This window comes from Amaranthus tricolor, chromosome 1, assembly GCF_026212465.1.
Source record: "Amaranthus tricolor cultivar Red isolate AtriRed21 chromosome 1, ASM2621246v1, whole genome shotgun sequence".
NCBI lineage: Eukaryota > Viridiplantae > Streptophyta > Magnoliopsida > Caryophyllales > Amaranthaceae > Amaranthus > Amaranthus tricolor.
This window is the reverse complement of record NC_080047.1, coordinates 42,758,423-42,830,511: the sequence shown is the minus strand read 5'-3', so window position 1 is coordinate 42,830,511 and position 72,089 is coordinate 42,758,423. Positions and strand designations below refer to the sequence as shown.

Below are 72,089 nucleotides of genomic sequence, written 5' to 3'. Positions count from 1 at the left end.
TGCCTCATGTTTTTGACTATATATGTTGCAAATTGCGAGTATATTGTAGGATTAGAGGGAATATAGCCTTTATCAATGTTCTTAACTAATAATATTCAACAAGTTAAATATCTAAATATGCTAATAAATATACTGGTTAAGTTGGTTAAAATATTTATGTGTAATATCATTGTACTAGATTTAAGCTCTACTATCAACAGTTGTTAAAAATAATACTTAATATATTAATATTATTTAATTTTATTTTAGATTCGTCTGTGACTTGGATAGTCAATAATTCATACCACCTCCCTTTTTCTATAAATCCAATTTATTTTTAGTTTTTCAACAACGTTAATTTTTTTTAAATTCTTAATTTATATAGGTTAAAATATAGTTAAATAAATCTTGTTCAATTTCTTAACGTAAATTTTATTACACAAATTCTTATTTGATTTCTCTCAAATGAGATCTTTGTACTCATTTTTCTTGTGTTGTGATTTGCAGGTAGTTTTTCTCGTGCGGTCTTAATGTTATTCATCTCTCTCCTTGCAGGAGATCTCTTTATTTGAGGTTTAATTAACTGCTTGCATTTCTTTTTGCTCTGTTTTTAATTTGAGGGGGCATATAACTATGGTTTTTCAACTATCTTTCTCCATACTTGACTCTATGTGTGCAGAAATATTGGGTTGCTTACTATGACTAAATTTTTATACATACACAATTAAAAATATTAAAGATTTAAATTAATGTATTGAATAATGTTCAAATGGGACATTTAACGTAAAATAGAATGAGTAATATATTTTCTAAAATATTAGTCAAACTTTGTAAGAATAAAAAAAATTCTAACCAACATACGAGCAATATTATTATGAAATTGGTATGTAATTGCAAAAGCCAAGCTCCTTACTTGGCAGTTTTTGAATTGTATTTAAACTTAAAATGAACGGAAACTTGTTTCAAACCTACAAAAAAAATAAAATTAAATATATATTTAAGTATACATGTTACAAATATTACAAAAAAAAAATTATATAATCATAATATTTAACAAAATACATAATAATTGTAAGTAATATAAAAACAATGTAATGTACTAATATATATCTTGAATTATCTCCTTAAACATGTGCCAGATGCACGGAAGTTTGAAATTTGAATTCTTATAAAATAAATTATTAAGTAAACAAATAAATATAATTACGAACATAAATTGATATTATTGTACTCTTTTAATTCTATTTTGTGCTTTTCACTTACATTTTTGCATATTTCAAATGCAAATTTAAAATTTATTTAAATACCAAGAAAATAGATAATTGTAAATTGTCATTAAGACGAATCTATCAAAATCTAATATGAATATGTTAAAGTTTCCTTCAAAAACAAAATAAATAATACAAATTCTTATATGAAAAGGTTCTAAGGTGAGATGATATCTATTGGACTGACCTTTTTACAATTTTAAAGTAAATAATTATAAAAATTAATTAATTAATTATATAAATCTATTTCACTTGACATATTGTCATACAAGATGAGTTGAACAAATTAATGAGAAAAACAAAAAGAGAATAGTAGGAAGTAACTGGATAACAGTTTTGGAAGGAAAACACACCATCTCACATTCTCACTTATCCATCCTTTGGGCTTTTATTAACAAACAGACGAATGTGTGGACTTATATTGCATATGGGCTGTTGTTGTAGGTCCAACATTTGGGTGGTTTTTAGCTCAACACCCTGTTTAGAAACACTAATTCTTAAATGAAATGGTCTTGCGGTGAGACCATTTTTATTGGGCTAGCCTAATATATACTTTTTGTCTTAAAATAATCACTTATAACGTTAAAGTAATCAATTATAATTTTAATATAATTACTTTTTATAGTCTTAGAGTGAATAGTTATAACCTTAAAACGATTACTTATGATCTTACGGCCCGTTTGGTACATGGTATTAGAGGGCGGTAATGGTAATAAAATTAAGTAATAAAAAATTTGGTTGTTTGGATGCCTTCAATGGTAATGGATGGTAATAAAATAAGGTAATGAAATTACCAAAAAGGCCATTTTTATTACCATCAAACAACCTAGTATTAGGCTGTAATGGTAATGAAGTATTACTGTGGTAATAAAATAAGTTAATGTTGTTTCGAGCTGAAGAAAAAAAATAATGAAGAAAAAAAAGGTAATATATGTAATTATCCAAAAAAATATTATTATTAAAAAAGAATCATTAGATAGAATAATTTAGATACAATAATGCTTTTAGATACAAATATACAATAATGAAACTAAGAGTCATTACCATTTTTTATTACTAACAACCAAATGCAATCAATGGAATATTATCTTCCATTACCATTCTTTAGTCATGCACACCAAACAAAAGAATCTTCATTACCAATTCTCATATCCATTCCTTCATTACTATTGCCATTACAACATTTCATTCCCATTACTTCATTACCATCAATCAAACGGGCCGTTAAAGTAATCAATTGAAGAAATAGGGTGTTATATGGACCCGTCTCATGGTGAGACAATCTCATACAATACGAGTTGTTCTAGAAATGCCTCTGATATGAGATCGTCTTATGGTAAGATATATTACAAATTATTACAATAGACGATCATATGATGAGATCATTTTTATTTGGTTGACCCGATGTACACTTTTAAAGTGAACACTTATAATTATAAAGTGGTCATTTTTATAGTTTTATAGTGATCACTTATACTTATACTTATACTTGCCCAGTTGGATTATTTTCCAGGAAAAAAGTTTATAACGTTTACAGCTGACTTTCTTTATTCCTTGAAATTTGCCACATTCAATAAAAAAACCCTCATGTAAAATTGTCAAAAGCGACAATCGGCAAGCTTATAAAGACGGAATAGTAGAAAGTAAATTGTCATAGTTTCCAAAAATGTCACCTTTTATGAACATAACACGATAAATGTTCTTAGAAATCTAAATGGAATTCGAATGTCAAGGGGTCAACAAACCGTCGTCCCTGATGCTTGACGAGTCATCAACTTGGCACATATGTGAATTGTCTGCCTTATACGCAATCTTTGCTTTAGAAATGGTAGAAGTTAGGGTTAGGTTAGGATTTTGTAAATCTCTATAAATAAAGAATCCACACAACTCAAACGGGACCATGTTCAATTCTATTCTCACTTATAAAATCTTTTTCCAGTGAAAAACTTGCAATCTTTCATTGTGTTATTTGGGTGTTTGATACATGACTTTTGGCTTAAATTTTTTATTGGCTTTACGCTTATTGATTGGTCAAACAGCTAAATAAAGTATTTAATATGGCTTTTAAAGCAGCTGAAAAGCTGGTTTTTAAGCCAAAATGAAAAAGTTGTTTCAGCTAGCTTTTTTGGTTGGTTTTTAGCTTGTTGGTCCACTTTTTATGGAATAAACAGCCAATACTTAAATTTACCAAACATCTCCACAAACAACTGGCTTTTTCAGCTAGTTTAAAAAGCCAACAATAACAACCTACATTTCTAGCTGATAAAAAAAATCAGCCAAAAAAACTAACCGCCAACAATTTTAAGTTTTTCCCATTCCAATACTGATGATTGTATGAGGGCATTGACTCAAAACTTTCAATAACATCCAAAGCAAACTTTAAACTTTTTTCCAAGACACCAAAGTGAGAGAGGTATTGCTCAAGGAAAGAGGGTTCCCGCCTAGAATGCAATTCATTATTTTACAATTATTTTTATGGTCCTATATTTCGAGTTCGGTATAATATGAAATCTACGTGTCCTGAACTTTTTGTACCCATTATTGCTGACGTCAATAATATACATTATTTTTTTACAACACTTATAATACTCAATCTAATTGTGGTAGGGATCTTTTAGTACTTATTTAGGTGGTTATATGGGTACTTTTACACTAAATCACTAGTGTGGTGTAGTTCAATATAATGCCATTCCAAGGTCAGGAACCAATGCAACCAATTATAAAGCTACAATTTTAAATATTATGTGTAAGAAGCCATGGATAAAGCTAATAAAATTGACAAAAAGTGTCACTGTACATAAAAAAAAATCAACCAGACTCATATAATTAACTTATTTTTTGAATGGTTACTTAAAATTTTTATGATCACCACTAAATATTACTTTTCAGACAATAATTGTAAATTAGTAAAAGAAAAAAAAACACAATTTTTGTAGATAGTAATATATTTCACACTATTCACAAATAAGCGATATTTACACAAACTCATACTCCTTTCATTCCTTATAAAGTTCTTAGTAAAGTAAAAAATATTCACAAGAGTTTAAAAAATAGTTAAATAGTAACAAATTATTGATATAGAAAAAAAAGGAATATACTTCCTCCGTTCCATAATACCCGCTATATTTTCTATTTTTAGCAATTTCATATTACTTGCTACATTTCCGTTTTTAGTAATAAAACAATCATTTAAAGTTCTACCTACCCCTATTTTTATCCTACTCAATATCTCTTTAACTTTTATACCTACTATTATTTAATCTTTATCTATTCCCAACAACCTATTTTTCCTTTTTCTTTTTCAATTAATAATAAAATACTATACTCTATAAAGTAAACAGTCAGCTACATTGTAGGTCAATCATTTTTCTTAATATGTGTGCCCATATAATTGTAGCAAGAAATACAAAACTGAACAAGTATATAATAAATAATATAAAAGCCTGAACCTTCTAGTGAGCTTCAGGTATATATCGTAAATGTGGCCCCAATTTATTTATAATGTGCAAAGCCGTTCCCTACTTATATAACATTTGAGTGACTAAATGATATTATTTATTTATTATTTTTAATTTATTATTAGTTTTTAATTTATAAGTTAAAAAATAGTCAAGTGAAATTTTATTTAATTCATCTCATTGTAAAAATTATTAATATTAAATTTTTATAATTTTTTATTATATATAATTAAAGATATTAAAAATTAAATTGATACATTAAATTGCGTGAAAAGAAATAAATATTGCAAGAGAAAGTACTATCAAAAAAACATTATTGATGAGTTAGATTTTAGTGGTAATAAAGGTACTTTGGTGTCAAGTTGGTTGCCAAGTGCCTGCAAAGCATATAATAAGGCTTATTTATTTTAGAAAAAGTTATCTAGAATAATTTAATTTTTAAATAATTTTCTTATAATAATTTAATATTTTTATAATAATTTGATTTTTTTATCATCTAAAATTTTTATGTAAATTTTAAAATTTTTTCTCTAATTTATATTTCAATTTACTTTTTTGTGAATTGTCTACTATAGGTGAATAGGTTATATATGTTTACTCTAGGCAAACACCTCCTAAAATTAGAATTATTCATGAGCAATTAATAAGTGGGATTATTATAGAAAAATTATAAAAGCATTAGATTATTCCCTTTATTTTATTTGTTTTTGAAACACTCCTAATATTATAAGTAGATGTCATCATCAAGAATTATTTTTTTATTATATTAGTTTTTACTTTTTACCTTCAAAACATAATTTTATTTTTACAAATTGAGATTGTTTTTCCAAAATAAATTCTATCTTTTATTAGTTTGATCAAATGTAATCTTTTAGTATCTATATTAATTGGCTATAAGATGTACTTTGTTATTTATTTAATAAATAGACACTTCCAAGCTACTTTACATTTTACACTTTAGTTTTTCCAAAAATATTTTGACAGAACAAAATATATTATCTAAATTAACTATTATCTCATATGCATCCTCAAATTTATAGTTTTATTTGACTTTTAACACTATTTATCGATTATTCTAAACTTGTATTTTGTTTTTAATTTATACGTTATAACATAGTCAAGTAAGATTTTGTATGATTCGTTTTAATGCAAGATCTTAAATTAGGAGTATCAACTTTTACAATTTTTAATTATGCACAATTAAATATATTAATAATTAAATTATTGCATTGGCAAATATATCCAGTTAAATGAGATTATTAGGGTGAATAAGAGGAAGTATAAAATTTTTAAAATTTATAAGGTTTTTGAAATTTATATTCCCTCTATTCCTAAGTGATTGTTGCACTTTTCTTCATTCTTTACTTTGTTACAATTTTTTTAAGGAAAATTTCACACCAATTTCAATTTAATCCACATATCACAATTCTCATATCGTATGCACAATTTAACTATTTTCTCTATTTCTTAATCTTAGTATAAAATTTAAGTATCATTGTTGTAGTTCTTTATGGACGAAGGAAGTAGGTACAACAAAATTCCACAATTAGGAGGTGAAAGGCCTATTTTATATTTTTATGTGTCAATTTTTAATTTATAGAAAATGAGTTAAAAAGCTTAATTAAGCAAAGTGGTAATAATAATGCTTAAAAAGAGTACATAATAAAAATAGAGTAAACTAATACTTCCTCCTTTCTAAGTTCTCATTTGATTTTTCATTATTTTTAGGCCTTAAATAGAATCTTATGTGTAAAAGAAAAGTGTAGAGTTTTAAAATTTTAACAGGTGTAAAGTGAGGGTTAATAAGTCTAAAAGTGTAAAGTTAACCTTAATAGGTACAAATTAGTAAAATTAACATATTTAAAATAAAAATGAGATATTTTAAATAATCTAATCCAATAAAAAAAATGAAACACTTAGAATAAATAGGAAGAAATATTATTTTAGACTTACGAGACAACTATCATAGAGATAGAACGACCAAGTAGATAAGAAACTTGGAGACGATAGGCACAACATTACAAGTGACGTGGAGGACGCAAAAGAACATAATTAACACCATCCAGTCATCCACATACTGAAAGCTTCTTTGATTAATTAACGTCACCACTTTATGACTTTTGGCTGATGTTAGTCTAATTATTGAACATTTTTTTCCTAATTAAAAACAATTAAATTTGAGTATTGTTTGAATAATAGACAATAATTCTATTATTTATTTATTTTATTTAGTTTTGATTACTAATTAGAGGGTTGACTGGTCAAACCAATCAATGCTCATGTTAGTAATTAAACTGGTTGAAATTATTTATAGTTATTAATATGTTATTTTTAAACAAACTGCTTATAACAACGAGTGCGAAATTAGTTGGTCAAATCAGCTAATAAAATCAGATGGTCAAATCAGTCATTGTAATAAGCTATTAGCTACCAGTTATTAATCGTTTGCCAAACACCTTCTATATATTGCATTGTAATTAAACTTCAGGACTTTATGTAATTAAATTGTGCACTTAAACACCAAACCAAAGTGTTATTAGGAATAATTCTTACCTTATTTACTTATTATTGCATTTTTAATGCTCGATTATCAAACAAAAAACGAATAACATACAGCTCAATTATTACACTTTAATTAGTAATTAATATTTTCAATTGTTTTGTTGCTTTTACTTTTTCTATGAAAAATCCACTAAATTTCTTTATTTATATGTTTTCCAACTTGTTATCTTTTTCTTCATATGCATAATTTCTTTTATGACTTTTTCATGTAGTCTTTTTAGAGTTGTAATAGCTCAATAAAAATATTTTAATAATTGCTGAGAATTTTTTAAAAGTTCGTACTTAAGATATTATATATTTTTTTCGTTTCTTATTGATTGTTTACTTAAGATGTATTAGTGTGTAATATTTTTTTCGATATTATAAATTTTGTATTTAATAATCTATATTTTACATATAACTAATGCCCATAGTGATCCTGAACCCTAAAATCTCAGGACTGACTCTGCATTAAAAAAACATTTTTGACATATGTATTAGCCATTTTTGAATAATGAGAGACTAAGAACAATATGAATTGTCGCAGATTTTACCACTAGACTAAAAATCTTACCATAATCAATACAAACTCGTTGAGTCTTACCATGAATTACAAGACATGCTTTTATCTAAAAAGGACTTTTAGACCAAACTTTATGAGTAAAAACATGAAAAGATTAAAATTGACATTAGAGGGATGGGACACCAAATTCCACGTCTTATTTCTAATTAAAGCATTAAACTCACCATTTATGGTCATTTTCAATTTGTGTTACGCAAGTACAATTAAGAGCATTTTTAATGGGCAGTTTTTTTGTTCATCACCATGTCCATGTGATTTTTTTTTCCTCTTAACAATGAATAAAGCAAGTTCATTTGAAGATATGTTCATAAAAATAACCTTTTTTTATTGAACAAAGGAGTAGCCAAGAGTATTCATGAGAGTGCCACATGGCATTAAATGATTTAGCCAACAAAATGGTCAAAATAATCTTTTTCAATCATATTTTACAATTTCAACATTTTAAATTATTTATGTTAAGAAAATATAAAAATTATATCAAAACATAGGAAATTTTATTCTCTATTTTTAGAGATCCATTTATTATATTTTACAAAAAAAAATATCATATTTTTTGATGTTTTTTTTACTTCTTCATCATCATCATCATACCCAGTGTATCCCGGTATTAAATAACTGTGATCAGAGTCTGGAGAGGGAAGAACGACGACAACTCATACTCATAGAGGAGAGTGCGATAAAGACTCTCTCGGCTCGAGAAAGGTCTTCTAAGAGAGTAACATGCAACTTATAAAAAGAATAAATTGAAAACGTACAAATAACTAAAAACAAATGTAATATCTAAGATATTTTTAAAAAATAATAATAATAAATAAAATAAGATAAAAAGAGGAAAATAAATAATTAATAACGTAAAATTTAAAAAATTTAATCAAACTAATACATTTGTTAAAAAAATTGTACGTTAATAAAAAAAGAGAAACAAATTAGGTTTAAATAAAATAAATAAATAAAATAAAATAAGATAAAAAAAAAAACCCAAAAATTTAAGAGTAGTTTTAATATAAAAAAAATTATTGAATTTGAAAAACACTTACACGGTTACTTAAAAAAAATATTTCAAAATTAAACTTTTTTCCCACTTTCTAAAATAACTTCTTATTAAACTCCGTTATTCTTCCCATTCTTCCTCTAACTCTAACCAACATTATTTCTCTATCATAAATTAACCAATTTACTCTCTAAATTATTTCACCATATTAATTTTCTTTCTTCTCATTCTTATTCATTTTCTCTCATCAATCATTTGTCTTTCTTTACATCTATTATTATCAATTTCTTTTTCACCTTGATAGTATTTTTCAATCTTTAGACATTTTCTATCTACAAATTACAAACAATAATTATACTTCAAATGTCAAATTTAGACGAAAGTTATAATTATACTACTAGGAACGTACATTTATATTCTAGGGCTGTTTTACAACGTAATTCTCAATGTCCATATGATGAGGGTTATCCCGTTAGTATTATGAGTTAAGTAATAATTGATGTGTTTAGATGGAAAATGGGATTTAATATGATATTATACTTTTTATATTTATTCTCAAAATGATATTTACTGCTAATTTGTTACATATTTAATTTATAATACTATTATTTTGATGAAAGTTATATTATTATTTTAATAAAAATTTAAAATGTGATTGAATTTGGGAGAAAAGTATTTATGATATTAATTCATGTTGCCACCAATTAATATTAAAATGGTGATTTGGAAAATGAGATTACAATTGGATATTTTTGAAATATATTTTTCTTGGAAAATTTATGATCCTAAAATAAAATAATAATAATAATAATAATAATAATAATAATAATAATAATAATAATGTAAGTTAAATTATATGTTTGTATGCTTGCGACTAGTTATTAAAAATATTAAATCACGTAAAGTGAAACAAAAGGGATTTGAAGCTCTTACATTTGTTGTGATCCAGGTATAAGGGATATGAACATGTTGCCCTGTTTGGTTAGTGTAGCAGTCGATAGATATTTTTATTTCTACTACTTGATACGATGTTTGGTCTTCCTTCTTTTTGTTGTGATCCAAGTAGAAGAGGTGTACACAATAGGGTTACCTGAGGCTACTCTGCTGGCCTTAATGAATTATTTGGGGTAACGACCTCTTGATGAAGTAGGTATAGGGGTCAAGCCTCGGCCTACTGAAGTTCTCGTTCCCTCAAATTAATACTCCCTCCTATTCAGCTGAACTGTCCCATTTGACTTTTCACACTTGCCGAGGCAACATTTTAACTCTTAATATCTCAAATTATGCTTGATTAAAAATTATAAAAAGTTGATATTAATAATCCTTGTATTGAGACAAATCAAACAAGATCCCATATGACTATGTTTTAACTTATAGATTAAGAGTAAAATACAAATTAAGAGTGATAAGTGAATAGTGCCAAAAAAAAATGGGACAATTCAGCTGAATAGGAGGTAGTAATTGGATATAAGTGTTGTTTATCATTAAATATCAAACTAATTAATTGGTTTACGTGAATTTATATTGTTTTCACAAATTGATTTTTAGCTTAGATATATATATTTTTAAAAATACTTTCACCTTGATTATAATTTCTATTCTTAAACTATTCCTTTCAAACTAAACTGTTTTACGGGATGGAGTTGAAACTACTCAATTTTCTCATTTTGAAAGTTTTTCCTCGTTTTTCTTGCATACTTATTTTGCAAGTTATTAATTGCGTGGGGTTCCTGGAGTGAGGTTCACATAAAAATTAGTTCTATTATACTCATGTCTTAGTTAAATTTCACTTTCATTGTAGAATTATTTAGTTCTTAAATTGTATAAGATTATAATATATTTGTTTAGTCTTACATTTATTCCTTATCAGGAATAAATAGATGTGGCGGTAACGCTTTCATGATTATGATTTCGTTTATGTTTTCTTTTAAAATGTTTTCTTTTACAATAAAGATAAAAGTAATGAACAAGGTAAAAAACGATAAATAAAGACAATAAATAATAACATCACTTGTAAAAAATAGGGGAAAGAAAATGATGAGATTTTCTTTCTTTATTTTTTATTAAGAAAAACTTATGAACTTGTTTGTTTGAATGAATTGGAGGAATAAAAAATGAAAAAAGATGAGAGTGATACTCCTTTATATTCGCTTTAGTTGTTCCATTTGGTTTTTCAACATTATTTATCAATCACTCTTATTATGTGATTTATTCTTAATCTATAAGTTACTACATAGTCATGTGGGATATTGTTTAATTCGCCTTACTGTAAATTTTATTAATATCAATTTTTTATAATTTTTACTCAAGCGCAATTAGAGATATTTAAGATTGAAAACGTGCATTGGCAAATATGCAAAAATCAAATGGGACAAGTGAAGAAAATATAGGAGGGAGTATTATTTTTAAGGTTCATTAATAAGAATTCTTTAATGGTGTGCAAGGCAATGCCTCAATGGTCTAACATCATCATCATCATACTTAGTATATTCCGCTCATAGGAAAACTATGATTAGGATCTGAGGAGGGAAGGACGACGACAATTCATACCCATAAAAAAGAGTGTGGTCAAAGAGTTCCCTGGCTCAAGCAAGATCTTTAAAGAGCGTCAGAAACTGCAATTACTCGGAAAGCCTGCAACTTACACACACGATTGCCATAAACAATAAATTAAAAAAATAATAAATATATATAAATAAAATAAATAAAAATAAAAAAGGTAGAAATATGAAAAGGACTAAAAGTTAATTAGAAGGACGATGTACCAAATTCCACGTCTTATTTGTAATTAAAAGCATTCAACTCATCATACATACCTATTTTCCAATCTTATTTGTAGTTAAAGCATTCAACTCATTATACATACCTATTTTCCAATTCGGGTTATGAAGCGTAGCTAACGGTTTAAAAGTTAATTTTTTATTTTATTTTTTTTAAGATCACCTGTCGATCAAGCTCCGCCAAGGTATAAAAACCTTGGAGAAAAGGTTCCATATAAATTATTTCATGGGTAACACCCGTGTCCCATTTAGTAACCTCATGAGCTAGGGAGTTCCCTGATCTACAAACATGAGTACATAAGAAATCTAGAAATTGACACTTGAGAATAGAAATAGCATAGAAGAGGAAGATTGGTGTAAGGCCCATCCGAGAATTAACAATTGCTTGTACCACATTCATGGAGTCGCCTTCTAAATGAGCATAATGAACACCTAAACGAAGGGCCACTTGTAATCCGAACTGAGTAGCAGCGACTTCACATGTATCCACGTTCCAGTAGCTCTCAATTTTACGTGTACCAGTAGGCAGTAGCAATGACTCGTCCTTCACTGTTTCGAAGCACCACACCCAACCCTCTACATGGACCATTCATTTTTTTTAACTAGTTTAAAAGTCAATTATCAAATAATTTTTTTTATTGTTTGACTAGCTATAAAGTCAATAGCCAATACTTAATTTTACTAAACATTTTTCTAAAAAACTAAATTATGTACTTACTTTAAAAACCAATAATAAATGTCAACATTTTCAAGTGATAAAGCAAACCAACAAATAGCACGAGCAACTAACAACCAATGACTATTTGACTGTCTCACCATGAGAAAATCTCACTTAAATAACGCATTTCTCTAATTGATAACTCTTAGACTATCAATAGTAATCACTTTAAAATTGTTAGTGATTAATTTAATTCATCTGTTTTATTATACTAGCAACTGATAGGGGTGTTCAAAATCGGATATCGGGTCGACCCAGATCCGGAAATTCGGATACCCGATTTTTCGAATACCTAAAAATGTGATCCGGTTTCGACCAGGATTAAACAGGGTATCCGGAATTCGAATACCCGATTTGATTTCGGTCGGATCCGGATACCAGGTTTTAATAGTTTTTTTTTTGTCTTTTTTGTTTACTCATGCGTTTTTTAACTCTATTTTTACTTTAGAATATTTTTCTATATTAAATTCAAATACTAACTCTCTAAAATTCAAATACTATTTTTATTTTAGAATATTTTTAATCTTGTAAGTGTGTAAATGTCTACATCATTTATATGTTTAAGTCTTGTAAACTTCTACCTTAAGAAAATTAAAGAATAACATTATTGCTCATTGGTTTAAGTAAGAACAATCATAAAAAAAATTATGCGGGTGAACAATTATATTAAGATTCAACCTAAAGTTAGCTTAAGAGATACCATTATCATTTTATTTGAGAAAAAAGTTAAAAAAAAAAAAAGAAAAACTATCTAAAATCGGATACCGGATACCCGGTTTCCAAAAACGTGATCCGGATCCGAGTCTGGTATCCGGTTTTAAAACCGGGTACCCGATCCAGATTATTCGGTTTGTGAAAATCGGGCTAATTATTCGATTTTGGAAACTGGATACCGGATAATCCGAATGGGATATTTCGGATCAGGTTTTTATGCACACCCCTAGCAACTGATAATGACATTTTTCAACATAATATATCACACTCAGTTGATACTAGAGGTGTTCATTCGGATAATCGGGTCGTTTCGGACAGGTGTCATTCGATTCGGTTGTATATCGGATGCGTGTTGCGACGGGTCATACTTGGGTTGGGTCGGTTAGTCACAGTTCGGTTGAAGATCGGTTACTCAAGCTATCGGATTAGCATCAGTTCGGTGTCGGTTGAAGTTCGTGTCGAGTTTCAATCGATCTTGAGTTGTCATCGGTTAATAATTGGTTCGGTTTTACCGGGTACAAATCGAGTTCAGGTATTTTTCAAGTAGAATTTGGCTACGAATTGCAAATTACTAATTACTATTGATTGAGTCAGTATCAGATTAAGTTGTTAGTCATTTTTTAATTGATGATAAGTTTCCTTTACTTAAAGCAAAATAGTGAAAACGCAAATCAATTAGTGTTCATTATTACATTATTACTTTTACTTGTTTGACCGAAAATTAAAATTATGAAATTCTATCAATTTTCATATAATTTGATTAAAAGCAGTTAAATAAACATTGACCATTGTTTATTAACTCTAAATATATGAAATCATGTATTTATAAAATTTATTTTATTAAAATATTTATAACTTTATTCGATCTAAACTTTATTCGGATTAAGTCGCTTTTAGTCGGATCGAGTTCGATTTTGAGCATGATTCGGGTCGATCATTATTAAGTTCGGGTAATCTCGGTTAACAGTTACGTGTCGGTTAAAAAAATCGGTTACAACTCGGGTTCAGTTTTCCCATTTTCGGTTGTCAACCGGTTCGGGTATAGTTTCAGGTCGGGTAATGTCGGTTCGATAAACCTAAAAAAGGAACACATATTCGGTTCAGTTTACTTTCAGTTTCGAATCGGATTTTCTGGTCGGATCACTTTTAAAACAACTCTAGTTGCAACTTGCAAGTAATATTTCAAATGACAAATAATATAAATTATCACTTTAAAACAATAAATATACATTAAGTCACCTCAATAGAAATTCAAATTTTTTTTTTAGTAGAATTTTCCTGTACCTACCACCGTGCGGGTTCTATAAAGGTAGTTATTAAATATCGCCACCTTTTTTTATTTTATCGTCAACCCCTAATGAAGTTACGAATTTACCCCTAGAATTTAAAAATTACGAATTTGCCACTGGACTTAATAACACTATTATCAACTAAATTAAATAAAAATTTATTACTAAAAAATAAAAAATTAATTAACAACTACTCCCTCCGTTTTTTTTTGATCATCCACCTTAGTTTTATAAGTTCTTCTACTTAAGAATACTTTCTATTTTTGGAAAGTTTTTATCCCACTTTTACCCCTTAAAACCCTCATGTTTCTTTTAATTTACCCTTTTTCTTTTATTTATAATTATTTTCTCTCTCATATTTTCAATACAATCATTACTTCACACTACTATTTAATTAAAATAATACCCACTATAATCTCATACTTCCAATACAATCATTACTTCACACTATCCATTACAACCCAAAGATTCTATGTTCTTTAATATGTGTGAAAAACCCAAAGTGTAAGATCAAAAAAGAACGGAGGGAGTAAATTTATAAAAAAGTTAATAATAATAATAATAATAATAATAATAATATTTTAAAAAATAAACTAAATATAATAATTTAAAAAAAAATAAAAATTTAATAATAATAATAATGATAATAATAATAGCAAAAAAAAATAATAATAATAAAAATAATAATATAAATAAAATTAATAATAATTTAAAAAAAACCAAAAAAAAACCCAGTTGCAAATAAAACTAATAATATTAATAATAACAATAATAATATAAATAAAATTAATAATAATTTAAAAAAGTAAAAAATAAAAAACTCAGTCGCAGGAAAAACCGCGAGCCAACCGCGGTTCAGTCGCAGGAAAACCGCGGCTAGACCGCGGTTCAGTCACACAGTTATTATTATTATTATTGTTATTATTATTATTATTATTATTATTATTATTGTGATTGCTATTATTATTTTTATTAAATTTTTATTTTTCTTTTAATTATTATATTTAATTTATTTTTTTAAATATTATTATTATTATTATTATTATTATTAGTATAAATAAAAAATTTTAAGAGGGTGACAAAGTTGTAATTTTTTAAAATTTAGAAGTAAATTCGTAATTTTATTTAAGAGGTGGCGATAAAATAAAGAAAATGACGATGTTTAACGACTGGGTTACAAATTAATTGTAAAACTTATCACTTTCAAATAGTCATTTATGATTATTTCAAATTTATCTATAGTTGTGCCCGGTACAGTGTGCGGTGTACCGTGTTCCGCGTGGTCAGTGCAGAACCAAGGGAGCTACACATGATACGTGTACATCTCTACTGTCCAAAATGTAGCCATCTATTTCTTTGATTCAACCAACACCGCACATTTTTTTTTCTTTTATTCCTATCATTGATTTTCGTGTTCCTCCTACCAAACATGTCTCTATCAGGTTTGCATAACTCAAAATATAATCGATTAGAATAACTTAGTGATTTGCATAAAAAAGTGAAATATAACAAGTATAATGAAACAGAGAAAATACTTTATGATTTTCAATTCCTTACTACTCACTATATCTTTGAGTTTGCACAATGTAACTCAAATATGTGAGACTTTTTTAAACATTATAGTGTAAATTCAAAGGAACAAAATAAATATAATAAGTGCTCCATTTAAACAATACTGACCACAAGTGCTCATTCTAGCAGTATGGTGCCTTGTTGGGGGATGATGTGTCAGGCCGCCACTATTTGCCTTCTGTCGATGCTTCTAAGTCAAGCCAATCCAATCCCCTAACCTCTCCATGATCTCCCTCATGAATGCAAGCTAAGGATTGAGCTATAATGTGATCAAAGTCATCTCTATCAATTTGATTTAGATCTTGCTTTAACTATCATTGTTTTCTATGATATTTTATATTTTTGCAATTTCATATTACTTGCTATATTTTCGTTTTTAGTAATAAAACAATCATTTAAAGTTCTACTTACCCCTATTTTTACCTTACTTTATACTCTATACTCTATAATAAAATACTATACTATACTCTATAAAGTAACCTAACAACCTATTTTTCCTTTTTCTTTTTCAATTAACAATAATAAAATACTATACTCTATAAAGTAAACAATCAACTACAGTGTAGGTCAATCACTTTTCTTAATTCTCGTGCCCACGTAAATGTAGCAACTAAAACGAAACGGAGGAAGTACTTCATTTGTTTTTTATTTGAGTACTATATTTTAATTGTCAACTTTTTATAGTATTTTATTATTTATGTTTAAGATATTTAATATTAAAATATAACAAATAAGTTAAAATAGAAAATAGAAGTATAGTCATATAAAAAAGAAATTACTTCTATATAGATCGTCTAAAAAATTACTAAATCTAACAAAAAAATTAACCCCAACTTAACCTTAAGGATGTGGATATTCTAATGATGAAATAAAAAATTTTAGATTATGTCGCATTAATTTTTTTTTTTCATAAATTTAATTTTTCCGTTTCATTACATTTGTAAATGGTAATGATATATTCTTAATATGTCATGGACAATCAATTTTAAATATTTCAAACGAAAGCAATATTTTATTATTAAGACTCATTAATTAGTTTTAGACAAGTAATTGACCTAATACTAATTATCACTAACGGGACAGAAATCTTGTTGCATTGAAAGACAAGACCTTTAGTGAAGGGTTCATGATACTGTCTACGTCGCAATATTATGTTCACCGATTCTTAAATGACTCGGTTTTGAATTATGTTTATTTAGTGTGTTAAAAGTGATTACCTATATTTTTAAAATGATCAAAAATTAGTTAATTATATCACTCATATCAAAGTGAGACGATTTCATACAAAACGAGTTGTATTATGTTTTACATAAGTATCTGATACTCCCTCTGTTAAGTTCCCACTTCTATTTCGAAGTGTTTCATTTGTTGTTCCCATAAAGAATCTTTCCATTTATATCACAAATTTTGGACAAAAATAACTTTGCTCATCCTCATTTTAATATTTTAATAATGCTGATGACTCCCACATATCTTCCAATAACTTCATTTTAACATTATAATAATCTTATGTTCCATACATGTTTCCTACTAATTTAAAATTTTTTTTTTATTAGTTTTGGACCTGTTGTCTCTATATTTTTCCCACTAACTTTTTTTTTAATATTTTTTGAATCCACTTTTCCTCCATTAAATTTATTATTCAATAAAATAATATCTCCACTATTTGAAAGATTTTGTACTTCTTAATAATACCCGTGAACATTCTTTATGAAAACTTCATTATGGAACAAATGGAGTAGTCAAAACATTAATTTAGATAATTGTTCTAACCTTAAGACCTAAACACATAGCTTATTTTATTGTTTTTTCGCTTTTTTTTAGTGTAAAACGAACTCATATTAGATCATCAGTCAAGCGTAACTCAGATGGTGATATATTTTTCAATGAATATGATATTGTTGATTAGAGATTCAAAACCTACAAACATTATATTTTATTCCTTTTTTACTATTAGTAGTTGACGATGGGCCACAATTTTTTAAATATTATTAATTAAATAAATCATCGATACTCTCTTTACACCATCCAATGAAAAGTAATATTTCCTCCGTTTTAATTTACTTGCAATGTTTGTTTTTTCACGCAGTTCAATGCACTAATTTAATTCTTAATATTTCTAATTATGTATGATAAAAAATTATAAAAATTTGATATTAGTAATCTTTGTAATGAGACGAATCAAACAAGATCTCACTTGACTATGTTTTAACTTATAAATTAAAAACAATTCACAAATGAAGAGTAGTGAATGAATAGTACCATTTGACCTAATATTACAATTAATATGAAACGGAGGAAGTATTTATAATTTTAATAAATGTGAAGTTGGAATTTTAAATTTGTAAATTTGGAATTTTAATAAATGTAAAGTATATACAACTATTACAAGGTCCACGTTTCCTAGTCGCTAATGTATTGAATAGATTTGTTTCTCAATCACAATTTCCATCTTCAAGTACAAGCCAGATATATAACTACACGCTTCAAAGGGCCCACCTTTACTATAAATAACCTAACTAACTAAATCCTTATGTAGTACTTACTACTTTTCGTAATTTAGCCTAAGGAACTAAATCTTTATGTACTTCTATTTAATTTCTTTGTACTTGTTTATTTAATTTTGTACTTTCTTCCGTTTCATAATACCCGTTATATTTTTTATTTTTGGCATTTCATATTACTTGTTACATTTCCATTTTTAGTAATAAAACAATCATTTAAAGTTTTACCTACTCCGATTTTTATCCTACTCTATACTCTATAATAAAATATTATACTATACTCTATAAAGTAACCTAACAACCTATTTTTTCTTTTTCTTTTTCAATTAACAATAATAAAATACTATACTCTATAAAGTAAACAATCAGCTACAGTGTAGGTCAATCACTTTTCTTAATTTTCGTGCCCATGTAAATATAGCAACAATATCAGAACGGAGGAAGTAATATTTGCTTTTATAAAAAAATGTTTCCATCGGTTTGATAAAAAAGTTTTCATCACCACTTTTAAAAATTTTCATCTATAGAATATTTTTTACTTTCAAAACTAACCATATCATATTATACCATTATTCTCAGTAAATCCTGCTTAAAACTAAGTATATGTTCCTAATTTATAATAGAAGGTGTAGTTTAAGGTATGTTTAACAAATCACATTTTAGTTAGTTTTGAGATTTTAACTTTTTAATTGGTTAAATAATTAAAAAAAATTTATAAATAATTTTTGAATCAATTGAAAAGATGACTTTTAATGGCTTAAAGCTATTATGAGTAATTTATGTATTGATTTTTAATATTTTATCATTTTTAAAATAAATACTAAAAGTCAAAAAGTATTTACAATAATAGTAGTTAGCAAATTAGTCTATACTTTCATTTTGTGAAACCAATTAACAATTCCGATAAGTAGTTATTTGTCAAATAAACCCTTAGTAATTAACAATATTGATATTAGTTTTTCTTGTAAGTGATCACTTTAATTAGTCAATTTCTCTAATTAATCACTTAAAAATTAAAAATAATCATTTTAATATTTAAATATATATTACTTTGTTCAATAGAGATAGTCTCACCAAGAGTCCCTTTTATTTAATAATATGTGTATTGAGTGTCCAAACCTTAGCTCCAACTTTATATATATATATATATAAAAAAATATGTATATATATATATATATATATAGAACTCAAACTTAGAAATACAAATATACTCCATTCATCACAAGAAAATAAAAATTTGTCTCAAAACAAAAGACAACAATGAGTATTGAAGTGAAGGAATCCATGATGGTAACCCCATCAAAGGAGACTCCCAAAGGGAGGCTTTGGCTATCAAAACTAGACATGATTATTCGCACTCCTTACTCTCATACTCAAGTTCTTTTCGTCTACCATCATCCAAACACAAAAACCAATTTTTTTGACACAAAAACAATGAAAGAAGCTCTTAGTGAAGCTTTAGTCTATTTTTATCCAATGGCCGGAAGACTAACATTTAACGACGAAAACGGTCGTTATGAAATCGATTGTAACGCTGAAGGGGCAATGTTTGTCGTGGCCGAAGCCTCGCAAACACTTGCGGAATTCGGCAAGGATTACTCGAACCCTGAGTCGCAACTTGGAAAGCTGATGTTCCCGAGTTGCGACTATTCGAAAGGGTTGTCATCGTTCCCTTTGTTGTTAGTTCAACTTACTAGGTTTAAGTGTGGGAGTGTATGTCTTGGGTTTGCACAACATCACCATGTTGCGGATGGGGTTTCTCATTTACATTTTATAAAATCATGGGGAAGGCTTGTTAGAGGACTTGAGCTTGATGTTGTTCCGGTTCATGATAGGCTTTCTTATCTTGCACCACGTGATCCTCCTAAAGTTACTTTTCATCATTTGGAGTATGAGCCCCCTTTGCCTCCAACTTCTTTTTCAGGTTTGTAGTTATGGTTTCTTTGCCAATTTTTTTGCCTATTATAGTTAGCTAAAGCTGTTCAAATATGATCCGAACCAAAATCGAAAGTTAACCAATCCGAAAATATGGTTCTTTTTTAGGTTTATCGAATCAAAGTTGTGTCCGAACCGATTTACGACCAAGAATTGTAAAATCGAACCCGAACTGCGACCGATTTTTATAATCGACATATAACCGTTAACCGACCTGAATCATGCTCAAAATCGAACTTGATCCGGCTAAAATCGACTTAACCCGAACAAATTTTTAATCGAAATGCCATAAACTTGAACCAATTTTTAACATAGAGGTATGATCGACTAATATTCAATCATCTTATTAGTTAATCTAATAAAGTAATAGAAATTTTAATTAATTAAATTTTATACATGGTTTTATATATTTAGAGTTAATAATCAATGGTCAATGTTTATTTAACTATTTTTAATCAATTTAGATGAAAAATGATAAAACTTTAATTTTAATTTATAGTCAAACAAGTAAAAGTAACAAAGTAATAATTATTAACTGATTTGTATTTTAACTATATCCCTTTAACTAAGGGGAATGTTATCAGCAATTAACAAATGCGAACAACTTAATCTGATATTGACTCGATCTATATTAATTATAAATTCGTAGTCGAATTCTACTGGAAAATAATACCCGAATTCGATCTATACCCGGTAAAACCGACTAATTATTAACCAATGACAGTTCGAGACCGATTGACTACTCGACACGAACTTCAATTGATACCGAACAGATGCTAACCTCATAGAGTCATAGCTCAACTTCAACTGAACCGTGAGTAACCTACCTGACCCGAGTGTGACCCGCCGTAATACGCATCCGAAAAATGACCGATCTGAAATACAACTGAACCGAATGACATCTGTCCGAAACCGACTCGATCACCCGAATGTAACACCCATATAGTTAGTTTTGATATTATATTATTATGTAAGTTTAGATGATTTAAACAAGATTTTATTTGACTATGTTTTTTCTTACATATTAGCTGCAATATATACGATAAGCTTGAACAATGAATAATGTCGATATTCATTATTAAGCAAGTATTTCGGAACGGAGGAAGTACTATTTTCAGTTTTCCTTTTCACAAATTCTAGCATGATCTCACCGTAAGACCCATTTTATATTTGGGTTAAATAGTCTAATAATACAAATTATTAGTATATGAATTTCTTATTTTGAGGTTGTCATAATAAATTAAGACAATTTCTTACAAGAGCAGCTCCTCCTTAATTTGATTGAAAGTAAGGTTGGATAAGAAAAAAAAAATTATCCTTAACAAAAGAGTGAAAAGAAAATCCTTTTAAGCACAATATAAATGATTTTCAATCTGTATCTTTTTAATAGTTATGTAGTTCTTGTTTTTGGGTACAAGGCTCATGTTTTGTCTTTGGAGCCTGGAGGGGGTTTGGCCTGACCAAAGTGAGAATAGGTATTTAGAAGGACTTTTAACATATGAAAATATGGGTTAAAACTAAGGAAAAAATTACTTTCAAAATAAAAGAAACATCATTTTACAGTCCACAACAGTCACTTTTATCTTACAAATAATTATTATAATGTGAAATCTTAGCTATTTATTTTTCTTGTTAATAAATTATGAAAAATACAAAAATAAAATAATAAAAATATTAAATTCTTATAATTAAAATTTATAAACTTGAAATTCACTAAATTAAATTCGGTCATATTGGTTAATTTTGTCAGCCAACTATTAAGAATTATTTACCCAAAAGAATCTTGCATCATGTTTTGAAAGTAATGATTTAAAGTGTTATGGTCTACACTCTAGAGATTTCCGTTTTATGTTCGATTTAAAGTTGTGGACCTCCATAACTACGCCCGCGTCTAAGTAGTAACTACATCAAATAATTTACAAGAAAAATAAATTTTTATGTGAGACGGTCTCTTCAAAAGACGTATTAAATATATAAATTAAATAGTCTAATTAATATAAATTAAAAAAAATAAAAATTTAATTTTTTTATTTTTAGATCATCTCTTTAAAAAACAGTCTCTTACATCACAGTAAATTAGCTAGAGTCCCCGTATAAGACTACTTCAAGTAATAATTCATCCTACCTATTTCAACATAATCTTACTATATAAAGTATGTCGGTAATTGAGGCTATTATTAAGATTTCACATTTATTAGCCTATCTACAAATTTATTTGGTTACTATTACTCCATCCGTCCCCAATAAATCGCCTTTAGTTATATTTTATACAAAGATAAAAAATTAATATGATTATTTAAATTATATAGATGATATTAAAAGAAATTTGAACTAAAAAGAATGTGTGATAAAAAAAATTACTATTACTCTATTCGTCCTTAAGCGATGATTTCATTTGAAAATTTGAAATTGGCTCAAATTTATTATTTGGCAAATTAAAATTTTTAAATTTGAATTTGGATTAAATTCCATCATTGTTTTTAAAATAGTTAAAGTTGAGAATTTAAAAATAACTACCTAAATTTTGTCATTTTTAAATTCTTCATTTATGATTTCTTAATTAAAATCTATAATTTGAAATAAAATACTTGTTCTCAAACACTATATCAGGACATTTTTATATAAGAAAATTATAGCAAAGTAAAAAGGACTGATTAAAAAGAATGTGTAATCGTCCGTAAGGGAGAGGAGGAGTATTAACATCTCAATAGGCCTGGTTTTTATATATTTTTTCGAAATTTGAGAACTAAAAGCGAGCCATTAATCTAAATCAAAAGTAATACTTCCTCCTATTCACCTTAAGAGTTCTATTTGATTTTTCACGGGTTTTAAGGAGAGTCAAAAGTGGGACCCTAGGGGTAGGAAAGAGAGTGGTATTATAGGTTTTTAATGTAACGAAGAAAAATTAGTATAGATAATGGAGGGTATAATTGAAAATAGGATAAAACTACTAAGGGTATAAAAGTCAGAAATCCATACCAAAAATAAAAATGGGACAATTAAGGTGACTTGACCATAAAAGAAAATGGGACACATAAGCTGAATAGGAGGGAATATAACTTAATTATTAAAACAAATATAAATTCATACATTTATTTTAAGGTCTGACTTTGGGAAGCCCATTATTACAAATGCCCAATCACCCAAATACTTCAAAATAAAAGCACAAATCTAAATAGGTTTTCTGATTAATCGATAGTAAGTGGCAACAAACGTCATAAGCAACATCATATAATTATAAAATACACTTGATTTAACAAGATATTTTACCTTAGTTCATTATAATCCTAAACTAAAGCACCATATATAAATTTTTGGCACTATAAACATAGATTTACACCGAATCTAAATTTTCAATGTGCTTACAATTGAAATTTTGTCAATAAAATTTTCATTTACCCTCGAGCATAAATTGTTGGAATTTCCAAAGTAATAGTTTAATATATACATTCTCAAAGGGCTATATATTTTACATACTTACGATTGATATTAATATTTTTTCCATGCAATATTTTACAATTAGTTACAAGTATTTCAAAGCGGAGGTAATTAATATATACTCCCTCCAATTTAGTACTAACATCCCATTTCTATATTCGGTCAGTTCACCATTAATGTCTCGTTTTCTATTTTAGTAATAAGTTTTTTCCGTTTTAGCTTTACTAAAGTAAATAATCCTTACTTTTGGTTTACTTTATCTAATTACATCTGTTCCTTATATTTATAGTGGTCCCCAATGCATTTCTTAATATCCGTGCAAAATCAATATAGGACTTTATTGGTGAATAAGAGAGAGTATATTATTAGTGTAAAATTATTGTTTATGAATGATAATTTATGTAAATATAATTTAATTAATCAGGTCCAATGGGAACACCAATTGAGGGCACCTTCAAACTGACAAAATCCCAAGTAAATGCATTAAAAGAAGAAGCAATGAAATCAGTCGAAAAATCAACAAATTACAAGCTAAGTACATTCGTGGTTCAAGCTGCACACATATGGCGGTGCGCAACCAAAGCTCGTGGATTAGCCGACGATGAAGATGTGAAGCTTCTCATCACCGTCGATGGCAGATCACGATTGAAAACACTACCAGACGGTTACTGTGGAAACGTATATTTTCTCGCCGCTTGCTTAGACAAAGCAGGAAATGTCTCCAACAATTCATTGTCATATTCTGCGATCAAGATTTACGAAACACTTAAAAGGATGAACGATACAGAGTACATGAAATCGGCGATTGATTATGTTGAATCGTATCCAGATCTTAAAGGTCTTCTTCGAGGTCCGGCGACTACTGTGTGTCCGAATTTGAGGATTAATTCTTGGGTAAGGCTTCCGACTCATGAAGCTGATTTTGGATGGGGAAAACCTAATTTTGTCGGTGCAATTGGGATTAAATGTGAAGGACAAACCAAAATTATGCAAAATGCTGATGAGGATGGTAGTGTTTTGGTTGCTATTAAACTGTTTCCATCACATATGGAACTTTTTAAGAAGTATTTGTATAACTTCTAATGATTTTTCCAACTAAACCTGCATGGTTTATACTTCCTTTCGTATTATTTGAATTAAGAATTTGACATTATCATAAAGAATTATGAATTGGGGTTTGTTTTGTTTAGGCTTTTGTTGAAGTGGGAGTGTTACCAATTACCATTCATTGTGGCTTATTTTTGTAATCGAGCTCAAGAGGCTTCTAGTCATGTGTACGTGTTATTTGCATTGATTTTTAATCTTCAATCTTTCAATAAAACAAAATGAGAATTTTCTCAAAATTTGTATCAGCAGTGCAAAAAGTATAAATCGTAGTTTTGAGTTTTGCATGCCAATTTCCAAACAGAACCTTAGTTGAAGGCTACTCATTAGTCATTTCACTTTGGTGACAAAAGGTTTGTTATTCACCGCCTGTATAAAAAGTGAATTCTCTTTCATCAATAAACAAGATCATGATTCTCCACCCAAATTTATGTTTTCAAGCTTTATTAACCGAAAATTTCAAAATACCGCAAATCATAAAGAATAAACAAATTCACCACTAGGGATGTAAGTTATTCGGTGAAAAATTGAAATTCAAATTAAAATGTTTTAAAAATTGGGTTTTGATTTAGATACGATGTTAGTCTTTAGAAAATCGAAAAACTAAACATACCGAAATGTAATAATAGGAAATTAAAATTTTGGAGCCCATGAGAAACAATTGACCCAGCCCATCCACACTTCAATTGTCCTCCAAAAAAACCTAAATAAATCAGCGAGTCTTTTGAGAATAGCTCTTGCAAGTTCAATCAAATAAGCCCAGTTTAGTGCATATTTTTAAGAAATGAAATTAAATTTTCACTCTCATAGCATAATCAACTCGATATTTACGCAGAGAGTCGGGATAGTAAATTTATATGGTAATGAGCAAAAATAAGACGGAACATATAGTTGAATCGGACAGATTAGAAGTTAAAAAAAGGGTTAACCAGAAAAATGGAAAATCTCGAGAGGTGAAAAGAAATCGGAGAGTACTTGTGGACAAAAGCTGCAAGATGACAGTGGCGGAAGCTTCTGTTCCCGGTATCCTAACAACTTGCAAGACAGTAAAAGGCTTAACACGACAGGATGAAGCATTACACGATTATCTTCTCTGTTACTGATGCACATCGATTCAAGATATAGCTACACGATCACCAGAGTCGATTTTCTATCACTTCGGAAACTATGGCCTTGATTGTATCCTGCCAGTACAGCAAGAAGGGTGTGATGTATTCGGTTGAGTTGATAAGAGGAGTCAAGGAATGTTTAAAAACCATACCGTAGAATGGTCTTTCAGACCAAGAGAAAGCACCAGACATCTAGACGAACCAGCAGCACTGGAAAAAAATGTTGGAAATTTATAAACGGTGCTTAGTGCAAAACAATTTTCTAAAAAAGTCAAAAAAAAATAAGAACGAAAATAAGATATAAAAACTACGGGAAAATATTACATGAATCCAAGACCATGTAGCTATTATTTATGTCATTCATCTCTCAACTCTTTGATCCACTCTACGCCACTTGTTGGAAATACTTCACATGTAAAACAAGATCTCACATCGATAAAATAATGAGTTGTTGACTTGTATATATGTTGGTGAGCTAATCCTCCTATTACCATATGGTTTTGGAAAACAATGAACCTCATCAAGTGTATGTACAAGTCAACGCTCTTGACCCGTGGGTTTGTGGGTCCGATCCCACGGGTGACAAATCGTCACGGCCTAATACCAGTAAGAGCAAGAGCAAAAGAGAAATAAGTATACCTTATATTTTCGATCAGCTGCCGAGCACACGCAGACAGCATTGGCTGCATAGACAAAATTCTCATAATTTACTTGCTTCCCCTTATAGCTTTAATTGTTTGAACAAGAAGTTTATAGACCGGCATACCTCATCTCGTTTTCCAAATAAGACGGACACGTGAAATGTTGGCTGAACTGATACGCCTTCCTCCTTCCTGGCTTGCAATAACGTTCCCAAGCTTCCAAGTTGAGTCACGATAACCTGTCATGGTACTCATTTAGATTACCACTACATGGTAGATAGCAAATAATATTGTAATGTTGTCGGGCACAGGACATCACGTGGTTTAGGAGTAAGACGAGTCTAACACTTACAAGAAAATGATCTTCATAACGACAAATGACCAAATTTGTTTTAATTCCCTGCGAACCGAAGTATGAACACACAAATCAGAATCACGTCAAAACATATTCAAATTAAATCTCAAAAGATAATTTCTATTTGTATATTAACAACTATCCAGGCACCCAGCTACTTAAACATACCACTAAGCAACTTACATATGAATATTTCTAATCCCTACTAGACTCAATAAAGTTGCACGCACGTTAAGAACCACGTAAAATGTAACGGTTCAGTTTCCTAGTTAGATTGCTGAAATTTAAGTGTAAATAGAATACAAAAGGAGAGAAACTAAGAAGAAGATGAAGACAAGAGAAATAAAAACGAGACAAGAAAACATACACGGTGGGTGCCCACAACAAATGAGTTTCTTTTGAGGCCAAGACCAAAAGGCATTTCAAGGCGCTATGTGGCACTCGCCTTAAATAATTGAATCACCAAGCCCAATCAAGGCGGCCAGCCGATAGCCCGCCTTAAGAGGACCTAGGCGCATTATTTTAAAACTAGGGATCATAATCAAGGATTAAAATGTAGCACAATGTAGAACAAAACTTCTCCTTGAGCACACAAGTAGGACTATGATGCTAAGGCTTTACAACAAATATATACTCAGTTTCTGCCATGTTTAATAAAGATCAATTAAAAATTTTCTCTGTGATTCTGAAAGCATGCAACTTCATTCCATGTCACTAGACTCTTTAGTGAACCCAAAGAACCTAACTAAGCATACTGCAGTATATTCAAGTCAATAATACCGAGCAAATAGAAAATCAAGGTGTGTATGAGTGGCTGAATGACACAGAGAGAGAAGGGGGAACCTTAACATCAAAAGTGAGCTGCTTATGGGGTACAGGAAATCCAGCTGATGAAGGGTCCATCGAAGAATGCAAGAACGTTTTGCCTTCAAAGAGAGACATCATTATTCAAGATAGCTAGTGACATAACAAAAAGGCTTTCATATGAATGGATACAAAAAACTCGGGTATCAAAATGAAAGAAAGTAAATAGTTCACCAAAAACAACAAAAAAAATGCTAATACAAAAATCTGTGGTTCAAAAAACACACAACATGACTTGGCACTTATGAATGTCACTTAACTATGTTGCTTAAACAAAGGTGTTGTGTTGGACATGAACACACACGCGCGGAGGAGAAATGAACACACGATATATGAAGTGAGTCTAAGTGTCCGAGTAACAAAGGTTCATTCAATTTCCAATACTAGTTGCCTAAGAAGACATACTTGATAATGAAGGTTTGAACTTTTAGAGGTGTTTGATATAGAAACATAAAATGTAATGGAAAGGGAAATAACAAAGAGGAGTAAGGGTAAGGGTAAGAGTTGTAGTTATATGTTGTTTGGTATAACAGTATATAAGGGAAACATTTACTTGATCAAAGAAACACCAACAAGAGTAGTAGCAGAATTTGTTATTTGACATAAATGAGTGGTAATAAAACAAGTATCTATTACCATCACGAAAGGGATTAGGTTAACCTAATATTATACCAAACAAAAAATGTGAAGTAATGGTAATTAAATCCCTTACTTGGTATTAAAAAGTTCAAACCAAACACCCCCTCAAACTATATTGGTACAATAAAGAATACAGAAATGCCATCGTTCAAATGATCTCATAATTACTACAGCAAAAACACAACTTGAATTCTCAGAAAGTTAATCAAAGGGCAAAGAGCAAGAGGGACTAACAAATAGTTGCCATCCAACATCAACAAATAACAAATAGAGAAAATGGCCTCTGAAATGAGAAAATGACCTCTAAAATGTAATAGAAATCGATTAATGCCCCAAAAAATATTAATACTACAGATTTAAAAGGAAAGCACACAACAATGTTTACAATCTTATACAAGTTATAATGTTAAACAATCCAAAAACATAACACCACCCCCCCCCCCCCCCCCCCCCAATGCCTCAACCCAATAATATATATTATCATGAAAACCAGCAAACCCTAACCACAGTCTCCATTTGTAATCTACTTTTACTTTAAATGCAATGCCTCAATACCCTCTTCTTTCCTTTTCTTTTCTCTAATTGTACATATGTTCACTACAACCACAACCATTCCAATTTCCAACAATGTCAATCCCAACATGGGTCGACTATATGAATCAAAATTAATCAACTTGAGAGCATTCAGAGAGTCGCAAAAATGGATAGTATAACCCCTCTATCAGCACCTAATTCAACGTTCACGCCATTAAATGTCCAAAAAGAATAACTAAGGTAACATTAAAAAGGTCGCAAAATCGGCAAAATAATTCAAGAACTAATTGTAAAAGTTACTATTCCGTGACTCACCAGATCATCTAAACTAGAACCCATATGAAGAAAAAGAAGAAGATCAAGTAAGAAATCAATAACAAATCAACACAAGAATATCAGTAATTCGTGGATAAATAAGTACTAATTAGTTGAAACCTCAAAAAAAATTCAATGTAATAAAAGAATATATGGAAGAAGGAAAATTACCGCAGTTCTATCTGTGAGGCTTGGTTGAGGGAAGGAGGACTGAGGAGCCGCTCAGAGGAGAACCAAATTCCAACTGCAGGAAGGAATTTGGGACGAAGCAGAAGTATAAATGTATAAATACATTCGAGTACATTTTACTTTTGCCTTGTGGGGGTATTTGAGTCATTCTATATCATGCATTGAAGGGAGAAAAGAGGGGAAGGGGAAGGGGAAGGGGAAGGGAACGATTATGAGCGTTACAAAGAGAGAGTGCACTTTGTTTGTTTAGAAGTAAATGACAAATGAAGAAAAATAAGTGTTATTTTAAAAAATTTTCCACTTTATGAGAGATTATACTCTTAACAAAATTTATTTACGTCTTCCCTTCAAACTCCTCCCCCCAATCCCTCAAACAAAATTTTTTTATTCTTTCAAATCTCTTTGTTTTCTTTCTTTCTATCTCTCTCTATTTAAATACTACACTGTTTGTAACACCCTTGAATTTCCGACCCTCTATACGGAACCAAAAATAAAATAAAATATAAAATGAATAAAGAAATAAAATGGTTAAAGTTTAATTGATATAATTAAAGGGATTAGAAAACTCCAAACAAGATTATGCGGAAATTTCGACAGCATCTGCCCTAAAATTTGAAGCACTATAAAAAAACGAAGATCAATAAAACATAATAGAAAAGAGGCATCATCGGCCTTGTAACAAAATACCACGGCGAAATGATGATCGCGTAATCTTCGGTCGACATGCTAAGCATGGATTGTGATTCCAATATAAACGCTTAGGTTTGAAGAAAGATACGAGAATGATAAATCATTTAAACATACAAGCCACAAAAAAACAACGCAGCGGAAATAACTTATACCAAGGAGGACATGTGCCTCAAACTCAATACATAACCAACTTAATTAAAAAGAAACTATACGTAGGCAATAAGATTATTGTACTCTTCAAGATTCTCACTCATTTCCCCCGTATATAATGCAAAAGAAGCTCCTATACCTGTTATGTCAAACTACGATCCTCCTGCTGCTCAACATAATGACCATAGCCAAATGTATCATAGCATGAACATCATAGAACGTCATGAACAAACAACAAATAGATACACGTCAGTAATCAATGAACTTATAACAATTAGAATCATAAAACAAGGGGATAGACGACGACATAGTACAATAATAACGAACGAATCTACTCATCTGTCTAAACACTTATATTTACTCATGATTTCTCTTTCAACTACTAATCCCTCGAAGTATATTCAAACGTAGTGGATCTTTTCTCTATTCTTATCATCCTGTGTAGTTTTTGGATTGCAATGGTGTATGAAGTCTGAGAGCCAGAACTAAAACCAAATAAACAAAAAAATTATTATTTTGGATATTGCCGACATCTAATTTTATAGTTATCAATAACAAAAAAATTAATTGACTTACACAATGGGATGTGCCAAACAAATGAACACGGACCCGCTTGGAGGGGTTTGCAGCTACTTGATTTTTCTTAAGTGCACTCAAATACATAGCCCAGCAATCAAGAACAGTAGTTGCAATTTCAGTTTGGTTAAACATGCTCTGTGCATCCCTCCGATCCACAAAAATTAGTTTTTGGTACGTACACAAAATCTCCCTGTATGAGTAATTAATATGATTACATGACAATGTTACGAAATTGATTTATAAATAAAAGTTTGAAATTCAAACGGTATCTTACAGTCCATCCATCGTCTCTTTCAACATGGAGTAGTCCAACACTTTCAGCTCCAACTCCTTCATCCCCCCTCAAATATTGCATATTGGTTGTGACGAATTCAGACGCCGGTAGAAAGTTGGGGACCACCTTACCCAAGCCAAGATTACACAACTCCTTTAAAGATGTAAAAATTGGTGTCTCAATAGTTGGAAGCATTGTGATGTTGATCGGAGTAGATGGCGGGGGATTCAAATGTTGGCGGATGCGGACGGTGCAACAGGTTGCACGTTTGTTGGCGGGATGCTTACAAAATGATGATTCTTATTAATCAACAACCTACAAAATTCGTCAATCGATGCTAACCAGTCATTGTTCTCTCATATTTGTTGAGTCTGGCTCAAAATTTCGTCTCCAGAGACAACTTCCTTGTCATGCCTCCCAAGACGCAAGTTGTATCCAGCCACTCGTTGACAGTACGAGTGCGTAATTACTTCAAGGTCTCTTTTGAACACAACTTCAGCCATCTCCAAATCCTGTATGATTAAACAAAAAATGAAGGGTATACTGTAACACCCCGAGATTTTCTAACGTCATTAATTAATATTTTAATGACTTTTAGGGTTTTTATAATTATATAAAATCAATTTAGAAGTAGTTTTAATAAATCCCTTTTATATACGAATTTAAATATTAACATATAATTATATTAAAAAATACGATTGCGACCTCTAAAATAAAGAGGTTCGAATAAAAATTATTATTTTATTATACGTGTGAGTACACAAAGGTGAGTCTCTTAGTTGAGCCTCGCAAGAAAATGAATCTAGATTAAATAAATAAATAAATAAATAAATAAATAAATAAATAAACATAATAATAATACTAATAATAACCATGATAAAAGGGCATGAAACCCTTGATGCCCCAAAACAAGTCGTCACTCCCTCTTTCTTCCTTCTCCCTCTTCCTCTTCTCTCTGTGACATCATACTCCCTCAAAGCCTCACGTCTGAAGCCTCCCAACAGCACCACCAGCCTCACTCACGGCAGCTGCCAGCAGGAAGGCTGCTTCTCTCCTCCTTCACGGCAGCGAGCAGCAGGTAGGCTGCGTGTCTCTCCCCACCACGAGCAGCTCGGCTACTGTACCGCCAACAGGGGACAGTCCGTGTGACTCCTTCTCCCCATTTCGCACAGTGAGTCACCACCACCATAGAAATCACCTACCTCCTTGTCCATCTTCTAATTTCACCTTTATGAGCCATCTCTTCTCTTTTCTCTAATTAATTTTCTAGTTTTTATTTGGAGTTTTATTAAGTGTATTGAGTTTGATGTTGATTTTGTGTTAAGTTCATTGAATCTTTTTGTGGGTAAGAATTTGATTGATGAATTAAACATGTTTATGACTTAGGGTTTGAAGTGTGATTTGAAATTATGGGTTGTGTGTTGATTTTGTATTAGTTTCTTTGAATCTTAGTATGGGTAGTAATTAAATATGTTATCTTTGAACATGAAACGATTAGGGCTTGGATTTAGAGATGAAATTACTAATGATGTGTGTTTTATACTACTCCCTCCTATTCAGCTTATGTGTCTCATTTCCTTTTATGGTCAAATCACCTTAATTGTCCCATTTTTATTTTTGGTATGGATTTTTGACTTTTATACCCTTAGTTGCTTTATCTTATTTCCAATTATACCCTCCATTACTCATACTAATTTTCCTTCCTTATATTAAAAACTCATAATATCACTCTCTTTCGTACCCTTAGGGTCCCACTTTTGACTCTCCTTAAAATTCGTGAAAAGTCAAATGGGACTCTTAAGGTGAATAGGAGGGAATATATTTTAGTGATGATTGATCAAATAACTTTAAAAGTTGTTTTAAGATTTGGTCGATTGGTTATTGTTGTGAATAATTAGTAACGGTGATGATGTTAGTTGACTATGAAAGTGATTTTTATTGATTAAATTGGGAATAATAGTTACTAATTGTTGTGGTTTGATTGTTGTGAATTACAAATACCCTTATTAGGTTGTTATTGAAGTTATAGATACATGATATTAGTAAGCCAAGAGCATAATGTCAACTTATCGTCGATGGTTGCTAAAGTAATTTGTCGTGTTGTTTTGACTATATTTCTTAATAGCTTTGGAGAATGTAACAAATGATATCCCGATACGACAACTCTAAGATTTGCCTTATCGTTATATTAATGTTATATTAAAATTGTAAGATTTAGTGTTGATTAGTTATTTTTGGGTAACGCGAGCCGGTATACTCAAAATTAGTTAATGTAAAGAAACGATTCACACATACTTCTACTTTAAATTGATGGAAAGACTTATGTTGTGTTGAGTTAATGATTTTGACTTGTATTGAATGAGTTGTGTGCGTTCTAGAGTCATCGAAAACTCATGTTGAATGGGTGATAGCGGTTAGTTTGGTATTTAGTTTGGTATGTCAAAGTAGTTAAGGGAACTTATTAGCTCTACTCATAACTTATATAAGTGCCCATTTTGTAAGAGGAAAGTAGAGCCTTGGTTGGGGTGATTTTGTGACTTTTGATCGTGCGGTGACGCTTACAGGTACGTAACGTAGTAACTAACCCTTATATGCAATTTGCTTAAGACATTATTGTTTATTGTGATAATATGCGTTGTATCGAAACTATGAGGTACTAGTGAGTACACTTTATATGAAGAGCTATCGACTATGAAATCCTTGCGCTTAGAATAGTTTAGAGAATGAGAGTGTTAATAGAAGGCGGGAACCACCCCCTTATTTATTTAAGAATTAGATTATGCCTTAATCGGAGTTAGAATGACTCCTTTATAGGTGAATTTCATATTTTGTTGAGTGGCTCAGTGGGTTTTAGCGTTCTGCTATCTCAGGGCGCTCATTTATAGTTGAAAGTGGAAGTTATTCCCATCTGATAAAGTATTAGATTATGATTAGCTGGCGTGACTCAACTGGATTATGTCTGGTTGATTTAGTAGTTCCCTAGGTGAGGTTCGACAGGACCACCGTAAGGGGGGTATGAGCATGCTTGGGTCATTGGGCGCCGGGTGGCCGATACTGCCCCTTGACCAAGGTGTTACCATGCGGGCCTTGCAAACCCCAATATGGTGGCCTCTTCACTGGTTTAGTACCCCAGTGTGTTAGTTTTTCCCGAAGGTAGGACCCGAGAGGGTCAGCTGGAGGGGGCATGAGCTCATACTTTGCCATGGGCGCCGGGTGGCCGATAACGTCCTTGGCCGTGTCACTATGCCAGGATGTAGAGCAAAGATCCATTGATATAAATTTATTCAGTGATAGGAAGTTTATTCATTGATTGAAAGTTATTTAATGATAGAAGGTTCATTCTTTGATAGAAAACTTACACATTGATAGAACGTTTACTCATTGATAGAACATCTGCTTATTGATAGAATAGTTTATGCTAGTGAGAAGTGTGCCTAAGTTAAGTTACCTCAAGGATATTACAGACTATGATCACACTTACCTTAAGATAGACAAGCTCTATAAGGTCATGTGTTAGGTATTTTGTTAATTCCTTGGTCAAGTTGATACTATACGTGTTTTGCAAGAGTTTATGTTTGAAAAGAGGAGCGTGAAGACCTGCATTCTACCCAAGAACACGTGGTTCGGGTTGGAAAGCACGTAATGAAATTAAGAAGTATAAGTGGCCGATAAACGGTTACTATCTGTGCTTGCGTCTTATGAAATCATCTTATGTTGTTTTATAACATAATGTTATCTAGTAGCTGGCCTTATTATATTTGATGCTAGTTACTGACGTGTATGTGTTTGTGTTTATGTTTGATTGTTGATGACTTTCTATGATTGTCCTGTTATGACACATTGGCCTTTGGTCTAATGTCGAGCAGCAGGTGGATCATAGACAGGCGTAGCGGCTACTAGAGCTTCTTTTGCATTGCATTGCATTTGGAGAGAGTGATGAGGGCGAATCATAACCTGTTTCATACCGCTATCTTTCGATTTTGTAGCTCTTGTTATCTTTTGTAAACTTTGGTTGTATATGTTTTGTTATGAGGCCTTGTGTCCTCCCTCATATATTTGTATTTCCATTGCGTAGTTTATAACTCTGTATGGTTTTAAAGAGTTAAGTCTTTTAAAACGCAAACGTCGACACTGGAACCACGATCCATGCTTGGCATGTTGATTTGAGAATCCAGCAACGAATCGTTCCACCGTGACATAGTTTTGCTAGGGCGTTGGTGCCTTTACTTTATTAGCTTCTAAATAACTTTTGTTTTTCAATAAAGGCGCACAGTTTTAAGGCAGATACTGTCGAAACTCCCACTCACCTTTTTAAAGTTAATATTTAACACTTATTCAAATTCTTTTCCTTTTCTTTTATGTAACACCCGAATTTCCTCCCGTCCTTTACGATTTTGGTTTCGTTAAGGGGTCGGAAATTCTGGTGTGTTACATATACAGATACCATATAAATCATGTTTTAACTCAAATATATGATGTCATATTACCGAATATATTATGTTACAATCCCCAATCAATTATATTATGACCCCAAATTTATTATGTTACGATTTTAATTTTATATTTATGACTATATATGAATTATACAAAAAAACCAAATACAATATATTATAAACCAAAATACAATATATTATAATCCTAAATATAATGTGTTATGACCCCAAATATAAAATATGTTACCCACGTTTAATCCTTTGGCGGCCAGTTCCAAGTCTGATGGCCATCTTTCATCAAAACAATATGTAAAGGATCTATCTTGTACCTCCTTGATAGGTCCATCATCTTGTCAAACTACATGTCAAAAAAACCAAAAAAATCAACAAATATAACGCCAAAGGGAATGTCAAACATCAACAAATATAACTCCAACAATAAGCATATATAACTCTAAACTTACGACAATGGAACGAAACTCAACGGCTTTTGAAAGAAACTAAATTTCAAATAATGTAAACTGAATATCATATAACAAGCAAAATGCAAAAAAAAAAAAATTAATAGAACAAAACTGATGCAAAATCAAAAAAAATCTAACCTTTAAGTAAACCTTTTAGAAGATGATATACCAACGAATCAATTGAATGAGACAACAACGAAGAACCACCTTAATGGAGGATTTATGCGGAATAATGAGTTGAAAACGAAGAAGAACGTTGGAGGTTCTGCGGAAGAGATGATTTGAAATGAAGAATTATGGAAACTGCCACAAGGAATGTAAAACATGGAAACTGAAAGAAGCAATTTTGGTATGAGTTCTGACATGCACTTTTATTTTTTTATTCAGTTTTAATTTATTATTTTTTATTATTTTTTATTTATTTTAAATTTAAAAATCAATATGGGCTGGCCTATTGTTGGACGTCTCTTTTAGAGACCGTCTCAACTAAGAATTTGTTTTTACTCTTGAAGTAACCAACATTTCCAAAGTCATCCCAAATAAACTTCAATATCAGCATTTTAGGCAAATTCACCCACTGGATCGTCAAAAAAGCCGACCCATTTCTTAATTTGAATCAGGTAAATTCCCCTATCATTTAATTTTCAATTCGTTATTAATTATTTAACCCTAAAGTCCAACATAAGTTCATAATCATTAAATTCCGATGTCTACGCTACTTGCATTTCATAGAATCAGATTGAAATGGGAATTTTATAAAATATTTTTAAAATGTAATCCCAAAACAATTTAAATTGAAAAGAAACAATATCTACTTCATGGTGTGGTTATGGGCAGTTTAAATTTCTACTAAAAGAGCTTTATTTTTCTGAATTGTTGAAGAAAATGAGTGATTTGGTTTCTGGGTCTGATCCATCGGGCAGCAATGAAATAAAGGGCAGTGGGTTTGATGCTGCCCGGATTCAGGAGGTGAAAGCATGGCTGATTTCTCAGTTTGATGCTGTTGGTAAAGATGTGCCCGAATTCGAGTACACTCCACGTAGTATTGCGCATTTGCATAATATTGCTACTGTTTCTCAAGCTAAGACCCAAGCTGTTGGCATTGTTGCCAATGATTTCCGTCAAAAGGCGGCCGAGTATCGCTCCCAAGGTCTATCCTTTTCCCTATTGTTTGTAATATAGTAGTTTTATGAGTATTGTTGTGTAGGGTGTATGTTTAGTTTGCAATGGTGGAATGCTAATTGATTCTTGATTATGTTGGATGGTTTTCTCTCACTCTATCACTTGTATTTAGTAATGATTCTAGTTTATGTTGAGTAGTTTCTTCTCATTGAAACACTTGTATATTGTATCATGTGCATGGATCTCAAAGTGTTATTTTTATAACCCCAATGTCATTAATTGGCTTCCTAGACGGGTTTCAGGGGATTTGGAAGTACCGACCTTACCTTTGTTAGCGATAACAAACTAACATAGAGTATGTCGTTTGACTTTTTTTTAGCAAACATCATTTGCAACGTACATGAATAAGAAGTGGTCATGATTTTATGAGTCAACTTAATATAATCTATTATAATCTATAAACCAAAATAATATAAATTTTTTTACTCGTCAAAATAAGGGACATGGATGTCTAATTGGTTAATTGTCTAATTAGTTAAATTATGTTCACTTTCTGTACTGCTTACTCTCATACATTCTTCCTTCTTAGGTTAGTTCATCATTAATAACTCAAGTCATAATAAATTGGGGGAATGAGCTTTATAAGTGATGTTTAAACAGTCTAGATTTTTTAAGTATTGGTCTTTGTTTGATATGTGGATTGATGAGGTAGAGGCTGGAATAGAAGAAGTATATGAAAGAAATTCCTTGGTTTGTTGCTTTCGTTATGTTGATTTTATGAGAAGTTTGATTACTAGCTGCAAGGATTAGAGAGCTATTGGAGAATGTGGGCTTGGCCCAAGAGAGTTTGCCATCAAGCATAGTGGGTTCAGCACAAGTTTTGGCAAATGTTGCTAACTTGTTGAACATAAGGGACACTGAGTTGAGCAGGTGAGTGTTTCATGAGATTAATGACTTTCTTTATGTCTTCAATTTATTGTTGTTACTACTTTGAGAGGCCTCATTAGAATATGTGTATTGTAGTTTCCTTGTGGCAAGGGGAGATCTTTCTCTGAGAAAGTCTGGAGTTGAGGAGAAAAGGGCAAAGGTACAAAAGGAGTCTAAGGTGCTCCTTGATTATACACGGAAGGCTATAGCAAGGCTCACTTACTTGAAAAGGTACGCTGCTGGTGACATCTTTCAAAAATGTCAAGAGATTGTGCTGGATTAGTTTTATGTGATATTTTTGCAAAAACTATGTAGTTAGCACTGTGATGTCTTCTTTGAGGAGATCTTCGTAACTGATTTGGTTTAATTGTCTTAGAATACTTGCTCAATTGGAAGATGAAGTAGCTCCTTGTGAGGCTCAAATTGAAAACTGGAAGACGAATTTGCCTCTCCTGGTTTCAAAAGAACGAGAATATAATCAGAGATATTCTAACTACAAGGTAGTTTTGTATCTCTTGCTTGTTGGTACTAGACCTAGTGATAACTTTTATTTGCTAGGGCCTAGGGATACATTAACAACATTCCATTACCTCGGTGCCATAACTAGCTACCACCTAGTGTGGGGTTTGGGACGTGGGAGGATCGGATGTACAGATGCTTACCCTTGTTGATCATAAAACTAACAAAAGGATTATACTTGTTTCTGATTGACCCTGGTAGCAAACTTCATGTGCAGCTTCACATAAATAAGAAGTGCATTATCTCAAAAAATAATAAAAAAGCGCACATGATTTAATGAGTCATTTTACTTTAGTTCATTATAATCTGAAACCAAAGAACTATAAATCCTGGACCTTATCGTAATAATGGAGATTGCTAGGGCCTAGGAATATAGCAAGCATATACTTTTTTGCGGGGAGGGAGGGTTTTTTCTTGTCTTAGTGTTTGTTCTTGAACATGAAACTGGATTGCTTTTAGTATCACTTTATACCCAATCAAAGATATGGATGATTTTATTTTAGAGTGTTTAGTGAACTCTTATGTGTGCGGGATGCGGTGCGCCTTATTTAAAATGTTTTTTTTTTTTGCTTAATTTTTTTTGTGAAACATGTAAGAAACTCATGCTACAGGTATAAATCAACATGGCTTTGTGAAACAGTAATAGAATCTGCTGTTTGTCTCTTATTGAAATCTTGGGATATCCATTTTTCTTTTTTACCATGTTAGTACTCAATTAGTTAATGGGAGGCTTACATCATATGAGCACGTTACTATGAAATTGATGAGGATGATCATGTAATACACGATTAAATTTTTGGATAAACAAATCAAATTGGAGTAAATATTAGGAAAAGGAAAAAGAAAAGACCACTTGGAGGAAAAGGAAGGACAATTATTCATGAACTTTTCAGAGCATCTAGAATATAAAGACATTTGATGATGGATCAGCTTTGACATTATATCAGAGATAAAGCAATTTTGCGAACAGTTGAAGGGTTATGGAGGTAGCATCTAGCAAGTGTTACGACATATTTTGCTCTCATTGATGAATTGACACAATAAAAGAAATGATTTCATCGTGATTTTAAGATTTTTGGAATAATATTTAAGATTATAGCTGAAAATATGACTTTTAGAATTCATATTTAACCTGCTGCTGGTGATTTCTCGCCTTTCCTATGCCTCTGCATATGATTTGTCAAGTTGCTTGGTTTTAATTTTGTGAGGGCTTAGTGATGAAACTTAAAATGGTATACATATTTGAGGTTTTGCTATATTGTTATAGGAGTATGATTTACTCGTTGATGTGCCCCCTCGAGTTAACAAGAGTTAGAGATAATTAACGGCAAGTTTTATTTTAGTTGTTCCAAAATTTTGAATCTTTTAATAGGAGGAAATAACTAAGATTTACTATCAAAGTTTGTAGTCTTTTTCACTGTTTGGTTAGTGATAAGGTGTTTTCGTCTTTTCGCCACTCTTGTGTGTGCAGGCACTACTGAATCGTGTAGGTTACAGCCCTGAAATCAGCCATGGGGTACTGGTAGAAATGGTCGAACACAAGAAAGAGTTGGAGAAGAAAACTTTACCCATCATTGATACCTTGAAAAGCTACCAAGACTTGCCTCCTGTAATTCTGTTTTCTCTTGCTGCTATATCATGTTTCTAAAATTTTGAGTTACATTTATTATCTTTTATGCTTTTTTTTTTCCCTAAATTTATGCTATATTATACCAGGATAAAGCATTGGCTTCTCTCGCCATTGAAGACAAGCGAAGACAGTTTGCTGCTGCGGAGAAATATCTTGAGGAGGTCTTGCAGTCTGCGCTTTCTGCAACAGATTAAGTTCGCCTCTAGCTTATGCCATGTTTTAGTTGGGTTTTTTTTAGAAGAATGTCAACATCTACCTTGTTGATGGTATTGTATGTGAACCTAAGTCAAAATTTGGTGTAATACAACTTGTTAAGTTTATGAAGGTTTTTACTATTCTTGAGCGCCTAAATTTAGGTATTTGTTAAAAAATGAATTTGTGTTTAGGATTTACCAAGCATGTAGTGCAACCCTCGTATTGGAAAGTTCGCGCATTTGAATCTCATAGTGTTGGGTTAAAATCAATTTAGGATTGAATTTTTTGTAACCTTGTAGTTTTACTGGTTTTAGCTCGTTAAAAAAAGAATTAGATTACAGGAAACTTATGGGTTGTGAAAACTTTTTGGATGCCCTGATAAAATCCATTTGCGACATCTTTCAAATTCTAAGCATCAAAACTACTCAACATTCTTCGTTTTTACTAGTGTGTACACGCTTGAATCCTTTATGAAATGATCCTCTTCTTTTGGCTTATAGGACTTATCAATGTGATGAGTGACGATGTTCCTTTAGAGTCTTCAATAGATAAAAGAGCAGCAACATCACGCGACACATTTATTCAATCAAGCACATACGCTAAAAAAACTTCAGCATGTAACGAGGATAGTGGTTCCACAACAACAATCTTTATACTCTGGTAAGTGATAACCTTTAATTTGCCAATTACAATCAAAAATGCCTAATGGCAATACCTCAAAACATGTATATAAATCTAAAAGTAAAAGTGAAAACCCTATTTTTGTCGAGAGATTATTTATCCAAACCATCGTGCACAAAGCATATACAGAAATCACGTCTTCACGGACAGTAGTCAAGATAGTTGTAGTTTTGAACTGCACTCAAACAAGATTTGAGATTATCTCACTTCTTACGAGCCACAGCTGCAGCAATTCCACCAACAAGAAGTCCAACAGCAGTTGCAGTAATGCCTATTCCAATGACACCATCTGCATGCAGCAGCACGAGAAAGCAGTAAGACAATTGTCAAATGAGGAGCAACTCTGATGTTATTTGGGAAGTAGAGGATCAAAGTTCTTACCTCTGGCAATTTTGTCTTCAATGTTTTTCTTCAGGGTTAATGCTTGCCTCCAGTCAGGCGCAATCTGAGATAAGAAAAGTTTCAACATCACTTGAAGCTAAAAACTATAGTAAGAAGAGCTCAGTCAGTATCAATTTATGCTAAAAGTAATAACAAAGGTAATCAAGAATGAACACATGACATCAGCCATTAAATTAGGGGTGATCAAGGCTAACTGGCTAAGCAATTCGAGTTTTCTGCATTTCTAAAAAGGGTTCTTCTTTTGATTTCTCTACATTTCTATTTTTGGTTGTAGTTTGATCTCTCACATTAAGTCTTCTAATCTCATACACAGACTCATTCTCCCTCTTCTCATCCACACATCCTTTCCATCCACTTTTTTTTTGTTTTATTCTTCTACTACAAATTTTAGGGCAAATTTTCCTTGTTATAGCAAAATCAAAGGGTCACATGGAGTACAGATTATCTCATTAAAGAGATATAACTGATAAGAAAAAATAAACAAATATTTACACCAAGCCTACATCATAGAACTAGAAATATACCTCAAGACATTGATCTACAAGTTGCCTACTTCTCGTAAAATCACCACTTCTGTAGTACCCTACAGCGAGCAAATAGATTTTCTCTCTCCTTGCCAGCGGACTGATGTTAGTATTACCCAGGGACGCTGCAAAAATAACCAGAACACAAACTTTATTCTTCTTTCTAGACCATTATATTACCCGAGAAAAACAAGGGGAGGTGGGATGGAGGGGACTCGGAATGAATTTATGCACTTTAAACCTAGATTGTCAAGCACTAATTACAATTTACAGGCATGAACCGAAACTTTATTAAAATGGAGAACACATGACAGATCAATATAATAAAAAGAAAGAATGAACAATATCTGCCATCTTTATTTTCTTTCTTTGGGTTTGTACTATTATAGAGATGATTAACCTTCTTATAGGTTAATCGACATTTCATAGAAGCAACTAACCAATCAAACATATAATTTTATTTCTTAGAGAAATTTGCTTTGTTTACTTGGTCAAAACATTAAAAAATAAAAGGATAGATTAAAAAGGAAGACACAGAAATCGACATTAAAAATAACTCAGAAATACAGAAAAGAGTATAGGCTGAGTATAATTTAAAAGAAATCATACATACAATTCACAACAGAACTAAAACAGTCAGCTCCCAATATAGATACGGGTGGTGCATGAAGAGTAAAAGACAAAACCTTGACAGCAGCAGAAAACTATAAAAAGAATAAAATATGCTAAACAAATGCTGCAGATAAACCAATGCAAACAATAGCTATAAGCCTATAACAAAATTTTCTTTTGGCACTATAAGAAGCCACATAGAAAATCTAGTCAAATCACCCATTTCCCATAACTATGATGGAAATTATAAATGATAAAAGTATCAAACATAGATGACATAAGAAGAATCATGTTGATAGAGGTGTCCAATTTACCTTCGACCATGGCTATCCCACGCTGCACGTCCTCAGGACGCCTAGAATGAACAAGGGCCCATGATAACCTCATAATACATTCACTTCTCTGTTCTTCACTAGCATTTTCAGCCTCTGCAACCTCCCGTTCAAGTCCCTAAAAGTAGTCAAACAGCCATGGTAACTGGTAAGCTATAATGCTCCACAACCTATCTTTTCCTTTTTCTAAAATTTAAAAGTTGGAAGTCATTTAATTTAATGAACACTGATACTACATTTATTCACAATGCTATACATTAATCAAATACTTTTATTATAGTACCTAACCACATGCCATTAACCTAATCACCTAATGTCCTGCGGCTCCTGCCTAGCCAAAGTTTGGGATTCGGATATTTGCAACCTTACCTTTGTAATTTGATTACGAAAATCATCCAAAACTTTACATAAATACTCGTGTTAAGAAAAAGATCAAAATGCTTGTTGAGCTATCATATGACATAGCTCAATAAACCTTTCACTCTCAATCAATGCATAGATAACACTAAATAATCTATTTTGCATAAGCACTACCTGTTTGACATAATCCCTATATCGCATGTTTAAACGTAAGCATAAATGCTCAAATATTATACGCCATAAGCCTTCAATAAACTCGTCTTCATCAACACAAAACACACAGCACCGCATGCTACAGCACATACTAATAATATATATCCCGGACACTAGTAATCGTACTTACTCGGACTCTTAATTTTCACCTCAAGTGCCTGAGTCCAATTTTCAACACTCACTCCTTACACCATAGGACAAATTTCACAAACAGTTGAACATTTGGGCATATGCCTAAGTCCAAACAACATAATTTACATTACACTGAAGTTCAAAAACTGCAAAACTAATCTCACAAATAACTCAATTGAAAAGAAACTACATCTCAATTGATCGCAATCAAACAATTGAAAATGGTACGAATCAGGATTTCAAAGTCACCATAGATTACAACATCAGAATCAATCCTTCACAAACATTAGAAATTAAATAAAACGGGCAATGAAAGCAATAGCATAAAAAAGAAGAAATCTCATGAGTCAAATAGGAGAAAAGGGATAAACAAGGAAATTTAGTAAGAAATGAACCCTAAAATGAGGTCAAGAAAGAGATAAGATTGAAATAACACTTACAGAAACAACATCAGAATCGCACCATGGAATTTGGTCATCTTTACTGAAGAAATTTCCGACGGATTCCAAAAATTTTCCGATCTTGGCATCCATTTTTTAGTTCTGAGACTAAGAAACCCTGTTTCAAAATGAGAATGAGAGAGATTAAATATACCAGTAGGGAAGGAGTTAAAATGTAAATATGTATAAACCAACACGATTAAGAAATTGACTTTTATTGACTCACCGGTCACCGGTTCCCGTTCTATCTTTTTTGACTTTTTATTAACGATAAAATTAATTTTTAGTGCTCTCTCCGATTTTATATATTTTATTCAAATAGAAATTAAAAATTTTAGAGTCGAATTTTAATCATGAATTCTCATCGATTTATATGAAAAAATATATATTTATGTGAAATCTTAATAGATTCGTCTTAATATTAACCTTTTAGAATTTTCAAAAACGCAATTAAAATATGACTTTTAAATTTGCATTAAGATCTGCGCAAAAAGTAAATGAGAAGAACAAATAAAAACAGAGGGAGTAATAAATTAGAATATATTTTAAATTTTTAATTATATAGGCATTTATTATTATTATATTACCTAATATATAACATAAGGTTTAGAATTTTGCGCCAAATTACAAGTCAAAATATATTATACTCCCTAGTCCCTACAGTTCTATTTGAAGTTCTCATTTTCACTTTTAGTCTGTTACATTTGTTGTTTACTTGGTCATCCTAAATTAAATTTTTTTTAATGTTTAGAGTTTCTATATATTTCCTATTGACATTATTGAATCTCTTTCTCCAATATTGTTATTTTACAACATAATTCTCAATGTGTGTAACACGAAAACTTATTTCCCTCGATATTGTCCTTGTAGAATAGTAGTTAGAAAGCAATTTTTAAGATGGAACTACTATATGGGTTGCTAATTTTTTTTTAGAAAATTTGAAAAAAATAAGATTATTTAACAACTTAATTTTAAAATGAGCTTCGTAAAAACTTATTTTCCAAAATAAGCGTCCATACAACCGAGCCTAGCCTCGGGATAATTCGCTGTTATCAACAGCGAAAGATTAAAAAAAAATTATAGGTTAAAGTCGCTGTTACTAACAGCGACTGAATGAGTTGACTGGTCAACTCCTTTAGTCGCTGTTAGTAACAGCGACTTTAACCTTTAATTTTATTTATTTATTTTTTTTTGGAGAACTAAAGTAGTCGTTGGTAATTTAGAAAAATAGCCGTTAGGAACGTGAAAATAGCCGTTGTAATGATGTTCTATAAATAGCTCCATCATTTCCCATACTTCATTATACTCATTTTGCATCATTCTTCTTCTTTTCAATCAATTTTTAAAGGTAACATAAGGTATTATGTTAGTTTTAATGTCAATTTATAAATGTTAATATTGTTTTTGAAAGTTTACTTACGTTTGTATAATATATGTGTTATGTAGATGTCAAAGGAACATTGTGTTGAAGAGCTCTGTGATTGTGGTTATGAAGTTGAGATTAATACAGATTGGAGCGACTTCGATCCAGGGCGTGAATTTGTTGCTTGCCCTTTCTACTTGGTTGACGGATTAGGATGCACATACTTTAGATGGATTGCTCCGGAGGGTACAAAATGGCAGAGAGACGTAATAATACGGCTTGAAAAGGAAAAAAAAGAGCCTAAAGATGAGGTATTTAATCTAAAGAGGCAAATGAATGATATGGCGCATAGGAAAGAAGAGACTGAAAGGATTATGAGAAAGTTTAAGAAGCCTTCTTAGTTAGCGACGGTAGTTTAACTTAACGAATGAACTATGTAATTTAATATGTATTTGTTGAACTTGATTGAAATTCATAATAAACGTGTGATACTACTTTTAAAATATATACATCTACATATATGTTACAATTTACACACAATAGACCAACTGTTACAAATATTGAGTATGTACAAATGTTCAATAATTACAAACAGCATTCAAATGCTAATCCTCCTCCTGTACCCAATCTAACTGTGACGGTTTACGACGCCTTCCTACGATAGTAAGAGGCCGTCGCATGACGCTCGGGTAGGGGAGGTGATTGATACTGTGATGATGTGGCACCCTGCGAGGACCCGGCACCTTAGTTCGGGCACGTTAAGTCAACCTCCTCAAGATGAACGTCGGGGTCATGATGAGATGACTCGTACGTAGTGATGTGGGGCGCAGTCACTTCCGGAATGAAGTGTTGAAACTGCGTGCCTAGGAGTATGCCTTGGGAAATCTCCCGTACGGGCTCCTCTTGGGAGGAGCTGATGACTGATGCAATGCCCTGTGCCTGCAGTATGACTTAATTATTAATGAAATGTATAACGTGTAAGTTCTATATATATGGATAATAATCAATGTTGAAGAATACTTACAAAGTGTGTCATCGTCGGTGCTGCGGGAGCATACTGGGCTGCCGCCATGACACCTCGTGGTGTCATCCATCGACGAGTGATGGAGAGAAACCACGGCATGTAATCCGCCGAAGTAGGTGCGCCTAATGCCTCGATCGGCGCACCTTGAGCCAGCAGCTCTAGCATGTGCTCCCAACGAGCGACATGGCGCCAGTTGACATCCAGCCAGTTCTTGGGATCCCTACCCTTGCGTGAGTGGTGGAGCTCAGCCTCTGTGTCACATGGCGGCGGGATGCCCTGTACCATCCCAAATTGGCGCAGTACGCGCTCAAGGAGATGCACTTCGACTATGTCGAAGCAGATTAGAGGTACAGATGCTCTCCACGCCCCTAACAATATGCCCGAGTGCTGAGGCAATGAAGCGTACGCCTCAGCGGGGTAAGGGTCCCATCGAAACTAAACGTGAAAATTCGATTAATAAATTACGTAATGTGATAGTTACAAAACAAGTTGTAGTGAAGTTGTTACCTGGTCAACTCATAGTAGATCGAGTTGATCGCGGTAGAACCCCACACCCGATCCAGTGTGAGTCCTGGTTCGTCTTTCAAAGGACCAACGCGATCCATATGGCACATGCGGAGGAGGAAGTAGTGGTGGCGCGAATGCACCACGTCCCACATTCCTCATCGGTTGACCAATGAGGACATGCTCCCATGCCCAAAACTATGAATTACCAATATAAGTAAGTAAAATTAAACACAAAAATATGTAATAAATGAAACAAAACGGTAACATGAAAACTTAGTATTACCTGCAGTATTATCAGGGGCCCAGCGATCTCCTTCACGTTCTTCCGTGAAGCTTCACAAAGCCTCCTGTACAGATACGCAAGGGCTGCCGAACCCCAGCTGTATCTGGAGATGACCTCCCATGGCGCATCAAGCAACATCAAGTACAATAGTTGTACCCGGTTGCCAGTCTTGTCGGAGAACAAGACAACACCAATCAGATAAAAGATATACGCCCTAGCGTATCTCTCAACGGTGGCGTCATCAACACCTTCAGGGAGGTGCGAGAAGTTCTGTGCAAGCTATGTTACGTGCAGGCTACTCCCTTTGGTTACCTCTGCCGGAGGTCGAACTCCTAGTAATCTATGCACTTTGTCTTGGCAGCTTTCGAATTGGCGTCCATCAATGCAGACGGCATGTCCCTCGATGGGAAGCCGTGTAAGCACAGCTACGTCAAGTAATGTGACCGTAGCCTCACCTACAGGTAGGTGGAAGGTATGAGTCTCCTAGCGCCATCGCTCGACTAAAGCCGTGACTAGCGCCTGATCGAATCTCCCGTACGCGATAAGGTGGAAGTCATGCAACCTCGTAAGCTGAAGGTACGGGATGATCCTTGCGTCAATGGCCCACGGATCTGAATCGGGATGCTTGGTGTATATGGTCTCCGTGTCGGACACCTAAATCCAAATATTATGTTAGCTGCAAGATAAAGTAGTGTGAAGTACTAAATTCAAAAGGGGTAAGTTCAATAACCTGTATATTCCATAGCACACTGCTCCTGTAATTCGCCTGCATCGTAAGGACACTATGGTCGAGAGGGCCTGGAGCTGCTGGATCCATCTCTGCTGCATTTCAACAATAACTAAGCGTTATGTATTGCAATAAATAATTAAGTTATTTATTTGTTTCATATAGTCAAATACATGTACTAATTGATCGAATAGAACCATTCTAAAAGCATACAACGGTCACACGAAATGAATCCATTTCTACAACAGCACATACAAAATCAACATCGCCATCATGTTCATAAATATATGACCACTATACATTTTAAATTCAACAACAAATTCTCGAACAAACTTTTAATTATGAAGATCAAGGTAAATAACAACTACATTCGACATTTACGTAGAGTTTAAGTGTAAATGACGCAAGGATCATGACATACATTTTGAAATCAGCACCAAATAACAAAATTTAAAATAAAAACGTACCTCAATAAGCTGTAGATCAACAAGAATTAGTTAATTGCAAGCTTTTGAACCTACATTAATGTGAAAGTTGATTAAAATTCAATAAACCCTATATTTTCGTTACCTTAGGTCTATCTTGGAAGATTACACAACTAATTAGTGGTACAAATTTGGAATTTGATGAGTTTAGTTGAAGGATTGAATGTGATTTTAAAGGAGGATAAACGAGGGAGATGTCGAATGAAAAAAAAAACCGCGAACTGAAATGAGGAAGAAGAAGATTATGGAAAAATAAAAGGACCTAAGTCGCTGTTACTAACAACGACTTTGGGTTTAAAATTTTATTTTTTTTTGCTCTTTCGCTGTTACTAACAGCGACTCTTCCCAAACCAAGGTTTGGATGTACGGACGCTTATTTTGGGAAATAAGTTTTCACGGAGCTTATTTTGGGAAATAAGTTGTTGATTTATCTTATTTTTTTCAAATTTTCTTTTTTTTTTAATAAGCAAACTGCTATTCAAGAAGACAATTTGATTTAAACAAATTTATTAAATAAAAAAATTGAGCAAACCGCTATTTGAGATGGTGGTTTGATCTAAATACACTTTAAAAAAACTATGAGATAATCGGTATTTGAGATGGCGATTTGTTTATTATGTTGGTTTGAATAAAAAGGTCTTGTATTTAATTGTCAAAAGGAAAAATTATAAGAAACTACCTAATTTATAGGTTTATTTGCAAAAAACTATCTTATGTATTTTTTTTTTGTAAAAAACTACATAATGTGATATATTTCTCTGCAAATAACTACCACTTAACGGAAAACTCTAATTCACCGTTAAGTTTGAGGGTTTGACCAATTTGAGAGGTTAAGTTGTCTATGTGGCAGTATCTCATTGGTCCTCGTATTTTTAAATAATTAAAAATTAAAACATATAAATTAACAAAATAAAAATAAAAGATATTTGACGCCATTTTTACCTATCATAACGATTTTTTTTTTCAAAAAACGGACGTTGCGATTTACTTTATGGGATAACTCTTTCGAAAATCTGGTCGAAACAAGTACTTATTCGTCTATTTCCCGACACATAAACCGAAAAAGATATTTAACGTCATTTTTACTATCATAACGATGATATTTAAAAAAAAAACGGACGTTGCAATTATCCTTACGGAATAACTCTTTTGAAAATCCGGTCAGAACACTCTTAAGGGATTTTCTAAAAAGAATCCTATATCGATAATCGCGACGTCTGTTTTTTGAAAAAAAATCATTATGATGGGTAAAAATGACGTTAAATATCTTTTGCGGTCGTATATTAAAATAGACGAATAAGTATTTGTTTCGACCGGATTTTCAAATGAGTAACACCATAAGGATAAACGAGACGTCCTTTTTTTAAAAAAAAAAATCGTTATGATGGGTAAAAATGACGTCAATTATCATTTAATTTTTATTTTGTTAATTTATGTGTTTTAATTTTTAATTATTTAAAAATACGAGGACCAATGAGATACTGCCACAGAGACAAATTAATCTCTCAAATTGGTCAAACCTTCAAACTTAACGATCAATTAGTGTTTTCTGTTAAGTGGTAGTTATTTGCAGAGAAATATATCACATTAGATAGTTTTTTTTTTCAAAAAAAAAACATAAATAAAGTAAGCTTTTGCAAATAAATTTATAAATTAGGTAGTTTCTTATAATCTTTCTTTATCTCGTATTAAACGATTAGTTGCTGGTTTTTTCGGCAAGGGAAGAATTTATTTTAATTTATCTTTTTTAAAAACTTTATAATTTACATACTTTATTAATTATATTAAGTAATGAATTTCTTAAGAAATTGTATAGCTCAGTTGATGCTGAGGATACTTATAAAAGTGGAGGTTGCACATTTGATTCTTGATACCTTTAATTTTACAAACCGTCATCACAAATGGTGGTTTGCTCTAGAAAAAAATAATAAAATAATCCATAGTACTTAAACGGTAGAGTGAGAATTGACTTTACCTGCAACGTAAAACGAAAATTACGTTAGGATTTTGCAATATTAAAGAAATACGTTCATTTTATTTTAATATTTTTAAATTTTCATCGTTCCCACATATTTTCCAAGAACTTTCTTTAACATTTTTTTATAGTTGCGGTCTTTATGTTTTTCCCATAACATTATTTTATAAAATATATTTTTAATGTTTATAATTCTCATATTTTTGTTTATTAACTTTATTATTTAATAACATAACATATTTTCCATGTAGAAAGTTTTATTTTTCTTTTTTTTTTTTAAATTTTTATTTTCTTAATTTATATAAACATTGTATACTGAAATAGGAGTATTAAATAATAAATCAAAAAAATATTATTTTCTTTTATTTTTTATTTTTATATTTTAACTCTTCATAATATTCTAGAAATCTCAATAAAAACACACCGCGCGTTAGAATTTGCCCCGCAAAATGTTCCCTCGTAAATCAACGAACAGACAAGAGGAGGCGCAGGTCATACCGGCGTCATAGTGTCTGCTGAATGCTGATCACCAAAACTCTAAAACTACTACAATCTACTAGGAGTTCTATTCCATCTCGCATTTATAAACAATCCTTCTATGAGTCTCGGTCGATTTCAAGGTATTCCTTCCGATTTTCACCCAATTTTTCATTTCGATTATCTGTATGTATTTGCATTTTGCATGTCTTTTCATTTTCCCCCAATTTTGACTATGATTATGCTTTTGCTTTTGGTTGATAATTATTTGGGACAACTATATCAAATCTAGGTTTATCACAGTTAGAAATTTAAGGGCTTTGTTGCAATTGCTGACTTAGTGTAGTTGTATAGTCGTATAGATACAGTTAAAAGGAGAAAATTGAAATGGACATTGGACAGGAGTGTTCTTCATCAATTTAGGGACAGGAGTTTTAGCCGTACAGATGTAGTAAAGAACTATTAATCCTTTATGCCCTACGTGCGCTCTAAAATCTAAAATTCAACATATTGATCTCTTGGGATTTTGTAGGAAGGAGGAGAGAATGAGAGATCTTGATTCCATGGTATGAGTTCTGCTTGTCCCACTTTATATTTTTATTCGTCCATTAAAATTTTGATGTTCTGTCCCCACCACATTGTTAATTTTTGTGTGTTGTGCGACAGCAAAAGCAAGATCGATGAACAATAATAAAACAATAAAGAAATTCAAACAGAACAATAAGAAAATGACACAAGAGATTTAACATGGTTCACTATCAATGTGATAGCTACGTCCACCAGCACCGAGATCAAATAATTTCACTATAATCGCAAAGAATTTACAAGATGAATCAAGAATCTCTCACAAATAATAATGGATCTCTTGTGATCTCTCAATTTGTGAATATTATGCCCTAACCCTAAATGGGGGTATTTATACGCTAATGTCCAATTAAAAGGAATTTACTAAATAATAAACACAAGTAACCGGCCCACAATAGCAAAAAGAAACTCCTGCATACGTGTAACCACCGCCGACTCGGCTGGCACACTCTTGCACTTTGAACCTAAGACTTATTTTGCACACTTAATCTTCACATGTCAAGATTTACACGATCAATGGTACAATGTTGATACAATTCAGAGATTGGTTTAGGATTCCTAATGAATCAGAACAAGTGTTTAGAAGACTCCAAGGATGAAGAGAAAGAGTTTGCTTTATTATTCTGAATTGATGAATTGAGATACACAAGAGGACTCCTTATATAGAGAGCCTAACTAATGCAAGAATCAAGAAAACAAGAAAAGGATTTGAACAAACTAAAGTAAGCTAACTAACTAACTACCAGAATAACAAACTAAGGTACAATACAAGAGCATTGATCTTATTTAAGGGATGTCTGGGAGTATAACTTCATCATCCCCCTCAAGCTTGGGGTGGCAGTAGTCATGCCAAGCTTGGATAAGAGGTACTGGAGGTGATGAGAAAGGAGGATCTTGGTCAAGGCATCAGCTATCTGGTCATGAGTAGGAACATATCTGAGCTCAAGGAGGCCTTCAATGATTTTTTTTCAGGTGAAATGAGTCGATGGCGATATGTTTTGTTTTGTGATGGAGGACAGGATTGTGTGCCATTTGGATAGCTGATTTATTTTCACACTCAAGAGTGACTGGCCTCAAGTCTGTAACACCAAAATCTTCCAATAAACGAACCAACCATGTTATTTCAGAGGCTACTGCAGCCATGGCACTATACTCAGCTTCAGAGGATGATTTGGAGACAGTACACTGTTTTTTAGACTTCCAGCTGATAGGGGAAGAGCCAAAGAGAATTATGTAACCGGTGACTGAGTGTCTGGTGTCCAAACAAGCCCCCCAATCAGAATTTGAGTAGGCTTTTAATTTGAGAAAAGTGCTGCCCTTAAGAAGAATGCCCTGACCACAAGTTGCAGCAACATAGTGAAGTGTATGATGTAAGGCTTTAAAGTGGTTTTCAGTAGGATTTTGCATATATTTGCTCAAAGACTGGACAACAAAAAAGAGGTCAGGTCTGGTGTTTGTTAGAAAATTTAGTTTTCCTACAAAGGATCTGTATTTGGTTGCATCAGGATGTAAGGGAGAATCATTGGAATGAAGCTTTAGGTTTAAAGGGAGTGGAGTGACAACTTTTTTGTAAGGAGACAGGCCTGAATCTTGGAGAAGATCATTGGTAAACTTCTTTTGGCTTAATACAAGACCTTCTACATATGTGACCTCAAATCCCAAGAAGTAATTAAGTTTGCCCTAGTCCTTAATGCCAAAAATTCTATGAAGATGACACTTCAAAGATTGGATGTGAGAGATATTGTCTACAGTGATGATAATATCATCTACATATACAGTTACAATAGTGATAGAGGCAGAAGAAGACTTGATGAACACTAACCGCCCGTTTGGTATGTGGTAATAAAGTGTAATAATGGGAATGAAAAACAAGTGTAATTTTTGTTGAAAAATCTCTTGGTTACCTTGATGGTCATGCTTGTTCAACTTTAATCATCTCATTTTCTTCATAAAATTCATTCCAATGCATTGCATTACCATTGGGAGAGGTGGTATTAGGTGGTAATGAAAATTTGTAAACAAAAAAACTTTTTTGTAATTAAAGTTTCATTACCATGGGAATGATATGGAACTTTTAATGAAATTTTACACTATAAATTATTCCCATTACCGCTATCTATTACTACTAACCAAACGGGCCGTAAGTAGTCATGTTTGGATTTTGTATAACCTTGGTGGAACAGCTCAGTTGTTAATCGTGAAAACCACTGTCTGAATGCTTGTTTCAAGCCATAGAGGGACTTCTTGAGTTTACAAACCAAGTTAGGAGGAGAGTTGAGACCTTCAGGAGCTTTCATATACACATCTTCATATAGGTCCCCATGTAGAAAGTCATTGTTCACATCAAGTTGGAATAATTGCCAATTCCTACTAACAGCCACAACAATTAAGCAGCTTGCAGTGGTCATTCGAACAACTGGGGAGAAGCTTTCTTGAAAATCTATACCATGGAGTTGATTATACCCTTTGGCCACAAGTCTGGCTTTATGTCTTTCCAATGTGCCATCTGATTTTAGCTTGATTTTGTAGACCCATTTGGATCCAATGGCTTTCTTGCCACTGGGTAAAGGAACCAATTCCCATGTGTTAATTGAGGGCTAAGGCATCCAATTCTTTTTGCATAGCAAGTTGCCTAGAAGGATCTTTGACAGCTCCTTTGTAAGACCTTGGTTCATACCACTGTGCTTGTTTTGACAAAAAAACTTGAGACACATTAGGAAGGTTAGAAAAAGAAACAAGATTACATATATAGTCATAGAGATGTGCAGGGGGTTTAGTGTGTCTAAGAGATATGCGAATGGGGTGTTCATACTCACTTTTTGGAGGAGATGGAGTGTCTGTGTGATCAACATCAGTTGGAGGAGTAGGTTGAGTAGTAATAGGAGAAGGCAAGTGAGGTGTAGGTGATAGACGTGTAGAAAGTGGGTGGTTAGAAAACATGTGATTAGTAGGGGAATAGGAGTCAGTAGGTATGTTAGGTGTTGTATTGACTGGAAGATAAAAGGAGGAAAAAGGTGAATGAAGGAGTTGCTTTTGGTGGAAGGGAAAGTGCTTTTCATAAAAAATAATATCCCTAGTAATGATGGTTTTCTTAGTCTTGAGATCATAAACTTTGTATGCCTTTTGTGCATATAGGTATCCTAAAAATACACAAGGATTAGCTCTAGATTCAAACTAAGATCTTTGTGGGTGTAAAATGGAGACATAACATAAACATCCAAAAACTCTAGGTGTGTGTTGCATCTCATAAGGTGAGATGTGATGCAAGCATGAAAGAGGCAAACGATTAATTATGTATGCAGCACACAATACACAATCTCCCCAAAAAGAATGAGGGGGATTAGATTGAAAGAAAAGTGCTCTTGCAGTTTCTTAAAGATGTTTATGCTTATGTTCAACAACCCCATTCTGTTGGGGGGTGTAGGTGCAGGATTTCTGACGTTCAATACCAAGTTGGTGAAATAAAATCAACATATTTCCTTCACATAGTTCCTTAGTATTATCACTTCTAACTGCTTTAACACACTTATGAAACTGATTTTGTATAACGGCAAAAAGATGTTGAATCATGTCATAGCAATCTGATTTTTGTTTGAGCAAATACAACCAAGTAAATCTAATAAAGTCATCTATAATGGTTAAAAAGTAAGTACAACCAGTATGTGTTTTATGTGAATAAGGGCCCCAAACATCCATATGAAGAAGATCAAAAGTTCGATAAGTCATGATGTAGCTATCTTTGAATGGTAACCTATGTTGTCTTGAAGCTGGACATATTGTACAAAAAGAAGGTATCTCTGCTCTTTTCATCAATGTCTGGATAAAGAGCTTTAAGCTTTGAGAATGGTGCATGTCCTATTGTGGACACTTATAGGCGTTCATTGATACTAACCTACTCAAGCCATGGTCCTTGACCAAAAACAACTTGTACCTTAATGCACTTATATTCCTCCACTTCGATAAAGATTATAACTAGAGATTGGACAGGGGCAGTGTTCACAGGCCCCTACTATCACTTTCCTTTCACCTTCAATTCTATATTAATTTCACTAGGAAAGGGTACTTGATAATGTAAATTCATAGTTCGTTGTAGTAATTGCCAGAAAATTCCCTCCAAAAATGAACTTATGCCACTATATGCTAAAGTTAACTAGACAAAAAATCACCCTTAGACTTAATATTATGAAGCATAATTATATTTTACTCATATTGATAAGATTTTACTCAAGATTGAACAGAGGCCGCGCGAACGCTGGCCCCCACTATCACAAATTATGACGTAGACTCTCCCAACTTGGGGAGATCTTAGGCAGTTGCCCCTCCTTGAAGTGCAATGGAGGTCAACAACCTAGGCCATAAGTTTTCTTGATCACTCATTGACCCCGTCCAGGTAAGTGATTTGTAAAGTTGTACACATAATCCTTTTATATTCATCTATCTTTTCTATGGTTTGTTAGTTTCTTAATGTGGGATATATTCTCTTCTAAAAAGTATGGGATATGTTCCAACATCACAAACTAATTTCCATTACGAGAGTGTATATATAGTGATTATTTGAGGTTTCCATGATCATATTTCAGTTCTCCTTATTTATTTAGCAACACAGTTAATTGAGCTTTGGCTTGCCCTACCGAATCACTCCCCCATTGTTGCATGTTGGCATATATAACAAACTTGCTGTATTTAGTATTTACTGCACAAATGCAGGTCCCAGCAGCCATAAATTGTGCTAGTCTTTCACCTAACTTCAGAGATGGCAAGTGCAACAGAGCTTAACTACTTCAGCCAGGATCCCTCATAAAAACTCAATTGTACAACTTGTGGGCTTTTTACAGATTACGTATTAACATATGCCTCTATTCTCGTAAGATTTTTTAATCACATTTCTTTATATTTTAAGGACAATTTGTGATAGTCTTGTTGGAAACTCCTTATTAGGAATTCCCTCCAAAAATAAATGTATGCCACTCTATGCAGCAAGCGCACAGTATTCTTTAGTAAAAGGCGAAAGAATAGTTTGCAGTGAGGCGAAAGAATAGTTTGCAATGTGCTCACTGCGTGGCTGCGTGGTTCCGACAATTATCAAAATGGCTATTTATATTACCACCAAGGCTTGCACCTATATTCCTGATTGATATGGATATAATGCAGCTTTTGACCACTGCTAGCTCCAAGAGGTAACTTGTATTTCTATTCAACATATTTCATTCAGCATATAAAGCCGTTTATTTACATTGCATATAGAGTGGGAACAAGTCTAACAAACCTTCTGCAAAATTGTACTAGAAACGTTCCATTATAATGTATTTTATGACATCAATAACAGAACTTCCTAAACTCCGTGCTTATTGTGTTAAAATAATTTAGAAAAATCTAGGATTTCAATTAAATATAAAAATATCTAAACTAAAGAATTAAAAAATAAAAATATCTAAGATAATATAATGGAAGATCCTAGAAAAGTAATTAAAAAAAATGAAAATATCTAAGATATTTTAGTAAACTTGCACTATAAATACCCATTGATGTAATAAATTTTTTTGTACAATGAAGAACAATATCCACTCTATATATTCACTCATCTTCCTCTCCAAATAAATTCATTCACTATTTTACCATCTAAATTTTCCTAACATTTGATATCAAGAACTAATTAAAACCAAGACCTCCAAACAACCTAAACACATTAACTAACATACTCCACAATAAAATAAACCTCTAACCACAAAATAAAAAATGACCTCAACTACTAATTAACCCCAAGTTAATTGGGTTCCCACATTTAAAGGAGAAAAATATGAACAATGGACTATGCAAATGAGGTCAATATTTATCTCCCAAGATTTATGGGAATTAGTACAAGAAAGTTACAAGCAACCACCCAAAGATGACACTAAAGAGTCATCTTGGGATGAAACAAAAATAAAACAATATAAACAAAATAGGATAAGGGATAACTATGCCCTATCCCTATTATATCGTGGAGTCGACGAGGCAATACTTACAACGATCATGCCTGCAAAAACAGCTACGGAGGCTTGGAGGATCCTGGAGACAAAATACAGAGGTTCCGAAGAGGTAATTCTTTTTAAACTCCAATCACTATGGAGAGAATTTGATAATCTATTAATGGCAGAAAATGAAACAATACATTCATTTTTTGACCGAGTCACTAATATAGTTTATCAAATAAGATCAAATGGTTGTAAAATAGAAGATGAAAATGTGATTCGAAAAATATTAAGGAGTCTATCACAAAAATATAACATTATTGCCACAACAATATAAGAAGTTAACAAGAAAAATTTTTCTTAATTAAGTATACCCGAATTAATGGGATCACTACTTGCACATGAAGATAGATTAAAAAGATTTAACGAAGAACCACTGGAACAAGCTTTTCAAGCTAAATTAAAATTTTCTAATGGTGAAAATAAAAATAGTCATTGTAAAAATCATGAAAAAGGACAAACATCAACTAATTGTAGCAAGGGGAGAGGAAATTTTAAAAATCAAAGGAGTTGATTAAATAATCAAATTGACCTTTATTGTAAATTATGTAAGAAAACTAACCACAATATTAATGATTGTCGGTACAAATGTAAGAGGTGTAAAAAACACTCTCACCTCGAAAAAGATTGTTGGTATCGACAAAAAGAAAAAGCAAACTATTCCGAAAACAATAATTCTGGAGAGCAAATATTTTACACTGGATTAAATGCACAAGAAAAAGTAAGTGACATATGGTATATTGATAGTGGTTGTTCAAATCACATGACCGGAGATAAAAATTATTTTGTCACTCTTGACGAAAATGTTAAAACACACATTACACTTGGCGATGGTAAAAAAGAAGATGTCGCCGAAAAAGGAACAATCGCCGTTAAAACAAAAAATGGCTCATCAAAATTAATTCATGAGTTTTTTATGTTCCCGGACTTGCACAAAATTTATTAAGCGTAGGCCAATTAATTAAAAAAGGATATATGGTTAAATTTGAGAATAACAAATGTCAAATCTATGATAAAAATAAGGGTCAGATAATAACAACTGTTGAAATGGCTCCTAACAAAATATTCCCATTAAAATTGCCATTTGAAGAAAAATTGGCTTTAAACTCAATAAATGATGAATCCACCTTATGGCATTTGAGATTCGGGCATCTAAATTTTAAGAGTCTCAAACTATTAAAACAAAAATAAATGGTAATTGGACTACCATCAATAAAAAATGAAAGTAAAATTTGCGAAGGCTGTATATATGGCAAGATGCACAGATTGCCATTTCCTACCGCACCTTGGAGGGCCAAGGCTTCTCTAGAGCTTGTTCATGCAGATATCTGGGGTCCTACCAAGAATCCGTCTCTTGGCGGAAAAGGATATATTCTTCTGTTCGTAGATGACTACTCCCGCATGATGTGGGTATATTTCATGGAGAAAAAATCAGAAGCTTTTTCCCACTTCATGGAATTCAAAGCCTTCACAAAAAATCAAAGTGGGCATTCTCTTAAGATTCTTAGAACGGATCGTGGCGGAGAATTTACAAGCAACGAATTCAACAACTTCTGTAAGAAGCATGGGATTAAAAGAGAACTTACAGCAAGGCGTACACCTCAACAAAATGGTGTCGCGGAAAGGAAAAACCGCACTATAGCAGAGATAGTCCGCAACATGATGTAGGGTAAACATCTACCCAAAGGATACTGGGCCGAAGCTGTTCACACGGCAGTATATATCCTCAATAGATCTCCCACAAAAGCAGTTAGGGATTTAACGCCATATGAATCCTGGCACAAGAGAAAGCCAAGAGTAGAACACCTCAAAGTGTTCGGATGCGTAGCTTATGCCTACATCCCGAAGGAGAATCGGGAAAAGCTCGATGAGAAGGGAGAAAAATGCATATTCATTGGATACAGTCACGAAACAAAAGGATATCGCCTTTACAAGCCTGAATCTAAACAATTAATCATCTCTAGAGACGTAATTTTCGACGAAGCAGCCGAATGGACGTGGAAAGAAAAAGAAACTGAAGCTCGCGAAGGAGATACTCTCCTAAGAGATCCAAGTGAAGAAGACGGAGCAGGCCAACCAACAAACCAGGGGCGGACCCAGCTAGGGGCAAGGGGGGGCAGTGGACCCCCCAATCTGAAAAAATTAAATGCGGTTTAAAAAAAAAATAAAAAAAAATTGAAAAGAAGCGTGCTGGAGGCGGAAGAAAGAGGAAAACCCAAAAACAAACCCTAAACTTCGGCCTTCCTGCCTTCCTCTTCCTCAATCCTCTTCAATTCCATACTTCGACAGTTCGACTGGTCCTTGCACTCCGACGCGCCGATGCCGGCTGTTCTCCTTGCTGACGACGCCGGCTCCTTCCTCTTCGCTTCGACTGTTCACTGTCCGACTTCGACACTTCGTCTGACTCTGTTCGTCAATGGTGAGCTTCGTGACCTTCGTCTCATCGTGACCTTCGTGACCTTCAATTCCATTACTTATTTAATTGTTAATTTGTTGATTACTTGTTCTTTTCAATTGATGGTTGATTACTGGTAATTCTTGTTTTTTTCTAGGGTTTTGCATTGGTTTGTAAAATTTGTGGGTTTTCATTTTTCATTATTGTTTTAGTTGATTTTCTCCTATGTTGAATTGTTGATGGAGCATTACAATCATTAGCGTAAATTGAATCCCTCATTTGTATTAATTTACCCACCTTAAATAAGAACAATCCATCTCAAATTCCTCCTTTTTGATGTGGGTTTATAAACTGATTTTTGCATTGGAAAATTTGACGTTGATGACGTTGTCTTATTGAATTTGATAATTGAGTCATATTTTTAATTTAATTAGGAAATGTCAAGTAATTCAAGTTCACCTTGTTCGAAAAAGTCAAAAGCAAAGGAAAGACAACCCGATCTTCGTGAATTATTGTTTAAAAGAATGAAATCCCAACAAACATCTAACGAAGGCAATGAATCTTCCCCCTTAAGTTCCCCTCTAAGTCCTCCTTTAAGTTCCCCTCCAAGTGAAGATGTTAATATGGAAGTAGGTGGTTCAAGTAGTTGTGATGAACCATTGGATGATGAATGGGTGTATGATGTTGAACTTCTTCCTCATGACCCGGGATTGAGGAAAAACATAATGGATTATCCCCTAATGAAAGAAATCCGGTTAGGAGAGCATATATTCTTAAAAAACCTTGCCAACCAAAAACACATGATTTCCCTCAAACAAATATCTCCGGTAGGTTACGCCGTTTTAGTTTGAATTGGTTCAAAAAATGGGATTGGCTTGAATATAGTGTTGAAATGGATGCCGCATTTTGTTTTGTTTGTTATTTGTTCAAGAGGGATGTTGAAATTAACAAGGGGGGTGATGCATTTGTTGTTGGAGGGTTTAGAGCGTGGAATAAACCTGAGAGGCTTGAGAAGCATGTTGGAGGAATTAAAAGTGCTCATAATATTGCTCATAATATTGCTTATGAGAAATATGTGAATCTTAGAGATGCAAAGAAGACATCAATTGAATTTGTATTTGATAATGCGAGTGAGGTTCAAATGAATGAATATCATATTCGTTTGAATGCATCCTTAACTTGTTTGAGATTTCTTTTGGGCTAAGGTTTGGCATTCCGGGGACATGATGAAAGTGAGAAGTCATATAGTAGAGGTAACTTTCTTGAGCTTTTGAAGTGGTTGGGGGGGAAGGTTGAGAAAATAAGAAAATATGCTTTCCAAAATGCACCCAAAAATTGTCAATTAACATCCCAAAATTCAAAAAGACATTATCACTTGTTGTGCAAAAGAGACTACTAGGCGCATAATAGAAGAGGTTGGTGATGGTTACTTTTCTATTTTGGCCGATGAATCAAGTGATGTGTCTCAAAAAGAACAACTAGCTCTTGTTTTGCGGTTTGTTAATAGAGAAAATGAATCGGTAGTGGAACGCTTTTTAGGCATTCTACATGTGGGTGATACTACCGCTTTGTCTCTTAAAAATGCCATTATGTCCTTGCTTATGGAACATTCATTGAGTTCTTCCATGATAAGAGGTCAAGGGTATGATGGGGCAAGTAACATGAGGGGTGAAATCAATGGCCTCAAGACTTTGATTATGAATGATACTCCAAGAGCCTATTACATTCATTGTTTTGCTCATCAACTTCAACTAACTCTAGTTGCGGTTGCTAAAAAGAATGTTAATTGTACTTGGCTTTTTGACGTACTTGCAAACTTGTTAAATGTGGTGGGAGCTTCGTGTAAGAGAAGAGACCTTATTCGAAAAAACCAAGCTCAAGTAGTGGCTCAAGCTTTGGAAGTGGGGGAAATTGAAAGTGGATCGGGTTTGAATCAAGAACGTGGTTTGAGTAGGTCGGGAGATACATGTTGGGGATCTCATTACAAGTGTCTAATAAGTATCATCAACTTGTTTCCTTCAATTGTTAAAGTGCTTGAGGAGATTGGAGAAAATGGCTCTCCGGATGATAAGCTCAAAGCTCAAGTTGTTTTAGGATCTTTGGAGTCCTTTGATTTTATTTTTATGACTCATTTCATGTTGACTATTTTTGGCTACACTAATGATTTATGTGTTGCTTTACAAAGAAAGGAACAAGATATTGTGAATGCCATTAGCCTTGTTAAAAGTACAACGAATGTGTTGCAAAAGATGAGGGATCAAGGATAGGATAGTCTCTTAGACAAAGTCATTTTATTTTGTACTAAACACTAGATTGATGTTCCATCTATGGATGCTCAATATGTACCTCAAGGAAGATCAAGACGTTTTGCTAAACAAGCAACAAATCTACATCATTTTCGGGTTGCAATCTTTTTGGAAGTATTTGATTTGCATCTTCAAGAGATTGATAACCGTTTTAATGAAAAGAACATTGAGTTACTTACATGCATGGCTTCCCTGAGTCCTGGAGGTAACTTTTCATCTTTTGATAAAGAGAGGATACTTAAACTTGCTTTATATATCCCGAAGAGTTTTCATGCTATGATTTAACGGCTCTTGATCTTCAACTTGATGTCTTCTTGGATTCTATGCAAAATGATGAAAGATTTCATGATTTGCATGATATTAATTCTCTTTCCATGATGCTTGTTAAAACAAGGAGACATGAGACTTTTCCTCTTATACATTTGCTAATCAAGTTGATGTTGATTCTTCCTGTTGCTACGGCAAGTGTAGAAAGAGTGTTTTCCGCAATGACGTTTGTCAAAAATAAGTTGAGAAATAGCATGGGTGATCAACTAGTGAATGATTGTTTGGTTACTTACATTGAGAAGGAAGTGTTTCTACAAGTTTCTGATGAAAAGATTATTGATCGCTTTAAAATTATGAAAACTCGAAGGATGAATTTGTAATTTTCATTTGAACGCTTGTATTTTTTTTTTTTTATATTTTGGATTGTAAAACTTTTAACATCGGATTTGATATTGTAAATTGTAAATATTGTTTCTATTATGTTTTCTATTTTTCTTTAAAAAAAATTATTCGGACGACGATCAGATTATCCGAACGACGTGACGTTCGGATTTTGACCCCCCAATTTGAAATTCCTGGGTCCGCCACTGCAACAAACCCATCATCTCCGAGTCCAAGTACACCTGAAAGTACAAGATCATTCCCAAGCTCAAAAAGCCAAACATCACGTTCAACTCCTCAACATCAAGAAGCCCGTAGATCAACACGAGATCGGCAACCGCCATCATGGTTACAAGATTACCATTGTGACCAAGCAATGATGGCTCTCTTCTCTAGTGAGCCACAAACATTTCAAGAAGCAGCACAAGAAGAAACATGGATTGAGGCTATCAACGAAGAAATCAAAATGATTGAGAAGAATCACACATGGAAACTTGTAGACAAACCACAAGACAAGGAAGTCATCGGACTCAAGTGGGTCTACAAGGTGAAACATAATGATGATGGCTCCATCAACAAATACAAAGCAAGGCTCGTAGCAAAGGGATATGCGCAACAACCAGGAATCGGCTTCAACGAAACATATGCACCAGTTGTCCGCATGGAGACAATCAGAACAGTCCTGGCATTAGCAGCACAACATCAGCTACCAGTCTTTCAACTCGATGTCAAATCAACATTTCTAAATGAAGAACTCAAAGAAGAAGTGTACGTCGAGCAACCGCAGGGATACGTCATCAAAGGCCAAGAAGACAAAGTATATCGCCTTCAAAAAGCTCTGTACGGACTCAAACAAGCACCCCGAGCGTGGAACAGCAACATCGACAAGTATCTTCTCCATCATGGTTTCATTAAGAGTCCGAGTGAACCTTCACTATACATCAAGACACAAGGTAACAACTTTCTCATTTTATGCTTGTACGTGGATGATCTAATCTATACAGGCACACACCCAACGATGATCGAAGAATTTAAAAAGGCTATGATGAAGGAGTATGAGATGACAGACCTTGGTACAATGAAATACTTCCTTGGCATACAAATCAAACAAAGCCCAGGAAGAATATTTCTATCACAAGAGAAATATGCAAAAGACCTTCTCAAGAAATTCAACATGGGTGAATGTAAATCGCTGGCTACACTAATGGCAATCAATGAGAAGTTATCAAAGTACGATGGCAAACCAAAAGTCGACAGAGCAATGTATCGAAGCTTGGTCGGCTAATACCAATGACGAAGAATCCAGTGTTTCATAGCAGATCAAAACCCATCGAGATACGACATCACTACATTCGTGAGTTGGTAGACAAGAAAGAGATCGAACTACAATTCTGCAAGACGGGGGAGCAGCTCGCAGACATTTTCACAAAACCCATATCAACTGATAGATTTATCGAGTTCATAAGACAACTTAGAATTCAAGATTTTTCAGATTAGGGGGAGTGTTAAAATAATCTAGAAAAATCTAGGATTTTAATTAAATATAAAAATATCTAAACTAAAGAATTAAAAAATAAAAATATCTAAGATAATATAATGGAAGATCCTAGAAAAGTAATTAAAAAAATGAAAATATCTAAGATATTTTAGTAAACTTGCACTATAAATACCCATTGATGTAATCAATTTTTTTGTGCAATGAAGAACAATATTCATTCTACATATTCACTCATCTTCCTCTCCAAATAAATCCATTCACTATTTTATCATCTAAATTTTCCTACATATTGCCTGTTCCAAGCGCGTATAAAGGAGGGTGAGGGGTAGGTTAGTGACGAATATTAATGAGGAGTTTCTCAAATTGATGTCTATTTCGTAGAAAGAAATGAATAAAGATCCTATATTGGTACTATAGTCCTTAGTCCTTACCGTAAATGAGTGTACCCGGACAACACAAGTCATTAGTTGTTGTGTTATTGCTTAATGTTATAAGCCCCCTATGATAGATCAGAAGAAGAAAGGCACAATCATAGTGCAAAAACAAAGCCAAACACTATATCGCTATAGTATTTTAAAGGTGAAATAATCTATCAAACTTGTAATTAGTATATACTGCACAAATGCAGGTCCTAGCAGGCCAGAAATTGTGAGTCTCACAAATTATTAATTTATGTTTCTGATTTCATCATCTCTTCTAAGTTCTAATTGAAAAAGACATTAACATGTTGGGCTTTCTATAGATAAGGAATAGACACATTCAAATATGCTTTAATTCTCATAAGATTTTTTTAATCACATATATTTATAATTAAATAAAATTTTGTACTAGTCTTGTTGGAAACTCCTTATTTGGAATTCCCTCCAAAAATAAACATATGCCACTTAATACAGCGAGCACACAGTATTCTTTAGTAAAAGGCGAAAGAATAGTTCGCTATGTGCTCACTGCGTGGCTGCATGATTTTGTTCAAAATCAAAATACCTATTTATAATACTTCCAAGGCCTGCACTTTTATTCCTGATTGATATGGGATAATTTCCATTTCCTTTGCACTTGATGACTGTTATTGTTTGCCCAACAATTTCATTATATCAATGGTCTTGAACTCTTGATACCTGATATTTCCCATTGAGGAATTTCAACAAAAATATCCATTGCCAAAGACTTTAGATCTCAAGATAAATATTACTTTCCAAATATGCATTTCCATACCCACTTATAAAATTTCATACCCGCCCTCCGCCATAGGTTAAATTTTCATACTCATGTCTACTCACTGGGGTACCTCCGCCGTAGGTAAAATTTTCATACTCATGTCTACTCACTGGGGTACGCATCCTCATCCAGTATGGCTGTTTTACCTAGCTCTTCACAACAATATAAAATGCTTTTGCAAGAACAAACACATAAGAAAACAAGTCTAACAAATCTTCTGCAAAAATGTACTAGAAACATTCCATTATACTGTATTTTATGACATCAATAACAGAACTTCCTAAACTCCGTGCTTATTGCCGGTTCCAAGCGCGTATAAAGGAGGGTGAGCGGTAGGTTAGTGACGATTATTAATGAGGAGTTTCTCAAATTGGTTCATAAAGATTTTATTTTATTTCTCTTTGGTTAGTGATGATGTGTAGATTTCTTCTACTTTACCTTCTGCTTATGTGTTGCTCCAGGTTTTACTTCATATTCTTTCTGACTCTGTATTGATCAAGTCTAGTATTTGTCCACATTGATAACAAGAGAATGGACAGAGGCCGCGCCAAAATAGGCACCTCCATTCACTCTCCTTTAATTGTTTCCCAGTTCATGTGTTACATTATTACTGCATGACCTCTACTTTCACCAACACAACCAGAAAACTATTTGGATCGATCACGAATGCCATTTCGCAACCGTGACCAAGACCTTATCTAAGTACAATGATACTTTACATTATAATATCTTCACTAGGAAAGAGTGCATCATACTACATCGTACTTCCTTCGTTACATAATACTTGCACTTAATATTTTTTTGTTGTTTCAAAATACTTGCACTATCTCCATCTTTGGTAAAAAGTAATTGAATAATTTTCTTTTTTACCTCTATTTTATTCTCACTCACCACATGATTACTTTTTCACCATTGGAGCTTGGGAGTGAATGTGTTTGAAAGTTTTAACTTTTTTTTTCAGTGAGGGGGTGAGTGTCCTAAATTTTTCCTTAACACTTCCTGCTAGCGTATTTAAAATGTTTGTGTAGCATAAATGCATAATGATGCAGTTTAACTTTAGACATGTAAATCGTGCTATGTTATGGTGCATGGTTGATAGTTGTTTATTTTTGTAATCTTGTGATGATTCTAGTGTTTTTTTTTTTGTTTATTTTGTTGCTTTGCTTATGTCGAATAGGTTGCTGCAAATTTGACGTTAAACCCATTTGTCTGATTTTAATGCTTGCCTCAAGAGTGTGCTTTTCCTTACGAATCCAATTTATATGGATAGCATGTTTAATTAATCACTTCTTTACGATCAACAAAGATGCTCAAGTATGAAATGGTAATTTCAATCCCCAAAGATGGTTACATCGAGTAATAAGATATGAAATAGTAAAATTCAGAACCATTTTCTTGCATGTCATATTTTGTTTAACTAGGTTTCTTATGCAGAATTACGCGTATGGCACTTTCCAAACTAAAATGAGTTAACATTTTTTTAATATGGGTAATTAGTACTGCTGAAATGTGGTGACTCGAACAATAGGACCTCTGCGGGGTGCGGAGTGCGTTTTGTCTTCATTTCACGGCTCGCGTAATGGCGGTTTCTTGGCACGTTTTTGGCTGGTTACTCTTAGTATTTGACGGTTTTTTGTATTTTCTTAACCCTAATTTCTTTTTATTATGAGGTATACTATATGAAGGCCCCATATAATTAGAATTAGAACAAGATGCAATGCAAAACACAAAGTGAGGAAAACTAAGAGAGAAAAAGCTTGGAGAGCCATTGTTGTGATTTCTCGTGTTCATCTTGTAATCTCCCGGTTTATATTGAAAAGTTTATTCTCGGTGCCGATGGATGTAACTATCACGTTGATAGTGAAGCATATTAATTTCTCAGTATGATTTTCGTTATTGTTTGTTTGAATCTTTATTGTTTCATTATTGTTTTCGATCTTTACTTCCACTACCGCACAACAAGTGCACTCTTCAACTTCAGGGACACAAGCATACAACCTAGAGATCAACAACCAAGGCTATGATTATTCTTGATCACCCACTTATCCCATCCAGGTAAGTGATTTGCATCGAAGTATGCATCATCATTTTAAATTCATCTTTCTTTTGCTTGCTCTCTTAGTTTCTTAGTATGGGATATATTACTATTCTAAAAAGTATGGGTCATGAGATTTGTTCCGACATCACGAACTAATTTCATCACGGGAGTGTATCAAGTGATTATTTGAAGTATCAATGATCATATTTCCAGCCCCATGTGTTACACTACTGCATGACCTTGGTTTGCCTAAATAAATCACTCCTAATTTTTTGCTTGTTATTCTCAGCTTATATAGAATAATCGTGTAGCATATTGGTAAAGGCATATAGCTCTAAATGGTTTATCTTTGATGTCTATTTGTAGAAAGAAATGAATAAAGATCATGCATTGTTACTATTGTCCTTAACGTAAATGAGTACCCGGGCACGGGGCGCCACAAGTGACAAGGTGCTAATCTATTGCTTTATGTTGTAAACCTAGAAATGAGAGATGCATTTTCAAGGTTATCGGAAATTTGAAGGTCTTTTTGCAAAAAAAAAGGACTTAATGATAGATTGGAAGAAGAAAGGCACAGCCATAGTGCAAAAACAAGGCCAATCACAGTATCGAGATCATATTATAAAGGGGACACAGTCTATAGACTTCTTGTATTTAGTATTTACTGCACAAATGCAGTTCCCAACACCGGCAGCCACAAATTGTGATAGTCTCTCACCCAACTTCGGAGATGGTAAGTGCAGTGGAGCCCAACGACTTCGGCCAGGATCCCTCTTAACTCATTAAAGATATCAATTAAGTTTCTGATCCGCCCAACCTGAGAATTGGAACCGCCAAAATTGTTTGAAACCGGAACATTCGAACCAGCCCAACCTAAGTGACATGTTGGACTTTTAACATATGATCATTGCTTATATCATATATCCGTGCACAATAAAAACTTCTTGTACTAGTCTATTAGAAACTCCTCATTAGATAAACATATGCCATTATATGCAACGAGCACACGGTAAAAGGCGAAAGAATAATTCGCTTTGCGCTCACTGCATGGCTGCGTGGTTCTAGTAGTTATCAAAATAGCTATTTATAATACTTCCAAGGCTTGCACCTATATTCCTGATTGATATGGGATAATATCCATTTCCTTTGCACTTGATGACTGATATTCGTTACTATTTGCACCAGTATACAACATTAGTACCCTTCTTAATACCTGATATATTCCCTTGAGAGAATCTGTAATGGATAGAATCTGCGTAGTAGAAAAAAAGGAAGAAAAACAAAGAATGGATATGCTGCTTTTGAGCACTGCTAGCTCCGAGAGGTAATTTTATCTTCATTCAGCTTATCAAAGCCTCCTTATTTACATTGCATAGAGTGTGAACAAGTCAAACAAACCTTTTGCAAAATTGTTCTAGAAACATTCCATTGTAAGGTATTTTATGACTTCAATAACAGAACTCCCTAAACTCCGTGCATAATGCTATTCCCAAGCACTATGAATATTAATGAGAAGTTTCTCAAGTTTGCACCAACACAATCAGAAAACTATTCAGATCGATCACAAAAGCCAATTTGCAATCGTGACCAAAACCTTATCAGTGCACAATGGTACTTTACATTATAATATTTTCATTAGGAAAGAGTACTTGATAATATATTGTATTTCCTCCGTTCCATAATACTTGCACTTATTACTTTTCTTGGTTGTTTCACAGGACTTGCACTCTTTCCATCTTTAGTAAAAAGCAACTCGATAATTTTCTATTTTACCTCCATTTTATTGTACTCACCACATCATTACTTTTTCAGCATTAAAACTTCGAGAGTGAATGTATTTGGAAGTTGTAACTTTTTTCTATGCGAGGGAGTGAGTGTCCTAAATTTTTCCTTAACACCAATTTATTGCTTTTCCTGCTAGCGTATTTAGAATGTACGAGTGTTATTTATTTAATATATCTTGCGACTATTCTAGTAATTTTTTTTGTGCACTGCTTATGTCAAATAGTTGCTGGAAATTTGACGTTGAGCCCATTTATCTAATTTATTGCTTCCGTCATGAGAAGTTTTTTTCTACAGTACAAAGATGCACAAATGTCGGTATATATTTCCAACCCCCAAAGTTGGTTTCTACATCAAGTAACAAGATATGAAGCACTAATATTTTGGTACTATAGTCCTTACCGTAAATGAGTGTACCCATACAACACAAGTCATAAGTTGTGTTATTGCTAAATGTTAATAGCCCTATGATAGATTGGAAGAAAAAAACAATCATAGTGAAAAAATAAGACCAAACACTGTATCGCTATAGTATTTTAAAGGTGAAATAATCTATCAAACTAGTCTTGTTGGAAACTCCTTATTCGGAATTCCCTCCAAAAATAAACGTATGCCACTTAATACAGCGAGCACACGGTATTCTTTAGTAAAAGGCGAAAGAATAGTTCGCTATGTGCTCACTGCGTGGCTGCGTGATTTTGTTCAAAATCAAAATACCTATTTATAATACTTCCAAGGCCTGCACTTTTATTCCTGATTGATATGGGATAATTTCCATTTCCTTTGCACTTGATGACTGTTATTGTTTGCCCAACAATTTCATTATATCAATGGTCTTGAACTCTTGATACCTGATATTTCCCATTGAGGAATTTCAACAAAAATATCCATTGCCAAAGACTTTAGATCTCAAGATAAATATTACTTTCCAAATATGCATTTCCATACCCACTTATAAAATTTCATACCCGCCCTCCGCCATAGGTTAAATTTTCATACTCATGTCTACTCACTGGGGTACCTCCGCCGTAGGTAAAATTTTCATACTCATGTCTACTCACTGGGGTACGCATCCTCATCCAGTATGGCTGTTTTACCTAGCTCTTCACAACAATATAAAATGCTTTTGCAAGAACAAACACATAAGAAAACAAGTCTAACAAATCTTCTGCAAAAATGTACTAGAAACATTCCATTATACTGTATTTTATGACATCAATAACAGAACTTCCTAAACTCCGTGCTTATTGCCGGTTCCAAGCGCGTATAAAGGAGGGTGAGCGGTAGGTTAGTGACGATTATTAATGAGGAGTTTCTCAAATTGGTTCATAAAGATTTTATTTTATTTCTCTTTGGTTAGTGATGATGTGTAGATTTCTTCTACTTTACCTTCTGCTTATGTGTTGCTCCAGGTTTTACTTCATATTCTTTCTGACTCTGTATTGATCAAGTCTAGTATTTGTCCACATTGATAACAAGAGAATGGACAGAGGCCGCGCCAAAATAGGCACCTCCATTCACTCTCCTTTAATTGTTTCCCAGTTCATGTGTTACATTATTACTGCATGACCTCTACTTTCACCAACACAACCAGAAAACTATTTGGATCGATCACGAATGCCATTTCGCAACCGTGACCAAGACCTTATCTAAGTACAATGATACTTTACATTATAATATCTTCACTAGGAAAGAGTGCATCATACTACATCGTACTTCCTTCGTTACATAATACTTGCACTTAATATTTTTTTGTTGTTTCAAAATACTTGCACTATCTCCATCTTTGGTAAAAAGTAATTGAATAATTTTCTTTTTTACCTCTATTTTATTCTCACTCACCACATGATTACTTTTTCACCATTGGAGCTTGGGAGTGAATGTGTTTGAAAGTTTTAACTTTTTTTTTCAGTGAGGGGGTGAGTGTCCTAAATTTTTCCTTAACACTTCCTGCTAGCGTATTTAAAATGTTTGTGTAGCATAAATGCATAATGATGCAGTTTAACTTTAGACATGTAAATCGTGCTATGTTATGGTGCATGGTTGATAGTTGTTTATTTTTGTAATCTTGTGATGATTCTAGTGTTTTTTTTTTTTGTTTATTTTGTTGCTTTGCTTATGTCGAATAGGTTGCTGCAAATTTGACGTTAAACCCATTTGTCTGATTTTAATGCTTGCCTCAAGAGTGTGCTTTTCCTTACGAATCCAATTTATATGGATAGCATGTTTAATTAATCACTTCTTTACGATCAACAAAGATGCTCAAGTATGAAATGGTAATTTCAATCCCCAAAGATGGTTACATCGAGTAATAAGATATGAAATAGTAAAATTCAGAACCATTTTCTTGCATGTCATATTTTGTTTAACTAGGTTTCTTATGCAGAATTACGCGTATGGCACTTTCCAAACTAAAATGAGTTAACATTTTTTTAATATGGGTAATTAGTACTGCTGAAATGTGGTGACTCGAACAATAGGACCTCTGCGGGGTGCGGAGTGCGTTTTGTCTTCATTTCACGGCTCGCGTAATGGCGGTTTCTTGGCACGTTTTTGGCTGGTTACTCT

General features: G+C 32.7%; 5 protein-coding genes and 4 non-coding genes across 10 annotated transcripts; 3 read left to right on the top strand and 6 right to left on the bottom strand.

Annotated features, from left to right (window-relative positions):
* The first annotated feature begins 19,584 nt into the window (after nt 1-19,584).
* Nucleotides 19,585-25,096, top strand: LOC130811474 (anthranilate N-benzoyltransferase protein 2-like). The gene is made up of 2 exons (XM_057677794.1): nt 19,585-20,321; nt 24,195-25,096. Exons 1-2 carry the CDS (start codon nt 19,658-19,660, stop codon nt 24,851-24,853), a joined length of 1,323 nt encoding a protein of 440 aa, XP_057533777.1. The 5' UTR covers nt 19,585-19,657; the 3' UTR covers nt 24,854-25,096.
* Nucleotides 25,097-25,716: 620 nt separating this feature from the next.
* LOC130811483 (uncharacterized) lies at nt 25,717-29,649 on the bottom strand. Of its 2 annotated transcripts, XR_009041172.1 has the most exons (8): nt 29,503-29,649; nt 27,823-27,905; nt 26,977-27,024; nt 26,750-26,863; nt 26,623-26,666; nt 26,308-26,389; nt 26,136-26,193; nt 25,717-26,058 (listed from the first exon to the last, which is right to left on the bottom strand). XR_009041172.1 is itself a non-coding variant. In XM_057677806.1 (7 exons), the coding sequence occupies exons 2-7, from the start codon at nt 27,880-27,882 to the stop codon at nt 26,008-26,010; spliced, it is 375 nt and encodes a 124-aa protein (XP_057533789.1). In that variant the 5' UTR covers nt 27,883-27,905; nt 29,503-29,648; the 3' UTR covers nt 25,717-26,007. The 2 variants fall into 2 exon arrangements, 1 of the variants encoding a protein (XP_057533789.1); XM_057677806.1 differs by lacking the exon at nt 26,308-26,389 and having other exon boundaries at nt 29,503-29,648.
* A 6,941-nt stretch (nt 29,650-36,590) lies between these two features.
* On the top strand, nt 36,591-40,683 carry LOC130811452 (AUGMIN subunit 1-like). The gene is made up of 7 exons (XM_057677781.1): nt 36,591-36,730; nt 36,993-37,260; nt 38,030-38,162; nt 38,256-38,390; nt 38,536-38,659; nt 40,150-40,287; nt 40,395-40,683. Exons 2-7 carry the CDS (start codon nt 36,996-36,998, stop codon nt 40,500-40,502), a joined length of 903 nt encoding a protein of 300 aa, XP_057533764.1. The 5' UTR covers nt 36,591-36,730; nt 36,993-36,995; the 3' UTR covers nt 40,503-40,683.
* A 450-nt stretch (nt 40,684-41,133) lies between these two features.
* On the bottom strand, nt 41,134-44,369 carry LOC130811463 (mitochondrial fission 1 protein A-like). Its single transcript, XM_057677788.1, has 5 exons — nt 44,200-44,369; nt 43,037-43,172; nt 42,111-42,235; nt 41,566-41,629; nt 41,134-41,473 (listed from the first exon to the last, which is right to left on the bottom strand). Exons 1-5 carry the CDS (start codon nt 44,290-44,292, stop codon nt 41,388-41,390), a joined length of 504 nt encoding a protein of 167 aa, XP_057533771.1. The 5' UTR covers nt 44,293-44,369; the 3' UTR covers nt 41,134-41,387.
* Nucleotides 44,370-55,860: 11,491 nt separating this feature from the next.
* Nucleotides 55,861-56,023, bottom strand: LOC130801200 (U1 spliceosomal RNA). Its single transcript, XR_009039530.1, has one exon. It is a non-coding gene; the product is annotated as a U1 spliceosomal RNA (small nuclear RNA).
* A 526-nt stretch (nt 56,024-56,549) lies between these two features.
* LOC130801438 (U5 spliceosomal RNA) lies at nt 56,550-56,666 on the bottom strand. Its single transcript, XR_009039596.1, has one exon. It is a non-coding gene; the product is annotated as a U5 spliceosomal RNA (small nuclear RNA).
* A 3,802-nt stretch (nt 56,667-60,468) lies between these two features.
* LOC130811009 (uncharacterized) lies at nt 60,469-62,298 on the top strand. Its single transcript, XM_057677137.1, has 4 exons — nt 60,469-60,858; nt 60,963-61,191; nt 61,237-61,284; nt 61,421-62,298. The coding sequence occupies exons 1-4, from the start codon at nt 60,469-60,471 to the stop codon at nt 62,296-62,298; spliced, it is 1,545 nt and encodes a 514-aa protein (XP_057533120.1).
* Nucleotides 62,299-65,323: 3,025 nt separating this feature from the next.
* On the bottom strand, nt 65,324-65,440 carry LOC130801356 (U5 spliceosomal RNA). Its single transcript, XR_009039574.1, has one exon. It is a non-coding gene; the product is annotated as a U5 spliceosomal RNA (small nuclear RNA).
* A 4,654-nt stretch (nt 65,441-70,094) lies between these two features.
* On the bottom strand, nt 70,095-70,211 carry LOC130801348 (U5 spliceosomal RNA). Its single transcript, XR_009039565.1, has one exon. It is a non-coding gene; the product is annotated as a U5 spliceosomal RNA (small nuclear RNA).
* Between the last annotated feature and the right edge of the window lie 1,878 nt (nt 70,212-72,089).

What these genes read in the sequence shown, in the direction of transcription:
- LOC130811474 (XM_057677794.1), top strand. Translation starts at nt 19,658, where the DNA reads ATGAGTATTGAAGTGAAGGAATCCATGATGGTAACCCCATCAAAGGAG. An exon ending in GCCTCCAACTTCTTTTTCAG is followed by an intron (nt 20,322 to 24,194) that starts GTTTGTAGTTAT and finishes TTAATTAATCAG; the next exon opens with GTCCAATGGGAACACCAATT.
- LOC130811483 (XM_057677806.1), bottom strand. Translation starts at nt 27,882, where the DNA reads ATGGACCCTTCATCAGCTGGATTTCCTGTACCCCATAAGCAGCTCACT. An exon ending in GTTATGAAGATCATTTTCTT is followed by an intron (nt 26,864 to 26,976) that starts GTAAGTGTTAGA and finishes GTACCATGACAG; the next exon opens with GTTATCGTGACTCAACTTGG. An exon ending in GTCTGAAAGACCATTCTACG is followed by an intron (nt 26,059 to 26,135) that starts GTATGGTTTTTA and finishes CTGTACTGGCAG; the next exon opens with GATACAATCAAGGCCATAGT.
- LOC130811452 (XM_057677781.1), top strand. Translation starts at nt 36,996, where the DNA reads ATGAGTGATTTGGTTTCTGGGTCTGATCCATCGGGCAGCAATGAAATA. An exon ending in AGAGATATTCTAACTACAAG is followed by an intron (nt 38,660 to 40,149) that starts GTAGTTTTGTAT and finishes TTGTGTGTGCAG; the next exon opens with GCACTACTGAATCGTGTAGG. An exon ending in GCTACCAAGACTTGCCTCCT is followed by an intron (nt 40,288 to 40,394) that starts GTAATTCTGTTT and finishes ATATTATACCAG; the next exon opens with GATAAAGCATTGGCTTCTCT.
- LOC130811463 (XM_057677788.1), bottom strand. Translation starts at nt 44,292, where the DNA reads ATGGATGCCAAGATCGGAAAATTTTTGGAATCCGTCGGAAATTTCTTC. An exon ending in TTGTAGATCAATGTCTTGAG is followed by an intron (nt 41,630 to 42,110) that starts GTATATTTCTAG and finishes TTCTTATCTCAG; the next exon opens with ATTGCGCCTGACTGGAGGCA. An exon ending in TGAAGACAAAATTGCCAGAG is followed by an intron (nt 41,474 to 41,565) that starts GTAAGAACTTTG and finishes TGCTGCATGCAG; the next exon opens with ATGGTGTCATTGGAATAGGC.
- LOC130811009 (XM_057677137.1), top strand. Translation starts at nt 60,469, where the DNA reads ATGTCAAGTAATTCAAGTTCACCTTGTTCGAAAAAGTCAAAAGCAAAG. An exon ending in CCCTCAAACAAATATCTCCG is followed by an intron (nt 60,859 to 60,962) that starts GTAGGTTACGCC and finishes TATTTGTTCAAG; the next exon opens with AGGGATGTTGAAATTAACAA. An exon ending in AATGAATGAATATCATATTC is followed by an intron (nt 61,192 to 61,236) that starts GTTTGAATGCAT and finishes TTTTGGGCTAAG; the next exon opens with GTTTGGCATTCCGGGGACAT.